General features: G+C 33.5%; 4 protein-coding genes, 1 long non-coding RNA gene and 1 pseudogene across 5 annotated transcripts; 2 read left to right on the forward strand and 4 right to left on the reverse strand.

The window, feature by feature from the left end:
- Nucleotides 1-9,730: 9,730 nt before the first annotated feature.
- LOC120164986 (tRNA (guanine(37)-N1)-methyltransferase 1-like) lies at nt 9,731-14,211 on the reverse strand (the record flags this gene model as incomplete). Its single annotated transcript, XM_039174599.1, has 6 exons — nt 14,052-14,211; nt 13,296-13,415; nt 13,015-13,181; nt 12,860-12,930; nt 12,572-12,685; nt 9,731-9,978 (listed from the first exon to the last, which is right to left on the reverse strand). Coding segments are annotated over exons 1-6 (876 nt in total), but the record flags the coding sequence as incomplete, so codon positions are not given.
- A 1,528-nt stretch (nt 14,212-15,739) lies between these two features.
- On the reverse strand, nt 15,740-16,783 carry LOC120164993 (suppressor protein SRP40-like). The gene is made up of 2 exons (XM_039174602.1): nt 16,731-16,783; nt 15,740-16,333 (listed from the first exon to the last, which is right to left on the reverse strand). Exon 2 carries the CDS (start codon nt 16,331-16,333, stop codon nt 15,740-15,742), a length of 594 nt encoding a protein of 197 aa, XP_039030533.1. The 5' UTR covers nt 16,731-16,783.
- A 4,247-nt stretch (nt 16,784-21,030) lies between these two features.
- Nucleotides 21,031-21,428, reverse strand: LOC120164990. The gene is made up of 3 exons (XR_005519771.1): nt 21,328-21,428; nt 21,164-21,248; nt 21,031-21,058 (listed from the first exon to the last, which is right to left on the reverse strand). It is a non-coding gene; the product is annotated as an uncharacterized LOC120164990 (long non-coding RNA).
- A 2,692-nt stretch (nt 21,429-24,120) lies between these two features.
- Nucleotides 24,121-25,605, reverse strand: LOC120164985 (transcription factor MYB41-like). Its single transcript, XM_039174598.1, has 3 exons — nt 25,398-25,605; nt 25,161-25,290; nt 24,121-24,937 (listed from the first exon to the last, which is right to left on the reverse strand). The coding sequence occupies exons 1-3, from the start codon at nt 25,528-25,530 to the stop codon at nt 24,136-24,138; spliced, it is 1,065 nt and encodes a 354-aa protein (XP_039030529.1). The 5' UTR covers nt 25,531-25,605; the 3' UTR covers nt 24,121-24,135.
- Nucleotides 25,606-57,069: 31,464 nt separating this feature from the next.
- Nucleotides 57,070-57,632, forward strand: LOC120164980. Its single transcript, XM_039174595.1, has one exon. The coding sequence runs from the start codon at nt 57,206-57,208 to the stop codon at nt 57,494-57,496; it is 291 nt and encodes a 96-aa protein (XP_039030526.1). The 5' UTR covers nt 57,070-57,205; the 3' UTR covers nt 57,497-57,632.
- Nucleotides 57,633-71,934: 14,302 nt separating this feature from the next.
- The window catches only part of LOC120165005, a 7,509-nt pseudogene continuing 7,354 nt past the window's right edge, over nt 71,935-72,089 (forward strand).

A 72,089-nucleotide genomic window follows, 5' to 3' on the forward strand; every position in this document is an offset into this window, starting at 1 on the left:
TTTTGTAACTCCTCTTGATGAATCTGGCTAAAAAAGAGTCCATGTTCATTGCATAAAAATTAAACAGTTATAACTCCTGAAATTAAATCAGATAACTCCTGTAACTCCTGATATTAACAGTTTGTCTCTCCCATGAACAAAGCTTGAAATCAGTCCAGATACATGTTAAATTCTGATTTAATTTAGGAAAATAACAGTTTAATTTATTTAATTTCAGACAACTAATAATCAGTTATTATCATCTGAAATATTCGAACTTTAATAGTCTCAGTAGCCTTAAATATCAGATGAATCTTTCACATTTTTCATTTAATATTTCAGAGAAAAATTCCTTACGAATTTTCTCTAAAGATATTATTCGTGTGGACGTGTGAAAGATACGTATTACCACGCCTTGTTCTCTATCACTCAACAAGGAATGGAGAATGTAAACCTTAAATACCATTCCCACTAGTATTTCCAACTCTATGTGGGATTGAGCATTACCACATTCTCCCACTAATGCGAAAGAATTCTTCTGAAACTCGAAAACAATCTTTCCAGAAGAGCAATAGCGAGATTAGTTGCTTAAGCACTAGTGAACGTATCTGGAACTAGTACATAGTGATGATGAGCAATCATTCTCTTAGATAAGTGAAACTATCTGGAACTTTCTAAGATGGGGGTAAACTCATAACACACAACTAACCCCTTCATCCACCTGAGTCCTCGATGTGTAAGATATATATATACAAAAATATATATTTGGCCATCTTACCTCAGGATTCTAGTAAGTGTGCTAGAAAAATGGCCCAACATTTTTCATAGAAAGGTGGCTAACCCTTCTCACTTACATAGGTTATTTCATCAAGTTTATCTCGATATAAACCACCCTTAACAGGGATATGAAATAATTAAGAGCTTTTATAATAGCTCAACCTCACAAAAGGTATGGTGACTTTTTTCAAGTTCATTATTAACGAACCACCCAAACTCTGGGCTAAGAAGTCATTAAGAATAAATATTCATCCTCAATTATCGGTAAATTCAATAAGTCCTTCTCACTATAACCATCCAAAAACTTGGATTTAAATTTATTAAGAGTTTAACAAACTCAACATTTCTGTCGGTAAGTTCATTATTTCCTTTTCATTTAGGACTACCCACTCACTCTGGGTTATGAACTTATTAAGAATATATATTCAACAAAAATCGGTAAATTCATCAAGTCTTTCTCATTAAGACCACCCAAAGTCTGGGCTATGATTTATTAAGAGCAATTAAGTTGGTAGCGGTAGGAATGTGCACTATGAGTCTTTCCATGGTTTCGTTTGACCACATGGAACTTAGATAACTAAGTTGGGTATCCACCATGAATTCCTCAACCAATGGGCTTGAGACCCATCCCCTCGACGAATCTAGGACCAGCTTCCGACTTACCTTTGGTAAGCGGATCTGCTAGGTTCCTTTCCGACTTAACATACTCTAAAGAGAGCACTCCATTCTTTATTAAGTGTCTAACTGATTCATGTCTTATGCGAATGTATCTTTTCTTACCATTATACACATATCACATCTTGCGAATCACACAACAAAGAAATTGGAGGAGTCGGTCTTCCCCACAACAGAATATTTGCTAACAAGCTTCTGAGCCACTCGGCTTCTTGCCCAGCTAGGTCAAGAGCTATAAACTCTGACTCCATGGTAGAACGAGCAATACAAGTCTGCTTTGATGATTTCCATGAGATTGTTGCTCCACCCAAAGTAAAAACATACCCGCTCGTAGAGCTTACCTCATCATTATCAGAAACCCAGTTGGCATCACAATATCCTTCCAGTACCGCAGGAAAGCCAACGAACTCAAGTTTCCAATCCAAAGTACCCTTAAGATAATTCAGTAAGCGTTTAAGAGCAATCCAGTGTTCACCACTCATTATGAGTATATATACTCAGTCTACTCATAACATAAACATATCAGGCCGAGTATAGTTCATTAAGAACATTAAGTTTCCGATTAATTTAGCATATTCAGTTTGGGAAACACTACTTCCTTTATTTTTAACAAGATGTATGCTAGAATCACAAGGGTTCGAACAGGGACGACATCAAAACTGTCAATTTCTTTAACACTTTCTTAAGATAGTGTGCTTGACCTAAAGAAAATCTCTTTTCAGTTTTGGTAATTTTGACTCCTAAGATTATAATGACTTCTCCCAAATCCATCATCTCAAATTTAATGGACAAGAAACTGTTTGTTTTGTTAATGGACTCAATGTTAGAACTGAAAATCAACATGTCATCAACATACAAAACTTATGATGGCGTTATCAGTACCAAACATCCTCGAATACACACAAGCATCCGAATCATTCACAACAAAACCAAAACTAAGTATAGTTTTATAAAATTTCTTGTACCATTGTTCCCATATAGATCTCCTCATCTAGATCTCCATTCAAAAATGTAGTCTTAACATCCATTGATGTACTTGCAACTTATGAATGGAGGCTAGTGCAAATAATGCAAGGATCATTGAGATGTTCATAACGAGAGAGTACGAATCAAAGTAGTTTAAAACAAACTTTTGAGCCCTTTTGACAAATAGCCTTGCCTTGTACCACTGGATCAAACCATCTGGTCTCATTTTCTTCCGGAAGATTCATTTTCTACATATTGGTTTAAATCCTCTAGGCAAGTCAACTAATTCCCAAGTATGATTAGACATTATCGATTCTAGTTCATCATTAATAGCGATTTTCTAGAACTAGTATCGATAGATCTTATAGCCTTTTTAGGATCCTCATATAATATTTAAGCTATATGATCAGAAAGAGAGTCTAAATCATTTATCTTAGAAATAAAGGAAGTGATAAAATTTGGTCCAAATAGCCTTTTACTTCTTCTAGTCTCGAAATCAATTTCTTGAGAAGACCTAACAGGAATACGAGAAGAAGTTGATAGAATATTTTCTATTTGAGTTTATGCATTTAATCTACATTTTAAGCCACCCCCACATTTCTAATATTTTAGGATATCCATAAGTGTCTTGTAAAACGTGTAAACAAATACTCAATCATACTAGAGTAAAGTTTGTTATGAGTTTTAGCCATAAAACTATTTTAACAAACTTAAGTTTTGTTTACACATAATTATATTCTCAAAGTTTTGAGAAGTTACAAATCATTAAGATTAAAATGTATAAACCATTATGAAATAGATAATCTTTTTTCTTTCCTCTACTTAGGAAAACCACTTAAAGAAATTTAATAACTACAACACACTCTTAGTAGCAATAATGTCTATCATATTTTCATTCATGATATTCAACATATTAGCCTTAAAGAGATCATCACATATTTTATTTACTATGACTAAGTTTGGTATTTCACTCAACCAAATTAATCTTTACTCTTTTAACTTCTACACTAAGTTTAAAGAGTTATCATCTTGTCATAGTATTTTATAAATTGAAATAGTGAGCATAGTAATGAACAATGCACCAGGTATGTTTCTATGAAAGAGAGGTGGTGCACTAGGCACGCTTAAATACCAAGTCTTAATCGAACCAATCCTAGACATGCACTTTTATACTCATCACACTACTTTCCAATAAATTATTTATAGATTTTCTCTTTCTTAAGGCTTCTTAAAGAATTATGCTTGATACTTTTAATCACAATAGTATCTTATTAAGCATATATATTTCGGGTTTGCACTACTACCTTAGCCTTAGTAGTACTACCTTAGTCTTTACTAGTGATTTTATCTCATTTCATAGTATCCACTGAGTTTTAAAGACTACCTTAAAGGCTCATGCAGTCTAATTCATGTATTTAAAAGAACATGAATTAACAAACAACAAGTCTAAATAACCTGACCTCGTAGGTAGAGTCATAATTTCCAAATAGACTTGTTCATCCTCACCATGCATGCTACTTCAGCCTTTGCATTAGGACCTCAAAATCTATCATGACAATCACTTCATCTGACCCATCATCTCTTTTGAATCTTTTGAATTCAAATGAATAATATATATGGTTAGTAACAAAAATATTTTTACTAACAGTAATAAAATAAAAATAATTTACTGATAGTAATAAGATCCATATCTTTAAGATTTTGGTTCCTTATCTTCAGTAGATTGTGAAAATAAAACTCGAATTTAACAACTATTTCGATTTGAAGAATCTTCTCGTCCAACATCATCATCTTCATGATTCTCCAAAATTGCAACGTTCTGTTATCTTTATAATTTCTCAAAAGAAATTATTAGTACGACAAGAGAGTTGACATTTATTTTCAACTTACTATTCAGAAACTGAATAGTTTCATAGCTCAACTCATTGTACATGAACCAACCATATTAAAATTCTTAAACACATAATAAAGAATTAAATAAGGCAGGCCATGGAAACATGAAACAATTCACTAAGAATAAAACAACCATCTACCACCTTTATACAATATTGTTAAAGCTTAATAAATTGTCATTAAAGCTTAATAAACAATTCAATTGCTTGCTATAATAGAACCATTAAAATCTCTATTCAAAGCTTACCGTTTTTTTCATGATTTTTCATTATTCAAATATTAATCCATTTATCACCCAAATGAATTGTCAATAAAAATTACCACTAATGAATATTCAACCGATGCATCATAAACACAACACAAATGTGTCAAATTTTAAATGTAATCTTAATCTACATTTAAAAGTTTATTTTAGTGTTCATCATAAACACATAAATGTTAAGGCATAATAATAATGCCATAAAACAGCCAATAACTCCAAATCAAAAGTTATAACCGCATAATGATTATAATACATTCATGTTTTCCAATAAATACCATTTCTTAAAATGATATTATAGTTTTCATTTTTCTTAAACGCATTATATATACATTTCCATTCATATTAATACAAATTAACCAAAAAGAAATGTGCATATTTACGTGTAACTGCACAAATTAATACATGTAAATGCATTGACATGGCATTTAATCGTTTCAAGTAATAATTGCATTTTTTAATCTGAACATTATTCATATATTGTATTACTTACAAACATTTAAAAACGTTTATAATCAGTATTGTATTAATCATTATTAATATTAAGAATGCAATCGTACTAACCTTTTGATTCTTACCATTCCGAAAAGTAGAATGAATTCAAACTTTGCAAAGAAGAGACACGATCTCATGCAGTGCAATCCATATTCGATTTTCTTACCGATAATTTCCAGTGATCATAGAATCCATCTTTCTTCACAACACGAACAATAATAATTATTGTCGTATTTAGCAGCAGTAAGAATTCTTTCTAAATTGTTGGTAAAATAGACTGCAAACCACACCGTTAGCACTGACAGGAAAGATAAACAATATTGAAAAAGAACAGATTGGTAAACCGTGTCGTGGTATAACCACTGCCTTAGAAACGAATTCGCCCCGATGTGTGTAATCGCTGCAGTAGGTGGACCGTCCCCCGAGGTTAACACGGTCGCTCCGAATTTCGTACACCCGAAACTGGAGTGGACTACTGATGGTATTGCACTTCTGATGGGAAAGCACACAGAGAGAACTTTAGAAAAAACTTGGAGAGTGAATTCTGAAATGTTGAGAGTGAGTTGAGAAGCTGAATATAACTCTCTATCTATATGCTAGAAATAGGGTTAAAATCGTCCATAAAATTTCAGGACTAAATCTCTTCTTTTGTAACAGCTGAAACGTCTAGATGAACCTGACTCAAAAATAGTCCAGGTTCATTGCATCATTATTCAGCTGTTATAACTCCCGAAATTATATCATGTAACCCCTGGAATTAAATCAAATAACTCTTGTAACTCTTGATATTAACAACTTGTCTCCTCTGTACAAAGCTGGAAATCAGTCCATATACATCTTAACGTTTTTGATTTAATTTAGGAAAAGCTGTTTAATTTCTGATAACTCTCATAAACCAGCTGTTATCATTTGAATTTAAACAGTCCTCAGCAGCCTATAAATATCAGTTGAAATCTTTCACATTTATTTGTTTCTTTCAAAGAGAAATTCCTCAAGAATTTTCTCTAAAAAGATAGTATCCGCGCGGACGTGTCGAAGACACGTATTACCACGACCACGAGCCGAGACGAGCCAAGCCGTGCCGAGACGAGACGGACGGCGGCGGTGCGCGAGAGTCCCCCTTGTTCTCTTTCACTCAACAAGGAAGTGGGAATTCCAATCCATAAATACCCATTCCCAATAGTGTTTCCAATACTATGTGGGATTGAGCAATACCAACATTCCCCCACTAATGCGAAAGAATTCTTCTGAAACTCGAAAACAAACTTTCCAAAAGAGCAATAACGAGATTAGCTGCTTAAGCACTAGTGAACATATCTAGAACTAGTACATAGTGATGATGAGCAATCCTTCTCTTAGATAAGTGAAACTAGTCTGGAACTTTCTAAGATGGGGGTAAACTCATAACACACAACTAACCCCTTGTTCTCTTTGTTGTGTGATTCGCAAGATGTGATATGTATATAATGGTAAGAAAAGACACATTCGCATAAGATATGAATCAATTAGACACTTAATAAAGAATGGAGTGCTCTCTTTAGAGTATGTGAAGTCGGAAAGGAACCTAGCAGATCCGCTTACCAAAGGGTTAAGTCGGAAGCTGGTCCTAGATTCGTTGAGGGGATGGGTCTCAAGCCCATTGGTTGAGGAATTCGTGGTGGATACCCAACTTAGTTATCTAAGTTCCATGTGGTCAAACGAAACCATGGAAAGACTCATAGTGCACATTCCTACTGCCTATCCCTATGATGAATAATGTGCATGCCCAGGATGAGCTTAATTGCTCTTAATAAATTCATAGCCCAGACTTTGGGTGGTATTAGTGAGAAAGACTTGATGAATTTACCGATTTTGGCTGAATATCTATTCTTAATAAGTTCATAACCCAGAGTGAGTAGGTAGTCCTAAATGAAAAGGAAATAATGAACTTACCGACAGAAAGGTTGAGTTTGTTAAACTCTTAATAAATTCAAATCCAAGTTTTTGGATGGTTCTAGTGAGAAGGACTTATTGAATTTACCGATAATTGAGGATGAATATTTATTCTTAATGACTTCTTAGCCCAGAGTTTGGGTGGTTCATTAATAATGAACTTGAAAAAAGTCACCATACTCTTTGTGAGGTCGAGCTATTATAAAAGCTCTTAATTATTTCATATCCCTGTTAAGGGTGGTTTATATCGAGATAAACTTGATGAAATAACCTATGTAAGTGAGAAGGGTTAGACATCTTCTATGAAAAATGTTGGGCCATTTTTCTAGCACACTTACTAGAATCCTGAGGTAAGATGGCCAAATATATATTTTTGTATATATATATCTTACACATCGAGGACTCAGGTGGATGGAGGGGTTAGTTGTGTGTTATGAGTTTACCCCCATCTTAGAAAGTTCCAGACTAGTTTCACTATCTAAGAGAAGGATTGCTCATCATCACCATGTACTAGTTCCAGATACGTTCACTAGTGCTTAAGCAACTAATCTCGCTATTGCTATTCTGGAAAGATTGTTTTCGAGTTTCAGAAGAATTCTTTCGCATTACTGGGGGAATGTTGGTAATACTCAATCCCACATAGAGTTGGAAATACTAGTGGGAATGGTATTTAAGGTTTACATTCTCCATTCCCTTGTTGAGTGATAGAGAACAAGGCGTGGTAATACGTGTCTTTCACACGTCCACACGAATAATATCTTTTTAGAGAAAATTCGTAAGGAATTTTTCTCTGAAATATTAAATGAAAAATGTGAAAGATTCATCTGATATTTATAGGCTACTGAGACTGTTAAAGTTCGAATATTTCAGATGATAATAACTGATTATTAGTTGTCTGAAATTAAATAAATTAAATTATTATTTTCCTAAATTAAATCAGAATTTAAGATGTATCTGGACTGATTTCAAGCTTTGTTCATGGGAGAGACAAGCTGTTAATATCAGGAGTTACAAGAGTTATCTGATTTAATTTCAGGAGTTATAACTGTTTAATTTTTATGCAATGAACATTGACTCTTTTTTTAGCCAGATTCATCAAGAGGAGTTACAAAAAGGGTTTAAATTCAGAATTAAAATCAAATTTAATTTGATTTTCTTGTTGGACGGATTTACCCTTACTTCTAGCCTATAAATAGAGAGCTAAATTCAGCTTCTCAACACACACACTCTACAATTAGAATTCACTCTCCAAGTGTTTTCTAAAGTTGTTCTCTCCGTGCTTTCCGATCAGAAGTGCCATACCACCAGCAGTCCACTCCGGTTTCGAGTGTACGGAATTCGGAGCGACCGTGTTAACCACGGGGGAAGGTCCGCCTACTGCAACGATTACACACATCGGGGCGAATTCGTTTCTAAGGCAGTGGTTAATACCACGACACGGTTAATCGGTTCTTTAATTATATATTTCAATATATATTTTTCCAGTCAATGCTAATGTCTCGTTTTGCAGCAGTCTATTTTACCATTAAACTGTTATTTTCCTAAATTAAATCAGAATTTAAGATGTATCTGGACTGATTTCAAGCTTTGTTCATGGGAAAGACAAGTTGTTAATATCAGGAGTTACATGAGTTATCTGATTTAATTTCAGGAGTTATAACTGTTTAATTTTTATGCAATGAACATGGACTCTTATTTTAGCCAGATTCATCAAGAGGAGTTACAAAAAGGGTTTAAATTCATAATTAAAATCAAATTTAATTTGATTTTCTTGTTGGACGGATTTACCCTTACTTCTAACCTATAAATAGAGAGCTAAATTCAGCTTCTCAACACACACTCTCTACAATTAGAATTCACTCTCCAAGTGTTTTCTAAAGTTGTTCTCTCCGTGCTTTCCGATCAGAAGTGCAATACCACCAGCAGTCCACTCCGGTTTTGGGTGTACGGAATTCGGAGCGACCGTGTTAACCTCGGGGGACGGTCCGCCTACTGTAGCGATTACACACATCGGGGCAAATTCGTTTCTAAGGCAGTGGTTAATACCACGACACGGTTAATCGATTCTTTAATTATATATTTCAATATATATTTTTCCAGTCAATGCTAATCCCTCGTTTTGCAACAGTCTATTTTACCATTAAACTGTTATTTTCCTAAATTAAATCAGAATTTAAGATGTATCTGGACTGATTTCAAGCTTTGTTCATGGGAGAGACAAGTTGTTAATATCAGGAGTTACAGGAGTTATCTGATTTAATTTCAGGAGTTATAACTGTTTAATTTTTATGCAATGAACATGGACTCTTTTTTTTAGCCAGATTCATCAAGAGGAGTTACAAAAAGGGTTTAAATTCAGAATTAAAATCAAATTTAATTTGATTTTCTTATTGGACGGATTTACCCTTACTTCTAGCCTATAAATAGAGAGCTAAATTCAGCTTCTCAACACACACTCTCTACAATTAGAATTCACTCTCCAAGTGTTTTCTAAAGTTGTTCTCTCCGTGTTTTCCGATCAGAAGTGCAATACCATCAGCAGTCCACTCCGGTTTCGGGTGTACGGAATTCAGAGCGACCGTGTTAACCTCGGAGGAAGGTCCGCCTACTGCAGCGATTACACACATCGGGACGAATTCGTTTCTAAGGCAGTGGTTAATACCACGACACGGTTAATCGGTTCTTTAATTATATATTTCAATATATATTTTTCCAATCAATGCTAATGCCTCGTTTTGCAGCAGTCTATTTTACCAACAGAACACCATAGCTAACTATACCGTGAAACAAGGGAACATTCCCAGCCGCTCCTCCTCCTCTACTTTCACAAGGGAACTGGGTTATTGCCGTTATGGTTCTGGTTTCATTCATTTTCCTTAAATGTTCGAGTTGGGCAACTCCCATGCCTCTTTGTGGCTGTTTCTTTGGGTGTGGGGCTTTCCCATTAGGTTTCCTCCCTTTGTTGCTCTTCACAAACTCCAGGACACGATTCTTCGTATAAACTAGAAGGAATAAAGCTTATAATAACAAGGAGGTGGGTTTTAACTTGATATATTCTTTGGAATTTTGTCATATACTATATTGTATTTTAATTATTTTTTTATATAATTGTATAATAATTAAAAGGTGGAAGAGCAATCATAAAGAGTACGTTTTGGTCATGATAATGTGAATCTACCTAGCTATGTTGTAGGGTTGCAATGATCCCCTGATCCCTGCATATTTTGAAAACACCTTAAAATAAATAAAGCCGAGTCCATGGGGTACTTTACTAGTTTATGGAATTGTAAAACTTGGTTTTGGTGGTTTATTCCTTCTAGTTTATACTAAGAATCGTAGTCGGTGATTTGAGAGAAAATGGTAACCGAAGATTAGGGGCGATGTTGTCAGGAGAGAGGGAGAAAGAGGAGAAGAAAGGAAGTATTCTTTCGATTTTGTATAGGAGATTTTATAATGACTTTTAATGATAGTATTAGACGGAAAATTCCTAGGCCCTGTTACCATTGAATCATGATCGTGGTGTGTTATAAAAGCTTAAAACGGGTGGAGAAAAATAAAACAATAAAAACCGCGTGACTAACCGAAGATGTAATTTTCAGATATGATTCTGGTTGAAGATCTTTATAATCATCCCAGGGAACCCCATCCCTTTCACACAATTGCATGCAAGCTGAACAAATTTATGTAGGACGGTCCAGAATACCAAAATTCCAACCAATCATCACCTGCCACCTAAGCAAAAAGGCTTTGATCTCTAGTTTCCTTCTTTAGGCCTTGATCTAGTTCTCCAGATCCTAGGCCATATGCATATGTATGGTGTGATGAAGTTTTATTCTTCGTATGTAAAGAAGAGATAATCTTCTATAAGGGACATTGGTTATGGCTGGCCACCTTAGGTGTTGGGATGATGGTTTCAAATAGCAGCCGAATAGTGATATCGCGGCCGTTATATCACAGTCGCAGTGGTGTCCGAAACCGCTATCGTGAAAAATAACGGTGTGAAGCGGGATCACACCAATAGTGGCGGATCGCGGTCGTAATTTAACGGATTGTGGCCAATCACAGCAATAGCGGACCGCTATTCTTTCGTTATTTTAATTTTTTAATAAAAAATAGGTTTTTTGTTATAAAAAACTGCTCATTCGAAAAAAATTCTCGATCGCGATATTCGCAATGACCGCAATAACATCCGTTATATCCGCAACCATGATTAACGCGACGCGACCGAAAACGTGACCGCGAACGCTATTTAAAACCCTGGTTGGGATATAGGCGGCTACAAAAAATGTGAGATTTGGCACGTGTGGAAGCTGGCCGGAGATTGGTCGCATGTGTGAAACCAGAGTGTTTAGGGTTTTCTTCCTCATGTATGAGTTTTGGGGGGTTTAGACAGAGGGTTTAGGGTTTAATGTGTTTGGGCAGACATGGAAGGATTCTTGGGGGTTTGGGAAGCAGATTGTGCCCTACATGGACTCAGTTTTGGGGCATTTATATGCATAGGTGTCCTACCATTTGGCAGCTTTTGATGGAGATCATACATTTATAGGGCTATGACCCTAACCACGGAAATCTCCTTTTTTGCATTACAATGGGGGACCATATGTATATTACCTTAAAAAAAACTAAAGAAAGTGACATCAAACTAATTCAACTTTTATCCTTAAATTAATTTGCATTAGTGTATTAATAATATATCAACAACTTAAAAACTAATTAGATCCATACATATATTTGGGTAGTCTAAAATACAATAGGTTAATATAAGATTAAAAAAGGCCGCAATTAATCGATTTTAAAATAAAAATTTATAAAGTACTTCATTAAATTGGGCAACATTTTAGGTTAAAATTAAAGATCAAAGGTTAGAGTAACTGTTGGTTGTAGCTTTATGCAGCTTGTGAAAGGACCTTCCTCTTTGAAGTTCAAAAAACAAAAATCAAAGAATGCCCTTAACAAAGATCAAAAGGTCCCTTTTCTTCTCTCTCATTTCAATATTGGACCTCAGCCATATAAAAACAATAATAATTACTGGGATCTCAGCAATCTGAACAGAGATTTTGTTGCTCTTTGCTGTTATCTTTCTCCCTACATGACTCCTTTTCCAAGGTTTTATTGCATGTTTGCCCAACATAGTTAAAAAGAAAAATCATCTGTCTTTGGTTCTTTAAGATTTTTATGGAGGGACAGGATCTCTCAACAGAGTGACTTCAGAGCGTTGTGTTGGGTTAATCTGAGCCATCCAAAACAGGTACCCCCAGCTGTTACAATACTGCATATATGATAAAAAGTGGACCGCAAAACATAAACGTGGGGACAGTAACTAGATGCGTCTGTAAGATGTTCATGTATCTTTGAAAAAACATGAATTCTCTGTTGTTTAGGTGTTTTCATTGTTTTGTGCTCTTTTCTTTTGGTTGGAATCCTCTGAAAGTGTATATTCACCTCAGTGAAAATAACTATATTTTCCACAGAAATGAATAAGGTGTTTACTATACAAAATTTGATATGAAATACTCAGTTTTACAAATCAACTATTTTATACACTTAAACTGCATTCTGCAAAGGCTACTCCTTGGAAGAATAAAAGATGCACACAGCATATATTTCTAACAAGATATTCAACCGCAAAAGGGTTCAAATCATTAGCATAAACACGTTTTACTATCTTAGCGGCAGATATAGCAATCGGACCCCCAGAGAATACATCACCTGTAAATTACAAAAAATTGAAGAATTGAGACATGTAAGCCACTTGATATGATATGAATATTTACAAAAATTACAGCTAGTACAAAATTTGCGCACATTAAATACTCTTATGGTGATTATAACAATCATTATTTGTAATACATAATGCCAAACAACGTAGAGTTGAAAGCATACATATGACATCATTGCGATCGAAGCCACTCAGAAGCCTCTGCCTCTCAGTTCCAAGCCTTGAGTTCCAATAACTGCATAAACGGCGGAAAAGAGGAACATGAATACCTTGTCACCGATGTTAAATATCTTATTGTTTTGATGAAAGCAGTGCATACACTTTTGCTAAATCAACACGAAATCGCAGTCCATTCTCAACTACTGTAGTCACCAAGGAGTGATTCCCGGCTAACACCTCAAGCTGCATTTTTCGGTAGTCATTTTGAATGACGTCAATCTTATTTACAACTGTTTGTATTTTTGGCTTCTTTTTGTCCAGAACCACCTGATAAAGTGGAAAACAACCATATCCTGTCAGAAGACAAATGATGAGTTCACCTTCAAAGTTGTAGACTTGTATCTTCAGTATGTGCAATATACTAATTTCTATAATAGGAACCTTCGCTATAACGTTCTTGTATGGTAGATGTTCATCTTTCAGGTTCAAGTGTGCAATATGACCAACCGTCTCAAAGGCTGAAGGGATAATCATGCCCTCTGGTAGCAGGGTCTCCAAGATCTGCAAGGAATGCATAAGATTTAGAGCCCCCATTGATGTTGCAAACATTTATATCTGACTCTGATTAGTTGTTATAGTTAGAGGTGGGACCAAAAGAAAAAACTACAACCCACTCTCAATATTTCCCCCTTAATTTTCTTTCCTCTTTGCCGTGGAGGCTACAGTTTTGTGGCCTTGTGTAATAGAATAGCATATGCAGAATTTTCATGACATGATTTAATGATTGATAATAATTACAAAATGTCTACGTAAATGATTCCAAAATCTTGCTTTGTCCATTCATTTGCAAACTAAAAGTCCTTCCATTTCTGCCAATCATGCTGCCAGTCTAGCTTCTAACCTTTTTAAAGACAATGACATTAGAAGTAAGTGAACCAGATTACTATTAATTTGCGTTACAGTCTTTCAAAGCATTATTAGAAAATGACGGATATAAGGGGGGGAAAGATGAGAGGCGAGAATGATGAAACAAGGAACATTCACTGCGGGCAAGACACCCTAACTTCAAGAATTACTTAAATGAATCTGATGCCCAAGACGTCATTCTTGAAGAGATAACATAAGTTTGAAATCAATGTTTGTGGTATAAATTTGCCCCCCAAACAAACACAATTATGATGCTTTCGTGCGATATACCTCATTCATCTGCCAATAATCATAGAACAAAGTCAGCTTACATCTCACAAGCTCTATAGTCGAGGAACTATTCTCTCTGGTTTCTTCAACCAACACAGCCTGAAAAAAGGAAGGGGGGTGGCATTTCAGATGTGACAAACATGAACAATATGTCATAATAGAAATCATACTATAGATACAGTAACAGCATCAAATTTGCAAAAATCATATATCATAGAAAAAGAGGTAAGCAACTAGAGCATCCAAATAAAAAGTACCGACAGTCCACGCATACATCAAATAAATTGAAAATTCTCCAATTAACACATACAGCATCGAAACATGTTGGGACTAGAGCTGAAGCTAAATCTCATCTCTCTACCTTTTATAACACATTCAAAAACTATTATATATAAGACATTATAACATTCAAAATTTTCCAGTTTAATTAACTAGAGCGTCAAAGCGTTTTTAAGACTAATGCTAAAGCTAAATTCCATCTCTCTAATCTTTTATAACACATTCAAAAGCTACTATAAACAGATATTTAAATAGCGTTGGCGGTTACATTTTCGGTCACATTACGATCACTCTAGAGGTTGCGGTCGTAAAATTTTGTAAATTTCGCACAATTAATCCTAAAACATGATAATTACAATAATTATAATTGAGTACCACTTTTCCCACAGCACAATTATCCAAAAAGGCATCCCTTCTTAACTTATTCCCAATCTGAACCTCCAATCATCATCTCTCTCCACTTCACCATCCGCCAACTCCACTTTCCTCCCTTCCAATGCAGTCTTATATATACTAATCTCCCTTCCAACATATCTTTATCAGTAGAATCCAGCAAGTCGGTTGGATTAGTGGTTTCAACAGCAGTGGCTTCAAATGCACCATCATGGCCACCTAAAGAAACCTTATTCGGTGCCGCTGGATTCAATACTCCATCAATGTCCTGCTTCCTGGAGCTGCTATCTGATCGGTGAAGCTTCTCCAGGGGTTTCGAGTGGGATTTTGCCTTTGTGAAGAGAAGGGCCATAAGAGAAATTTTGGGTTTTGATTTGGGTTTGGGTGGAATACAAGAGAGAAAGGATTGAGGGTTTTGGAAGAGAGGAAAAGGAGTGTTTGAGAGAGAAGGTTGTGAAAGGAAGAAGAGAGTTTGGTTTGAGATGCATAAGCTTTACTGCCACCATTTTTGGTGGACTGAACTTTTCGGGGTTGAGGGAGGACTTTAGGATAAGAAGATTAACGAGGTTTTTTTTTTTGGGTTTAAGGGGTTTTGTTTTCTTTATTTTTTTGGGCCATGATAAACATTATTTTTTTAGGATAAATTACACATTCAATAATTATATTTTTTATAATTTCATTTTGATCATCTAAATTATTTTTTTAAATCTTATTTTGATAAACATGGTGATAAACGAACTATATCTTGATTACAGATATGGTCCACATGTAATATCGAACGTAACGAATCACAAATAAATATACTAATAACTGAAATATATCGAGATCTTATATCAAAATAAATATAAATATGAATAATCAAAGTGTAAATCCATTAGCCAAAATTACATGCAAGAATCTGGTAAATTTGCTGAGAGTCTAGAAACCTAATTTCCTTTTGTTTATAGATAACATTTATATAGTTCCAAAAGTATGACTATGAATGTATGGATATACATTTCGACCATGGTTCCTTTCTAGCAACCCTTCCATGATAATCTTCTTCCTGTAATGCTTCGAATCGATCTCGAATACACGAGGATCGACCGCAACACTATCCGATGGACCTCGTTTAGCCCACCGTTCGTAAGGGCCAGCACGGCCGAGGTGCAGAAAATTGCAGAAACTTTACCCCAAATGACCAAAACCAATAGGCTCACAAGGAGCAAACAACAAGAAACGATCCTGGAACCATGGTCCTTTTCAATCATTTTATTGTTTTCCGCGGTTTTGGACGATGCCGGCCTCGAATTACGGGAAAGTGACGACGAAGATGAACGGCCGGATGGAGTTGTTAACGACGACCTCGACGATGATGAAGATGAACGGTCAGATGCCGTCGTTAACGACAACGATCTCGACGATGATGAAGATGAATCTTTTGATAAACAAGATGAGATCTTAGAAGAATTGTCACTTGTTGAGTGATCGATGCCCTCGCACGGTGGCACATCGTTGATTGTCGGACTGAAAATCTTCTTCGGTTTTAATTCAGATTTAGATTTGGATATCTCGCCATTGTAAATCCGGTGCAGCTTCTGATCCAGTTTCTTGCTTGTCATTCTCTTCATCTATCAAATGCAAATGAAAATTGAATTTCAATATATATATATATAATCAGACACAAAAGAGAACAGAAGAAACGTAACAATTTTGACTAGAATTTTTAATCAGTGAAGCACATGGAGATTGAATTTCCAAGAACAGTAAGTGTTTCTGTGAAGAGTATACAATTGAATTGATTTGATCAAATTATCATTAAAAGCAGAAACTAAAATAATTAACACACGAAAGAACTAAGTGTTCATACTGTTACTGTATACTCTACTGGTAATCTGTTCATATATGTATATAAGATTTGAATTTTAAATGCATGGTTTTAAGTAAATTTCTATTTTTAGTTTCACTTATAAAAAAGAACCCACATAAGATTAAACGACAAGAAAAGCAGAAAAAAAGGGAACTGACCAGAGAAGTTTCAAAGAAGACGGCATTGACAAAACGAGAGAGACTCCGGCGGCCAAGTTGTTTTTCCGACCAAAAGAATTTCCAGGAGCATCATCGTCTCTGTCGTCGGAACCCATCATGTTCTTCGCCGGTGAAAGGGGCGATTTAACATCTGACGACGACGACTTCGATCGTTTTCCGACCATCGAACCGTTATCGGAAACAACCGGAAGGAAACACATGCTCATTTTCTTCATTTTTTACGGAAAAGGTTTGCTTTAGTTCATGCAATGGGTTTAGGGAAAAGGAAAGAAGAAGAAAAGGGGCGGTTTGAAAAGGAGAAAAATAAAGATATTTTAAATGAATTCTGATTGTTATGTGGATATAGCGAAGATTTAGGGGGAGAAAGTGCTTGTTTGGAGAGTGAGAATCGGAAGGAAACTGAGAAAACGAGGGAAAGTGTTAGTTTCCCTTTTAATGGGAAGAGTGGCGATTTTGCTTCTCTATAGGCGCCGGTATGAATACGAAATACTAGTCATTATTAATTAAAATTAATTAATTTTTAATGAGAAATGAATTTAATCTATAAGATTAAAATATTATTTTTAGAAAAGATTTAACTTCAAGTAATTATGTTTACAAGGTAATTGATTAAATTTTTTGAATAGTTAATATTTTATAATTATTCAAATAATTAAAAAATGAATTAAAATATTTAAAATTAAAGATTTAATTTGGATGAAAAAAATAATTAATATTAATTTATGCGTATTTCATACAATAACTAATATCCGTCCAATGAGGGAATAAGGAAACTTGTTTTAAAATAAAATACAAAGCAAAGGTTCCCATTCGTTATTTGACTTAATGGACTGACTTGGACTCACTAGAAATGTTGACCCAAAACATGATTAGGTGGACAAAATTAAAGTTTAATTACTTTATTAATTGAGGTTTAAGAAGAACAATAAGCTGTGGGCATCTGTGACTTATGACTATTGACTTCAAATGTGAACGTTTACCAACTCCAAAAATAGAGTATTGACCCAACATGAATATACTGAAATAAGACTTGGTCTAATTATGTGCAAATGTTGTGTAAATATATGAGACTTGGTCTAATTTATTTATAAAAAATTGAGGTTACAAATTTATATCCAAGCTATGTAAAATTTGTTTTACACGAATTTATTTTAATAATATATGTCCTATTTAGAATTTAGATTTAGGGTATTAACATTTAGATTTTTAGAATTAAAATAATATATGTATAAAATATTAATTTTTAATAATTAACAATTTATTGAATGATTAAAATGAAAGTTTTTTTTTCATTTTGAATGACTAAAATATTATGACCTAGAAATTAAATAACAGTGTCTTTTGGTCCAATAGAGCAAACAGTTTTATTAACTAGCCCAATAAGGCATATATAAGTTTATTTGTTACAGTGTAAAAAACTCATCATATCGAGTGACGAATTTCAATAAAAATAATTTTTTATTAAATTTATCACATCCGGAAAAAGTTCAATTAAAAAATATTTTTATTAGAATTTTCTCGTCAATTTAACGAGTTTAAAGTTACTATTACAAATACCGTAGATCCCAACATAAACTTTTATATGCAGAATTGGGCTAATTAAAAAGTTGTTTATTCTATTGGGCCAAAAACCCAAAAAAAACTGGTGTAATTTAGCTATTAATATAAACAGGTTCGTTTAACATGAACTGGGCCAACTAAGGCCCGACTGCAATAATGATAAATAAAATATCTATAAAGAATTTGGGCCCAAAAATGCTTCTAATTCTAATATGCAAATTAATATATTAGTTGGTTGAATTCATTGGACGATAGTTGCAGTGAAAGGGTATTTAGTTAAGATGTTTTCAGCATGTTAACTGCCAATAACAATTAAAATATTATGTATAACCACACATTTGATCCATGTTATTTATATATTCTCTCAATTTTAGTCTTGCTGTTAATATATTTAAATAAATATATTCCTCCAATTGAATGATTCCACGTATCACTAGTACCGAATGTCGTATCACATGTCATTTTATTTTAATTTAATATATGTATTTTTTATCAATCATAGGATGACACATGTCACCTTTTTGTTGAAAGAAAACAAAGCAAAACAAACGGAGACTAAATGGATTTAAAAATATTTTTAAATTAAGTTAATAATAAAATATATTTTATAAGTTAATATAAAAAATATTTCAAAAGTTAATATATAAATATATATGAATTTAAGTTAAGTATTTATATACTAACATACAAAATATACATCATATTGTCTATTTAGACTAAACATTGGTCTTGGTTCAATAGTTGGTACATGCTTGGTTTCTAAGTAACCCAAATTCAAATTTATTTGCCCCAATTTGCTTTGCTTTGTTTTCTTTCAACAAGAGGGTGATATGAGACATTATTCGATAGATGATTAAATTTATTTTAATTTATTAAAAGTATGACTAAATTGAAATAATATATAAATAATAGAGGCCAAATGTGTGATTAAACTAAAATATTTAACGTCACATCACCTAATTTATTAACTGTTCATAACAGTTAATTCATAGTGACATCTTTATTAAATAAAAAAATAACCATATATAATGTTTTTCGTAATTAGTGAAGAAAATATAACAAAACAAAACATGATCAATCATGTAGTTAACCCAAAAAAAATATTCAAGAATGTCATTTTCACATATTCTTTAATTATTTGCCAACTTCTTTCATTTTAGACAAAATTATTATTGAAATCTGAGTTTTTCATCATATTGGTTCATTTATTGCATATTTTTAACTACATAACTAATAATTTAGGGTTAAATTTATGAAATATTTTTATTTCATCGATTTCAATAACGAACATGTTAAAATTGAAAATTTTGAAATTACTTTGCTTCTGAGTTCTTTAGGTGCTGAAAAAAAATAATATTATTATTGACACTTTTGTCATGCTGAAAAAACTTGATCATAGTCTAAAAGTGAGTTTTAACTCTAAAATAACTTTTGAGTATAATTGAATAATTTATTTTAATATGACAGTTGTTATACCCATTCATACCATGCAGACTGTTATGCTCCCCGTTTCAACATGCAACACAATGGATAAATTGAATCGCAATTTCTTATGGAGAGGAACTATAAATTATGATCATAAGCACCTTGTTAACTGGGACGCTATGTGCAGACCCTAATATGCAGGTGGAATTGGGTTAAGAAAGACCAAAGATATGAACTTAGCCCTGCTAGCCAAAAATGGCTAGGGGATGATAGAGAAGAAAGATAGTCTTTGGTGTAAAATCTTCAGAAAAAAATATCTGAAGGGAGAAAAAATTTTGGAAACAAATTTTCATGGAAACTGTTCTGCTACTTGGAGAGACATCATGAATACCAAGGACTTTATAAGTAAAAGTTGTAAACGTAAATTTGGTCGGGAGAAAATACGTTTTGGAAGGATTGGTGGATAGATGACACCCCATTGAGATATAAAGTCCCAGGAAGAGAGGAAGATGACACCAAAGTAGCTCAGTTTATAAATGACAATCGATTATGGAATCTTCTTGCGTTGAAGAACTTACTCCCCGAAGATCAGTTTAATCAAATTAGAAGTGTACCTCTACCAGGAATGGACACTGAAAATTCTGAACACAAAATTCTCTGGGGTTTTCCTAAAGATGAAATTTTTTCAATAAAATCAACATATAAAGCAATAGTGAGCGCAAGTCTTTCGAGCCAACATATGAAGGATCTGGGTTGGATTTGGAAAGTTAATACTACTGATAGAATAAGAGTATTTATCTGGCTCAAGATTCTAAAAAGACTAAACACGAACGAAATACAAGTCAAAAAGAAGATTACTCATGAAAGCCAGTGTAAACATTGCTAGGGAGTTATCGAATCGATTGAACACATACTGAGAGAGTGCAAAGTAGCGAAAGAGGTGTGGGAGAAGACCGAAGTGAGGAGTCAAGATGTGAGCTTCGAATCTAAGGTTTTCGAAGAATGGATGTGATGGAATTGTCGATCGGAAAAGTGACAAAAGATGGAATAGGTTGGGGAACTCAGTTTTCTACAATCATATGGAGCTTATGGAAAACCAGAAACGAAACAATATTTAAAAACAATAATCCCAACACAACTCAGTTGATAAACAACAGCAACAATCTAACAAAAGAAATCTCCCAAGCAAAGAACAACATAAAACATAGTGGATTACCTGTGAACCCAAATGGGTAAAATGGAGGAAACCACCAAGTGAACACTGGATCTTGAACTCAGACCGGGCTTACAGAGCAAGCACGGGTATGGCTACCGCAGGTGGTCTGATAAGAGATGAAAATGGAAAATGGGTGCACAGATTTATGGTAAATCTCGGCAAAATAAAGATAGCCATGGCTGAAATTTGGGGTATAAGAGAAGGATTGAACCTTGCGAAAACCCTGGGAGCGACAAACTTAGTAGTCGAAGTAGATGCTCGATGGGCTGTCGAAGCGATACAGGGAGGTGGATCGACTAACATGCAAAATGAAATTCTTATCAGTGACTGTCAAAAAATGATAAAAGAATGATGGGTTAAGGAAGTTCGACATACCTAGAGGGAAGGAAATCGTAGTGCCGATCGGATGGCACACCTAGCTTCCATACGAACCGAAGGGACGCTCTGAGTTGAGGAGCCACCAAATGAACTGCTTAATCTTTTGCTAGCTGATATCCATGGGATAGAGCTATTAAGATGATAGACAAAATGTTGTCGTTTTGTCCTATGTACCAAAAAATAATAATTTATTTTAATCACTAAAAATTTAGCATAAAGTTATACCATATATCGGGATAAAAGTATTATATATGTTTAAAGATTATTAACCCTTTGGTACATAATGATCATACCTTACCTACGTAGTGGTTAAATTTAATACCTTAAGGGATAACGATAAATCTCTTAGTCACTACAGTTAGGGATGGGCATGGGTCGGGTTTTTAGTCCATCCGACCCGAGAACAAGAGAACCTCCACCTGAGACCCGACCTGATCCGACCAAAATAAGGTTTCACCTTACCCGACCAGACCCGAAAGAATAAAAAAAATTATTTTTATTCAATAAAAATAGTGACTTAATTGAAAAAAAATATATAGAGGGGTATTATTGTAATTATCCCTAAATATATAGGGTAAAATTATATATTTTTTCGGGTCGGGTCGGATCGGATTTTTTCACCCTAAACCCGAACCCGACCCGAACACAACATAAAAAAATCCGACCCAATCGGGTCGGGTCGGGTTTAAATGCCCATCCCTAACTACAGTTGGTTGATTTGTGCTTCATGTAATTTTTTTTTTGGTAATACAGAAAAAACAAAATTAGTTTGACGGGTTCTTCTCCTCAGCAACTAACGCTGCAATCTCCAGAGGTACATCGTGATGAAGTTGCACCCCAATCGGCTGACCCCGCGTCATGGAAGCAAGCCTATCAGCTACTCTATTCATCTCTCGACTTATATGATTAACCTTTGAAACCCAACTCCTGTTTAACAGCTCCCGAATCAGTACAACAATGGTGTTGCCGGCATCGCCTTTCGTCGTTTGATTAATAAGTTGAACCGTCATTGCACAGTTTGCACTATCCGATTCCATAATAATTTGTCGTGTCCCAAACTCCCAAGCATGAGCTAGAACAGTATGGATTTCCCACAATTCTGCATTTAAAACAGAACAAACGCCAAGGCTTCGAGAGAAACCAAACAACCATGCACCATTAGTCACGCAAAACTCCTGCTGCTGCTGCTGCCATATTCCCTGAGCCACCCACGAAACCATCCGTATTTTTCTTAATCTAGTTGTAGTCCGGCTTTATCCATCACGCTGTAACACGCAAAACAGTTGTCCGTGGACTGTCCATAGACGCAGCAAGAACTTCATTTTTCATGCGCTCGCTTTGAACGAGAAGCAGTTGTCCGGCTTTATGTAATTTTATTTAACATTGTTTAATGTACTACTACTACTATAATAATAATAATGTGTTAAATATAATTTCATTTATTATATCTTTTATATTTATAAATATAAAGATCATTTTAAATATTGTTTTTGAAAAAATTAATATTCACTTATTTTGTGGTTATGTTATCTCTTGTTATTTCTCCATATTTGTTTTGTATAATTTTACTAGAAGAATAAGTTTTTTTTTTTTGTTGCCTTCCTGATTTTAAAGCTTCGCCTTAACTATTCTGAACTGACACACGTTGTACATTTGGTTTTGGTGGGTGAGTATCCCGACAGAGGTTTTCTGTATATACAAGAATTTAAACTTGAGACATTATTTAAATGATATTAAACTATTTACGATTTGAACCAACTCCTGTCGATGACAAGACTCTAAGTTTTAAATATTTGGAATGTGTTTTTTTATGAATAATATTATTATTGACAATTGTTGTCATGCTGAAAAAACTTATCATCGTTTAAAAGTGAGATTTCAACTCAAAAAAAAACTTGAGTATAATTAAATAATTTATCTTAATCACTAAAAATTTAGCATAAAGTTATATCATATATTGGGATAAAAATATTATATATGTTTAAAGATTCTTAACTCTTTAGTACGGAATAATAATAATAATAATAATAATAATAATAATAATAACGTGTTAAATATAAATTTTATTTTATTATATTTTTCTATTTATAAATATAAATATCATTTTAAATATTACTTTTGAAAAAATTAATATTCACTTATTTTGTAGTTATGTTATCTCTTGTTCTTTCTCCATATTTGTCTTCTTTAATTTTACAAGAAGAGTTAAGTTTTTTTTTTGACTTTCTTGTTTTAAAGTTTTTTCTTTGCTATTTTGAATTGATTCATGTCGTACACTTAGCTATAGTGGTGAGTCTCCCAGCAGAAATTTTCTGCATATACAAATATTTGAACTTGATACTTTACTTAAGCGATATTAAGTTGTTTATTACTTGAATAAACTCTTGTTGATAACATGACTCTAAGTTTTAAATATTTTGGAATGTGCTTTTTCATGAATAATATATAATTTAATTAAATTTAGATTTTTTTTCCTTTTTGGTATTATTTGCAATGCAGAGGGTCCCATGAAATGATGCACACCTAACAGCAAGTAATATTTCTGCCTTAGCCAACTGGGCGTATGCTTTAGAAATAAGCTAATCTTTTGTAGGCAAATGTCAATTTCAACTGCATAACTTCAACCTTTAACCCTTGAGAAATTTGTATAAGCAAATGAAAAAAAAAATCAACAAAAACTTCTACACAAAATACAATATTTAAAGATTTCACATAGATGTTACAAAATACAAAAACACTATAGTCAAATTCCAATTAATTAAAAAAAACACTTTTAATCTAACTTTTGTGTTTTTTTCAGAAACATTACAGGCACCCATTGACATTTAATCGGCCATTAGGAACTTCAAACATCAACATGTTGCTGCAGTAACTATCTCTTTCGATATCTTCGGCAGCACTACCGGCACCGTTGTTGTTCACATATGTGTTCGACGACGAATTCAACGGCGTCGAGCACGAAGACGGTGTTGATAAAATCGATCCGAAGGGATTCAGACTCAGAATGTTTTCGTTTAAACATGTATGGTTTTGATCAGCTGAAGAGCTAATGATCGACTGATTCGACTCGTGGCGGTAGGCGTAGTTTTGCATGGGGAAGAAACTCTTTGAATAGTTATTAACATTACCATCTAATTGCCACAGATTTGGAAGGGTATTTGCGGAATAATTTGCAGAAAAATAGTTCGAATTAGCTTGCAGAATATGGCTCATGACAGTACTTGAAGATGATGACGTAGGGCAGATTTGAACAGGATTCTGGAACTGGTTTCCCTGGTAAGATTCGACCTGCTGGTTTTGTACTTGGATACATTCAGGGTTACTATCTTCCATGTTCTTGTTTTGGGCCGACATGAAAGCAGTGGCTATGCTGAGGAGATTAGGGTTGAACATTGGTCCGATGCTGCCGGTAAAACCGGTCGGATTCGGGGCAGAATTGTACAGAGATGAGCTGAGAAGCGAAGAGAGTTCGAGAAGATCGAGTCGAGGAGTGTGGGTTACGGGATCGATCCCCATTCTCAATAGCTTCTTCTTGATGTTAGTGTTCCAGTAGTTCTTGACCTCGTTATCTGTTCTTCCAGGCAATCGAGCAGCAATGGCGGACCACCTATGTTAAAAAAAAAAGGAGTAAATCAGACATGGTACTATAAAACAAACATTTTTGTTACATTGACTTTGCTGATATCTATTATAATCAGTCCATAAGTAGTAGTTCAACTTAAATCATTCTTAATATATAAAATACAAAAAGGAAAAAAGAAAAAAAACATCAAACTGTTTACTATTCGATTTAAACATATTTTGACATTTTCTAGGTAATAAACACTTACTTGTTTCCTAAAACACTGTGTAACTGTATTATAACTTCATCTTCTTCGGGTGAGAATTTCCCCCTCTTGATATCAGGCCGTAAGTAATTAGTCCATCGAAGCCTGCAACTCTTCCCGCACCTCTTCAACCCTAGTAAAAAAATAACATAATCTTAACCGAACTATCGTAACGAAAAAGACAACGAACTCGAAACATTCGACTCGAATCTCGATGATTTAAGTATGTTTGGGATATACCTGCATTTTTGGGGAGGGTACGCCACCTGCCATGGCCATGTTTCAGAATATAATCGATCAATATTTGATCTTCTTCAGCTGTCCATGGACCTTTCTTCAACCCATTTTTGTCGGAGCAGGTAGATTTCCCCATTTCCGAATATATCTTTTAAGACAACCTTAAAACTTGCCCTTTTTGTTCGGGAAAAAACTTGTAAGAAGTGTAAAAACCTTGGGAACCGAAGTCATATAACGCATGGAAGAAGGAGATATAAATAGAGGAGAAGACAGGGTTTGCGGGGGGCGAATTGGGGGCAAGTCAAATAGGATTTGGTACCGCCCAATTGAAACGTGTCTTCTTATGGGGGAAAATTACACATTGCACGTAAATACATATTCAAACACTACACATGTTTATTTATCGCCCTTATTAGCTTTGTCCTATGTAAGAACAAACCTAATTTAAACGTTTGTTCGAAATTTACGTGGAGTGTGTTTAAAATATATAAATTTTATTTTAATTATATTGCACGAATCAAATGGCTTAGCTTGTAAAAAAATTATTGTGCACTAGTAATGCCAGAGGTGTGAGCATTCAATGTCAAATGGTAAAGAGTTATCTATGAATATATACTATCTTGTACTTACCACATATTAATAAAAAAATATTTTTAAGATAATTTTATTAAATTTTAGGAGTTATATATATTTCATTTTTAAAAATACAAGTTCATACAATAGATACTCATATATAAATTCTATTAATATATTTTAAGTACATTTTACATTAGATCTACGCTAATATTTATCATTTAAATCGATTGAAGGGCCTATTTGATAAGATATTAAAACCTTCTAAATTAATTTGAAAACATTTTAAAGTATAATTATCAATTTACAATCTAAACCTCATGATTTAAGAATGTCTAGTTGAAGTAACCCTTAGAAAATATTTCGCGTGCAAAACTTTTTTTTAAGAATCATTTAATAAATGATTATAGGATCGAGGAATGATAAAGTCTTTGAATATAGTTTTAATAGTTTTGTGTTTAAATCTCAAATAATATTTTTAATTATTTTATTTAAATATTATATGAAAGTATAAAAAAAGAAAAAAACACTCGTAAATAATATTAAGTCATCGATTTTAATAGTTTCCGGTTAATGGTTATTTGGTTCTTTTCAAAAAAAAATTAATGAATGGCATCGATTTTACAAGCAATACGCTATATAATGTTTTAAAACTTAAAATTAAGTCATATGCTATATTTTTACAAAATTAAATCCCTATATTAGTTTATATTTTAAAAAATCACCCCCTCTTTTGATTTATATCCAATTTTAATTGTAAATTACATCTATGTTTACGCATTTTGATACAAAATTGTAAGATTGTAACAAAGTAGGAATTGGTCGGAAATATGGATGTTTTAAGACACAAAAATAAAATAAAATAAAATCAAGAATTAGTTAAAATGATTAAGAAATTGTAAACAGTACAATTTTGTCTCTTCTAAATTTGGTCAAGAGTGCTTGTGTCTGTCTTCAATACTAAAACAGGTCGACAGGTGTTAAGCTAGTAAATGATAAGTAAAATTTTCGTAATTATTTTATTATTAATTTACTTTTAGTCAAGTATTATAGCTGTATCCAACATTTCCTGCCACGTGCTGTATGCAGGGGGGGAGGATGAAAAGAGACTCTCGTCACTCGCTGCATGGCTCAGTTGAGCGGTTCATTCGGCTTCAGCTCATCCTAGTTTGTCTTATTATTGATTATGAATGCTTGTGGAAGTGTTTTTAGTTTAAAAAAAATTATTTGAAACGTAAAAATAGTCACAAATATTTTATTTTTAATTCAAATGTTACATTTAAAAATTGATTATTGACTCAAACAAAAAAAAAAACCGTGAATTTGATGATTTTACGCTAACAAAAACTCGTTGAAAGAAATATTTTCAAACGAAGAGCGTCAATAAAATGAAAAGATCATATATATAAATAATTTCAGTTATTATTTAATGAACATAAAAAAAAAGATAAGATAGGATGTAATAGCATCACTATTAAGTACTATTCAGACAAGAAAATTATATATTAGAATCTTAATTAAATATTATTAACATAAATTTAGAATAATCTCTAATTAAATCAGATTTTCGGATACTTTTTAGGTTTATCTTAGTTCTAATCAAATAAACTAACAATAATCAGTCAATAGGTTAACGTTTAACTCAAATATAACGTCAAATTTTCAATAAAAATGATGAATTTGTAACATATGAATAGTTACGTGACCATTTTATAACTTTTAATAGTAGGATGACTCAACAAAGCAGTGTCCTATAGTTAGAGGATCATTTTTGTACTTTACCCTTATTATTAACGTTCAGCTCAAACGGTGATCTTTTTTAACGGAGAACACCAAGTTTCTAAAATATGAACAATCGGATGACTATTTTGTAATTTTAAATAGTTGGGGTACTCAACAAAGTAGTCCCCGATAGTTTGGGTACTATTTTTGTACTTCACCCTTAAAACAAATAATAGCAATTAGAAGGGTGTTTTGAAATTTTATTTAACGTAATTTTTGTTTACCTAATGGTATCTCCTAGGCTTGATATGTAGATATGGAGTGAATGCCGTATATTCTTCTGTTCGGAGTTGCTAAACAGCTGTGAACTCATCAAGTATTTTTATACGTAGAGATTTATGTAGATACAGAGGAAATCGATAACATTGGCTGGTGGTGCATGTACCCTAACTTTTCCTTCATCAATAGTCATACTAAACAATTTCAAAGAAAATATAAGGGGAAAAAAACATTAATATTAGGTCTCTGAATCAGAGTGCATGTTGCATTTTGATTTTTATACTTTCAAAACAGGCAAAAACATATTATTCTAGACCATTAAAATTTCTTAATGATATTTATTTATAATTGTTATCTAAATGACCATTTTACTAGCTTTTTTTATTATTATTTTAGAGATTGTTAAGTACATTTATGAGCCGAATTTGAGAAGGATTCCAATGGCATCAAAATTCAAATATATTGAAGTGGAAAGTGACTTTGATATCTCATGTAGACTAAAAACAATGGCGATGTAGTTGTAATTTGCTATCATGATGTGAAACGAGAATAAATGAGTTAGGTACATTTGGAAAATAATATATTAGTTAACCCTTATTCCCATATGTAATGGGATAAAGGGAGGTAGGATAGTAGGCTGCCCCAACGCCAGGTTGAGAGCAACTTCCGTAGGAGACCTCTGAATTATGAAATAACCTCCGTGGGACTCGATCCCACAATCCCAAGGTTAAGAGCCTTGTGCTCTACCAACTGAGCTGGATGGTCATTTCATTTTGGTTGCCCTCCGGTTATTTCATTAATTTTTCTTTTTTCTTTTTGGTTGCCCTCCGATTCAAAGGCTTCGTTATAACTAATTTGGACCGACTAGAGTCGCGCACTTAATTTTGATGGGTGAGTCTTCCAACATAGTTTTTTGCATATACAAAGACTCGAATCTCTTTATAGATAATTTCACGAAGAAAAAAAATTATTAAATAAAGTTTCTTTTTGATGGGACTGATGAGTTTTTGACTAAAACTTGGACTATGCATTCATTTCACGTCCAAAGTGATGAAATCTCAACCGATTTACAATTTTGAATGGCAATAATGAGATTGAATTCAAGGGAAAAGAAAAACCGCTTGAATTGACCCATTGACAACCGGAGCTGATTCATTTCTTTGGTTTGTGGTACATTCTCCCTTTGCCTGCTTCTACTCCTTGTAACAATTTGGAACAAAGTGCATGAACTCCCACCAAACAAAAGCTATTTGCTGATTAATACATTAAAGAAGTTCATTTCATAAACGTGGTGTAGAGGGGGAAGGTGAACAGTATAAATGCGAAAAGTCGCTGTTTGATTCATGCTATGATGCACACAGAAAGCACCTATATTATGTGGATTCAAAATTGTTCTTATTCATGCATCGTTTAGCCCCCCCCCCCCCAACGTGTCATTTTTAGCATTAGTAATTATGAGCTGTGTTGAATTTTCCACTGTTTAATTCTGGGAATTCAACCCTCACAATTTTTCATGTGCCCAAATGCCGCCATCATACGGCTCTTTGCCTTTGCAGCCTCTCGTTCAAACAGTGAATGTGATCCAATTTCAAACCTCTCATTCTCTCCATTAATGCCTTCTAATGTTTTGTACACGTTTACAACTATGAAACTACGTTATTCGGTGCCATAATAACAAGGGTAATAATTTATGTATTTTTTTCTCTTGATGCTAATAATAATTGAATATTGATAATGAAAATTTGAAAAATTTAACTTGCATTTTCAAGCTTTCAAACAATGGCTTTCCAAGTCAAAAATGAAGTGATGGAAGTGAAACTAAGAAAAGGATGTGCAAAGGCAAAACATTGGTTAATTTTGCCTCTTCATGAAATTAGAGGGTTTAAGAGCTGACAAATCTCAACTAATTAATTGGATTTATTTGTGAAGAAAGCTGAAGGTAGGTCGTCTCTTTCAGTTATCAACTCATCATTGAGAAATGCAAAGGGAAAAAAAGAGCCATAGGGAAAGTTTTATGTTCCATTATTGGTTCCTACTTTGGTCAACCCTTTACATCAAATCAAACACGTAGTGATAGGAAATCATTCATAAAATTTAGGGATAAATCAACATTAAGTCTCTACATTTGACATTTTTTCTTAATTTAATCCTTAAACCTTTTCCTCACTCATATTGATTTCAAATTTTGATAGCCTTGATGACTCGGTTCGTAAACTTGATTTATTTACTCTTTATGACGATACGATATCCTAAGATCATTTCACATCATCAATTGAGAAATTTTAAATATATATGTCTCCTTTAGGTGATTGACACATTTTCAAAATGTCATGTCATCAAAAGGATTAAAAATCTAAGTTCGTAGACCAAAATCAAAAAATTGACAAGTTTTAGGACTAATATAGACAAAAATGATATCTAAACTACGATTTTTTTTTCATTTTATCCTTTTTGGTCCCAACATCCAATAGAAAAATGCCACATACCATGTTCGTACTTGTTTACATTAAATAGAAAAGATATAGATTGGTGGAATGGAAAACTCAAATAATTTAGGGGTGAATATTACAATTAATCCTTTGGTATTTTTTTCTGTTATTTTTAATTTTTTATTAAAAGAAAAAGGTCGCGGCGGCTTGAGCAAGTATTTGGCTAATGTGTCGGCTCTTCTTGGCTGTGGTAAATACGTAATCGTCTTCACACAACATTTAGTAATAATTAAATAAACAAATAAATAAAGTTGAACATATAGTCAACAAAATAGAAATTAGGCAAAATTCGTCATTGGGTCTATGTGGGCTAAATTAAATGTAAATCGTAGCATATAAATGCAATTTATTTAATCAAATAATATTTTTTAAAACATATAATCCAACCGACTTTAAAATATAAAAACAAAAGGTCTCCACAAATATAAAACGACAATCTTTTGGTCAAACATTATTTAATCACCATGAGTAAAGTTTGCAGTAGTTATTGTTTTTCACTATTTTTTTATTTTATAATTTTTTCAGCCATTAAAATGGAAGTTTCAACATTTTTTTAATAAAGAAGAAAACACTGCCCTTCTTTTGCCTAATTTTTCTTTGATAATTCTAAGTTTTGGGTAGAAATGTTAATTATAAGACTGGTAGTGTTTTTAATGATCTCATATTTTTTTATGTTGACCTTCCAGTTTTTAAGGCTTCGTTTTGATTAATCCGGACCTACATGGGTTGCACACCTGATTTTGGCGTGTGAGTCTCTCGGTGGAGATTTTTTACATACACAAAAGATTGAACTCGAAACTTGCTTAAACGATATCAAGCTGCTTTTCGCTTGAACCAACTCATACGTTATATAATTGTTTTTCAAAAATAGTGGCTTTGGAACAAAATAATATAGTTAACTGACGGTATATACATGTATGCACTACCTCATTTGCTTGCTAAACCTTCTCACTCCATTACTAAAATATTGCCTACATTTGGCTTTAAGCAATTTCTAGAACATTGAAACTATACTCGAAACCAAACAATTATTAATAATTAATTTTTAATTAAAGTATTACACCCTCCTTTTTTTACAAAATTACTTTTTATTAAAACATTTTTCATTAGGCATATAACGCAATAATGACCACAGAATGTTTTGATCATGAACAAAGCGAGTATTGAACATCCCAAAGGGTTAAATATGAAATTCAAAAATATAAGGATCTATTATATATTTAACTTTAAAATTTAAGAGAGAATTTTTTTAATTTATGTACTATTTAAATTTAGAAAGACTTAAATTATTATTAGACAAAAATGAAACAAAAGGGGCACGTCCGCACCTAGTTTTGATATACTAAGAAAATCTACAATCACATCTATTTAAATTTTCAAATGTCTTTAACCCTAATTCATAATTTCTAAACTTTTAACTTTTTTTAATATGAGATAAATACAAAGAAATATATGTTCAAAGATAACTCTAAATCATTTGACATTAAACGCTCACACCCCTAACATTCCTGGTACTCAAATTCGAGACTTTAAAGTATAAATACAATTTCTCTACCACCAAAATAGTTTGGTCTGTGCTATGGACCCTTAACTTTAAATATAACATGTAATAATGTTGACGAAAACGGGTAAAGAAAACGAAAGAACACGAGAATTTTACGAGGTTCGGCAATGTGCTTACGTCCTCGGTGCCTAGGCGGCGCTAGAAGTTTTATTCAATGATGTTTTAGGTCTAGGTTACATCTCTATTTATAATAGAAAACCCTGGTACATAATTACAAAATCAACCCTGTACCGTACCGCGGGGGCTGCGCCCCCACACCCCCAACCCACATAATTCGTAACCCCACAACGAGACTTTTTATGAGCCATACATAACAAATCTCCACCTTGGCGAATATCCTGCCCCTTGGAAACTTCAATGTGGGTTGGGTTACCTTGCTTCTTTAACAACTCGAAACATTCAACAAGTCCAAGCAATGCTTAAACTTGTCTGTCGTAACTGGCTTGGTGAACATATCAGCGGCATTCTCATCAGTATGTACCTTCTGAAACAAAACCTCTCCAGATGCAACCAACTCTCTGATCTTGTGGAACCTTACATCAATATGTTTAGTTCTAACACGATACACCTGATTCTTAGCCAAGTGAATAGCACTTTGATTATCACAAAGCAACTGAACTCCACCTTGTTGAACACCCAACTCCTTCACTAAACCAGTAAGCCATAAAGCTTCTTTTGCAGCTTCAGCCGCTGCCATGTATTCAGCTTCAGTTGTAGATAGTGCCACGACAGATTGAACAGTAGACTTCCAGCAAATAGGCCCTCCACCAAGAGTAAACATACCCTGTCGTAGATCTTCTATTATCCAAGTCACCTGCATAATCTGAATCCACATATCCTACAACCAAAGGATTATCCCGCTGACTCCCAAAAACAATTCCATGTCCCACAGTACCCTTTAAGTACCGAAAGATCCACTTGACTGCATCCCAATGTTGCTTACCAGGTTTAGACATGTACTTACAAACTTGACTAACAGCATGAGCTAAATCAGGACGAGTACATACCATCGCATACATCAAGCAGCCAACAGCATTAGAATACGGAACCTTTGCCATATTTTCAGCTTCCTTATCTGTCTTAGGGCACTGTTCTGATGAGAGCTTAAAGTGATTCGCCAATGGAGTGCTAACTGGTTTCGCGCTGCTCATCGCAAACCTTTCTAGCATTTTCTCAACATAACCCCGTTGAGATAGCCGCAGTTTCCTTGAGTCTCTGTCCCTGCAAATTTCCATTCCAAGAATTTTCTTTGCAGCACCTAAATCTTTCATATCAAATTCCTGACTCAATAAAGTTTTCAAACCGATAACATCATCCATGTTCTTCGCAGCAATCAACATATCATCAACATACAGTAATAGAAAAATAAAAGAACCATCATCAAGGCTCTTAACATAGACACAACAATCATACTCACATCGGTTGTAGCCAATCTTGATCATATAGGAGTCAAACTGTTTATACCACTGTCTCGGAGACTGTTTTAACCCGTACAAAGATTTCTTCAATCTGCAAACTAAATGCTCGTTTCCAGGTTGAGTGAAACCTTCAGGTTGCCGCATGTAGATCTGCTCCTCTAAATCACCATGAAAAAAGCAGTTTTAACATCCATCTGCTCTAAATGCAATCCCAACTAGCCACCAATGCAAGTACTGCTCGGATTGAAGTGTGCCTGACCACAGGAGAAAAGATTTCATCATAATCAACTTCTTTCTGCTGTGAAAAACCCTTCGCTACCAAACGAGCCTTGAACTTCTCCCCCTCTTTTTCTGTTACTGCTGGTTTCTTCTTATACACCCATTTGCAACCAATCGACTTCTTACCCTCAGGAAGGGGAACTAACTCCCATGTGCGATTGTGATTCAAAGACTCCATCTCCTCAACCATGGCTGCCATCCACTTGTCGTTTCCTGACTAGTAACGGCATCATGAAAAGTAACTGGATCATCACTGCTAACAGTAAGTGCAAAAGATACCAAGTCTTCAAAACCCAATCTGTTCGGAGGCTTTATATCGTCCGTCTCACCCTGTCTCTGGCGAGACTATAATCCTGCAATCATCCGTAGTGGAACCACCAGAAGTCGGTTGAGAAGTTTCTGGTTTCTCAACTGGAAACTGCTCGAAATCTACCACTGTCGTGTCTTGCTTCTGCTGCAACATAGACTGTTCATCAAAACGACATCTCTACTAATCACAACTTTCTTCGCAACTGGATCCCAGAACTTGAATCCTTTGACACCTTTCTTGTAACCCAGAAAAATGCACTCCTTCGATTTGCATCAAGTTTGGATCTCTCATCAGCAGGTACATGCACATAAGCAGGACAACCAAAAATCCGTAAGTTATCAAAACTAACATCATGACCAGTCCATACCTCTTCTGCAACTTTCCCAGCCAGCGATGCCCTTGGCGATCTGTTGATAAGGTAACACGCCATGTTAACAGCCTCAGCCCAGAAGTGTTTGGGAAGCCCCGCATTCAACCGCAAACATCTGGCTCTTTCATTCAACGACCTGTTCATTCGTTCCGCAACACCATTCTGTTGTGGTGTCTTGCGCACTGTAAAATGCCTTTGAATCCCATGCTCTTTACAGAATTGTAGGAACCGTGAATCTGTGTACTCCGTACCATTATCAGACCGCAAACACTTGATTTTTCGTCCTGTTTGGTTTTCTACCTCAGTTTTCCACAGCTTGAACTTCTCAAAAACTTCAGATTTCTGTTTCAAAAAATACACCCAAACTTTCCGTGAAAAATCATCAATAAAAGTAACATAGTACCTAGATCCACCCAAAGACGATGTCGTGGAAGGCCCCCATACATCAGAATGCACATAATCAAGAATCCCTTGAGTTGTGTGCTTCGCAGTCTTGAAACGAACTTTAGTCTGTTTACCAAGAACACAATACTTGCAAAAATCGAGCTTACAGCTTTTGACACCATGCAACAAGTTTCTCTTGTGTAATTCTGCCATACCACGTTCACTAAGATGAGCAAGGCGCATATGCCACAATTTTGTCGTATCATCACAGGACTCAACAGAGTGAACTCCACCTGCAACGGTACTCCCTAACAATCTGTAGATATTCCCTGCAGTCATCTTGCCTTTCATCACAGTCAATGCTCCTTTAACAATCCGAATGGTTTCCCTATCCTCGTCAGCCTTAGGGATAAAACCATTCTTATGCAAAGTGCCCAAGGAAATCAAATTCTTCTTCAAGTCTGGGATATGTCGAACACCACTCAACGTCCGAACGGAGCCATCGTGCATCTTAATTCTGACATCACCAATACCAACAATATTGCAACATCGATCATCACCCAAATAAACCGAACCAGAATTAACCGGCCTGTATGTCGAAAACCATTCCCTATTTGGCGTGATGTGATAAGAACATCCAGAATCAAGAATCCAAGCATCCGTCAATTGTGTCGTTGAAATAGAAAGCATATCACCCTCACTGCAATCAGAAGTATCATCCTCGACCACGTTCACAGACTTGGATGAGCCATCACGTTTCTCATCGGTCTGCTTTTTCAACTTCGGACAGTCTCGCTTCATATGTCCCGCCTCCTTGCACTTGTAACAGTGAATCGTCTTCTTATCCCTGGATTTGGATCTGGAATTCCGCTTCCCGGACCCTGCCTTCTCTGGCTTCCGTCCACGATCTCGATTACCCTTGACATATAAGCTATCGGCTTGAGAGCTTTCCCCTGCATTCTGCTTCCGCTGGTTGTGAGCCAACAAGGCTGCAGTAATCTCCTCAACGTTGATAGTCTCTTTCCCATATGTAAGAGTAGTCACCATGTGTTCGTAAGAGGAAGGCAACGAACACAACAGAATCATCGCTCTGTCTTCATCCTCAATTTTCACATCAAGCCGAGCCAGATCAGAAACGATTTGATTGAAGACATTCACGTGTTGCGCCAAATCGTGATCGTCCTGCATCTTCAGCCCATACAGCCGCTGCTTCAGATACAGTTTTGTCGTTAAGGATTTGGACATAAACTGACTTTCCAACTTCCTCCAAATTTCGTCTGGAGACGATAGATGCATGACGTGATACATGACCTCGTCCGCCAAGCATAATCGTATGGTTCCTGCCGCTCGCTGCTGCAATTCTTCCCAATCTTCCTCATCCATCGACGCCGGCTTTGTAGGTCGCAAAGCCTTCAAGATCCCTTGCTGCGCCAATAGATCCTTCACCCTCGTTTGCCATAATCCGAAGTTACCCTGACCATCGAATTTCGCGATTTCGAATTTTGCTCCTGAGCTCTGATACCAATTGTTGACGAAAACGGGTAAAGAAAACGAAAGAACACGAGAATTTTACGAGGTTCGGCAATGTGCTTACGTCCTCGGTGCCTAGGCGGCGCTAGAAGTTTTATTCATGATGTTTTAGGTCTAGGTTACATCTCTATTTATAATAGAAAACCCTGGTACATAATTACAAAATCAACCCTGTACCGTACCGCGGGGCTGCGCCCCCACACCCCCAACCCACATAATTCGTAACCCCACAACGAGACTTTTTATGAGCCATACATAACAAATAACATTAGAACCTCACTTATAAAATATATTTTTCCCACCGTAATTACGTAAAATAATTTTCTAATACGTGAATGCCAATATATTTTTAAATTTATTATTTGTTTTAGTAATGGTAGCCTACCTAAACTTCAATCCTCGATAAAAATATCCATTCATATCCTTCAACTAAAGTAATATATATATATATATATATATATATATATATATATATATATATATATATTGAAAGGAGGTAATGTATTGCACAAAATATGCAATACATAGACAAGATCATGGACCTCATTAAAAAAACCTCCTTACACCTAGTTGGAGGAAAAAAAGTGCACCATGATCTTGTGAAATAAAGTCGAATAGCAAAGCAAAGTGTTGGGATTTAAGAAGCTCAAATTGACAACAACAAAAAAGCAAAGAGGGGTGAATTGGCTTTTTGATATTAGGGAGTAAGGAGAAAAAAATAATAGGAAAATTTGCACAATGATTTATAGTGGTTCGACTTCTCAAACAAGTCTACATCCACTACCTTAGCTCCCCACTAAGGATTTTCCAAAAAATTCACTAATTTGTTATTTCTTTTTACATGATCAATAGATAACCTTTACAACTCCCTAGTTTTTCACAGGCTAAGCTAGAACCAAACCCCTTCTACAAAAAGAATAAAATGTAAACAAGAAAATTTCTCTAAGGTAGGGTGTTTACAAAGATTTAAGTTCACAGGAAAACAAATAAAAGATTTGCAATAAGCTCAAAATACAAATATTTAAAGAGAAAGGAAAATAGAAATGAAAGCTCTTCTCTTGTGTTGATTGCTTTGATAGGTGTTCTAACTCTTCTTCAAGTATCATCAACTTGTTTTTAAATGTTGGAATGAGGTTTTGGTCGTTTCTAGCCGTTGGGGATTATTTTTCTGCAAAATAAAAATGCCTATGACAGGGAGTATCGGTACTTTCTTTATAATATTTAAATAAACTAGCTATTACTAGCTGTTGGGCCTGACCAGTATCGATACTATGATCATGGTATCGATACTACTTTGTAAAGTAGTATCGATACTCCTTTGAGCATCAATACCTATTTTATATTCTGGAATTTGAGCTATTTGAAAAACTTGTAGTATTGATACTACCTAGAGAGTATCGATACTTCTCTTACCTTTGGTATTGGTACCACATGAACAATATATATGTATTGTTTATGTAGTACTGATACTATAAAAACAGTATCGGTACTACGTACCCAGAAAAGCATTTTTGTGCTCAAATTCAATTTTAATGGAGCTTGAATTATTTTTGAAAAGTTTGAATTATTTTTGAAAACTTTGAACAAATTCAATTCAAGTCCAAAAACATTTTTGCCTTAATTTTTTATATCAAAATATTATAAAACATGGTTCAACAATCTCCTCCTTTTTGATATAACAAAACATTTGAAAACTAATTGTTTTGGCAACAACTCCCCCTTAACAAAACCTTTAATGAAAAAAAGAAATATTTTGGAAAATATTAAAGCTCCCCATTTTTCATCGATAAAATTGAATTTTTCAAACTCATACTTCTCCCCTTTTTTGTTATATCAAAAAATAATTCAAACTTTTAAGGTACAAAACAACAATAGAGAGTAAGTAGTAATTTTAACATAAAATCAATTGAAAAATCAATGTTCCCCCTCAATAAAAGCACTCAAAACAAAATTTGACTTTAAAAGCATGACACTTAAAAAAATTGAATGTCAACAAAGATAAACAAACATGTTAGTAGCACAAGAAATTCAATATATCCAAGTCTAAAATACTTTATGCAATACCAAATGTTGTATTTAAGTGCATGTGCATAAAGCTATCAAAAAATGTTACGCATTTGAAAAATTGATATCAATTGTTAGAGAGATATCATCTGCAATAAATCACATGCATAAACATTTAAATTTAGGTCAAATATTAAAATTTGTAAACACAAAATATTAAAACCCAATTTTGACCAAAATTCATTATGATGAACTAAAAAATTATGAAAAACATTAAAACTTTAAAATGTCCATCATAATACACTTTTCAACATACATGAGATGAAAAACATAAAATTATTTAAAATCAAAGCTCATTGATGCTTAAAACTAAATGAGTAACCAATTAATCAAGACAAAACATTAAGCTTAGAGAGTGCACATTCATTTTCAAGTGTGGCTAGAGCATTTGAGTATCTTCACTTTCATCACCATTTCTCCCACACACCTACAAGAGACATTTATTTGGATTTTGGTATTCAAATTGCTTTGGATCCTTGAACATTAGTTTCAATGCCCCTTGTTCCTTTTGGAACCCACAATTGTTTAATTTTAAAATGTTTTTCTTTCTTCAAAGGACACGTATGTTCCAAATGACCACGAAAATGGCAATGTGAGCATTTTATCATTTTTAACCATAATGAATTGTTTCTAGAAATTAATTCTTTTTCTTTTGTTAAGCTCTCAAACTTAACTTTCAAATCAAAATTTTCTTTTTCTAAATCATTGATTTTGATCTTTGAAAGCTCTAAATCATTTTTCAAAGTTTCATTTTGTTTTTCAAAATTAATTTTTGCTTTCAAAATCAAATCATTTTCAATTTTTTTCTTATATTTGGAATTCATGGTCTCAAATTCCAAATGCAACTAATTATAGACATCTATTAACTCTTTAAATGAATAAGAATTTGAATAAAAAGAGTTACAGGATACCATTGAATCTTCTTCGATGACTATGAGGCAAATGTTAACTACTTCATCTTCATCATTTGAGTCATCTTCATCACTCCAAGATGTCACAAAAGCCTTCTTTTTACTTGATCCCTTCTTTAAGAAGGGACAATCAAGTCCCTATTCTTTGACATTAGAAGTACACTGGGGAACCCTTCTTTTTGTTTGATTCATGTTTCACTTCCTTAGAAGTCATGAATTTGTTGAATCTTTTAAAGAGCTTGGCCATCTCTTCTTCTTAATCATCATATTCATCCACCTCTTCTCTTGAGTCTTGATTGCTCTCATTGGGATTTGAAGACATTGTTTACCTTCTTCTTCTTCTTATTTTTTTCTTTTCTTCATATTCTTCTTCTTCTTTTACCATCTACTCATGAGTGAGAAGAGAAACAATAAGCTCATCAAAAGTGTGAGTCTTTAGGTTCTTAGCTTCGATGATTGTCGTCTTCTTCAATTGCCAAGACTTTAGAAGAGAATAAATCATCTTCCTTATTAGCTTCTCATTAGGGATAACTTCTCCAAATTCCTTGAGACCGTTAATAATTTCGGAAAATTTATTTGTCATAGCTTTGATGTTTTCATTCGGTTTCTCCTTGAAATTCTCATAGCTATTGTTGAGAAGACTGATTTTGGTTTCATTCACTTTATTGGTTCCTTCATGAGTGACTTGGAGTTTGTCCCAAGTCTCCTTGGCATTAGAACAAGAGGAGAATCTTCCATATTCATCCGAGCATAATGCACAAAATAGAATGTGCATAGCTTTTGCATTGATTTGGAACTTCTTCTTCTGTCCATCACTCCAATCATCAATCTCATCGGTTGGAATGGAGTATACTTTAATGATTGAGTTCCAAGCTCCTAGAATATTTACTTGAATGAAGAACATCATCATATTCTTCTAATATACATAATTTGATCCATTGAAATAAGGTGACTTGTTAACCGGTTGAGAGTCTTCAAGGTAATAAGAGCTGAAGGTCGAAGCTATCTTCTAGGTTGCTTATGGAATCGGTAGAGTTTCTTCAATGATCGTCTCAAGGTTTTTAAACATTCTAATGAGACAAGCTCTGATACCAATTATTGATACTTGATAAGCTCAAATTAACAACAACAAAAATACCAAGAGGGGTTGAATTTGCACAATGACTTATAGTGGTTCGACTTCTTAACCAAGTCTACATCCACTACCTTAGCTCATCACTAAGGATTTCCAACAAATTCGCTAATTTATTCTTTCTTTTCATATGATCAAGAGATAACATTTACAACTCCCTAGCTTTTTACATGTTAAGCTAGAACCAAACCCTTTTTACAAAAAGAATAAAATATAAACAAGAAAACCTCTCTGAGGTAGTGTGTTTAAAAATATTTAAGCTCACAAGAAAACAAATAAAAGATATGCATAAGCTCAAAAACACAAATATTTACAAGAGAAGAAAAATATAAATGAAAAGCTCTTCTCTTGTGTTTGATTGTTTGGATAGGTGTTCTAACTCTTCTTCAAGCGTCCCCAACTTGTTTTTATATGTTAGAATGAACTTTTGGTTGTTTCTAGCTGTTGGGGATGATTTGGAGTCGTTGGGATTATTTTTTTTGCAAAATAAAACTACCCAGGACAGGGAGTATCGGTACTCTTTTAATGAGTATCAGAACTTCCTTTATAATATTTAAATAAACTAGTCGTTACTAGCCACTGGGCCTTACCAGTATCGATACTATGATCATGATATTGATACTACTTTGTAAAGTAGTATCGATACGCCTTTGAGTATTGGTACCTATTTTGCATTCTGGAATTTTAGCTATTTGAAAAACAACTGGTAATATCTATACTACCTAGAGAGTATCGATATTTCTCTTACCTTTGGTATCGGTACCATATGAATAGTATCAGTAATGTTCAAGCAGTATTGATACTGTAAGAACAATATCGGTACTCCGTACCCAAAAAATCATTTTTTTGCTCAAATTCAACTTTAATGGACTTTGAATTATTTTTGAAAATTTTGAACAAATTCAATTCAAGTCCAAAAACATTTTGCCTTAATTTTTTATATCAAAATATTATAAAACATGGTTCAGCGCAAAGGAACAACACACTATACAAACCAAACACGACCACAATCCAAGCCATTAAGAGTTGCACCATGATGGCCACAATAAAAAAAAATTCATGCTTCAACTTGGCACAAGGTGACCCCAATAAAACCAAATTTGCAACTTTATGATGCAACAAGAGGACATAAAACTAGAGGAACTAGAGGTAATCCCGTGGTTGTACCCTCATACTCTAAAACAAAGCCAAACCAACACTTCACAAGGCATAACCAAAACTAGATCAGTAGTGTCTCACCTTGGTACTTCATCATGTCTCAACACTATATAATACGAGTCAAAATGATTGTATTTGGTGAACTGATGAAATCAGAAATTGAAAAGCTTAAACTTGGCCATTTGCATTTATACCAAAAGTTTATCCTTGAAACAACTACTTGAAAAATTATGTCTTCATTACATCTATTTCAATTGAAAATAACGCCATTCCTGCATAACCAAATCGTCCAATAAAATCCAAAAAAAACTATATTTCACAATTGATTACGCTTGGTAGATATGTTGATCGATCCAAGATAAAACGAATGCTCTAATAGTGTTTGGACACACAAAGTTTAAATTCCACAATGAGAACCACCTAGCCCAAATCCTCCATACAAAGTTGTAGTGACAAAACAAAAAAAAAGAACTAACTCATCATCCTCTTGACAAAAGACACAAATACAAGAGTCAAGGCTCGTGACTCCCCTCTTCGCTAACTCAACCAATGTTAGGATTATATGCAGTACAGTTCTCCAAATAAAAGCCTGAACTTTTTTAGGCCCTAAGTTCAACCAAACAAAGTCCAATACTTTATCTTTATCAGCCCCCTCTCTCACTATAGTCTCGCAGTGGTTACTAGCTGAGTATGTACCAACGGGATCACAACTCCATTTCAATCTATCACGCTCTCCATGACCAAGCACCGCCATACTATTAGTTAGCATAAAATCATACCAAACACTTAGTTCCCACTGAAAATAGTCTTTTAATTCCAATGTTCCATACCCACACACCATTAACTAAATGGCTAAAGTCTAAGACTTTTCCCGGTTTCCTAACGATGACCCCAAAAATTCTTGAAAAAAAATTTAGTGACCTGAGTTCCGTTCAATGTTCACTCCAGAAGTCAATATTTCTACATCCCCCACGCACATATGCACATTTTTTGTATAAGGGTCATCTTCATTAACCAATTGACCTGTTAAATTCTTTTATAGCCTTGATAGGTTTCTTTGTTGAGAAAGATGAGGAATCAATAAATCAATGTCCATCTCATATTTCTCTCTACAAGTTTCCTCTACAAAGAGTGAGGCTTACAATCGAAGCTCCATAGCCATTTATTTAAAAGTAATCGATTTCAGACATGAAGATCATAGAGCTCGATCCCTCTATAAGCCTTTGGTTTGTATACATTGGTCCAGTCTACCCAATGAATTGTCCTTTCAGGCTTTGCGCCCCACGGGAAGTTAGCCATAATTTTGTTAAGGGTGGAGGCTATAAAAGCATGAATTTGGAAAAGCGAGAGGAAATACACCGATAAATTAACAAAAACTGGTCTAACCAAAGTCATTCTACCACCGAACGAAAGTAACTTACCCTTCCACCTGGCCAATCTTTCCTTAGTCTTCTCAATAATGGGTTTTCATAAGGCAACCGATTCCCTAGCATAACTGAGTGACAGACCCAGATAAGATGTAGGAAAGTTTTCAGAGGCACAATTGATATTGCGGTCCCTAGATTAGACACAATTATTAGGCAAATTGACACAAAAAAGTCAATTTTCTCACATTTAAGCTAAAGTCAGAAGCAATTTTAAAAAAATTTAGAGCCCTCTTTGAGTTCCTAATTGACTTCACATTATCCTCTAGAAATAATAATAGGTCATCTGCAAATTGAATATGCTATAAGAACATTCCACTAGTACATACCAGGATTAAACCAAACAATCCATTTTCAACTACTTTGGCTAACAAACCACTCAATGCCTAACCAACCAGATTAAACAGAAATGGAGACAGAGAGCATCCTTGGCGGAGTCATTCATTAATTTCAAATTTATTTGTAGGGGAGCCGTTAACTAACAAAGAGATTGAGGCTGTCGAGACATACCAATTCATCCAACGTCGCTATTTTTTTACCGAATCTCATCTTTCTCAACATCATATCAAGGAATTTCCAATCAACTGAATCGAATGCTTTTCTAAAATTGGATTTGAAAACTAATATTTTTATTTTTTTTCTTTTCAAATCATCAATCACTTCATTAGCAATAAATGAGCAGTCTGAAATTTGTTTGCCATGAATGAACACAAATTGTGTCTCCCCAACCACTTCATTAGCACAACCCACTAGTCTCCTGGCCAAAACTCGAGCAATGATTTTATAGAGACTCCCAACTAGAGATATTGGTCTAAAGTCGTCAATACATTCAGGGGAGGTCTTCTTCGGAATGAGCGTTATGAATGTGTGGTTGATGGATTTGTCAGGCCACTTCCCTAAATGGAACTCTTTGAATAGCTTCAAGATTTCACATTTTAGAATTCCCCAAAACTTCTTATAAAAGTCCATATTAAAGCCATCAGGACCAGGAGCCTGAGACCCACCAGATGAGAAAATAGCACCCCTCACATTTTCCTCCAAGAAAGGGGATTTGATCAAATTAGTCGTATTATACGACAATTGCTTTAAGCGGATGTCAACGGTTTTGACTGGGATGGTTGTCACCTCAATATAATATTTCTTAAATTGATCTTCAAACACTCTATATATATTCCATGTGTCCTCTATCAACTCATTGCTCGGCCTAATGCACGAGATAGAATTAACTCTGCCTCTTATAGTTACCGATAAGTAGAAGAACCTGTTGTTTTTATCACCTTCCATGAACTATTTTAGTTAAGACTTCTACATCCATTCTCTTTTGTCTCGACTGAGTCTCGCCCACTATTTTCCCCGGAGAGATGATATTTCGACATGAATCCCTTGATCAAACCCTTTATTCAACATCACCCCTTCAAGCTCTTCTATTCTATTTTTCTAACTTTTAGATCGATTCAACATCATTCTCTCTAGCTACCGCAGCCCATGATTTCGTTGCCACTTTAACCTCTTTCAATAAGACATCCAAACCTTTATTTTGGAAACTCCTACTAATACTCTTAACAATCTTAGCATAATCTTTATCTTCAGCCCAATGTGTAAACCATTTAAATGTTTTGGGCCCCTACTGAAAATTTCAACACTAATCAATATAGGGTTATGATCTGAGACACTTCTAGGGAATAAGGTTTGCACCAAGCTTAGAAAGGAAAAGAACACCTACGTAGTTAACAAAAACCTATCAAGTCTGCTTGCTGACAAAGAAGTCCCTTCTCTGACCCAAGTATATCGACCTCTCGATAGTGGCAAGTCGATTAAGCTTTTTAAATGTGAGAACTCTCTGAACGATCTCATCGTACTTACATAATGAGTACCTCCCAACCTTTCACCTTTCGATGTAACAACATTAAAGTCACCTCCAATGATAACTGAAATTCCCATATTTCCCACTAAATCATTCAGATTGATGACAAACTCCTCCTTTTCTCTTTGGTCATTAAGGTCGTATACATTAACTAATTCCACCCGTAAATTAGTCTGAGTAATCCTGCCAACTAAAACCACCACTCTATTTTGCACCCTCTTACTTTTCGCTTGAAAAAAACTCGTATCCCATAGTGAAATCAACCCACCTAAAGCCCCATTAGATAACACAATTTCCACATATTGAAAATAGTTCCCTTTCAGCCTAGTTAAAACCCTATGATTCACTAGCAGAATGCTATTTTTGATTTACTTTTATGAAGGACCTTGCTTACTGCTTGGACCTTCTCTGGCTTACCCAACCCTCTCACATTACAAGAAATAAGAGACAAATTCATGATAAATTAAAACAACACACACACAAATGAGATTAAAGGAATCATCTGAGCACTTACAGCCCAACAACTGCTTCCATCTCCTCGAGTCGTTCCCTAACCACATTATTTGGTGCATTAAATTCGACACCAAGACATTTCCCTACCTCCACTGTTTCAGTTGCCTCCATTTTCGGGTCAACAGATGGCTCACTCAACAGGTTAGAGGAAACAATATATAAGGGTAGATTAAATGGACCATTGCCATTAGAAAAGTTACCCCTATTCTTGATCTTTGTTCCTTTATTTTGGGTGGTCTTAGTATTCCTTTTATTCTTAGTTATCTTATTGCTTTCTATAATGATAGAGTCTTAGATCTAAAGCTAAAACCATGATGCTTACATAATTGGATCGGGTGATTTACCACATTCTTCCCCATTTAAGCCAACGCAGAGCTCTCTGCTTCAGTAATTGGGACTTCTAATAATCTCAAACTATTTGAAATGGATGGAAGCAAACATACCTCCAAAGCACCACTCATGACCTGACTTGTAATCTCACCCAGCCCAATTCTCGAGTTTATTGGGACATCATATAGCTCAGTACTACTGATTAGGGAGTTTAATCTCGGTACATCATTAGCTTGATTCTCTGTCACCTCTTAGCAATTGAGTTCAGTCCCTTGTGGAAGAAGCATGATATTTAGCTCATCCTCAGCCATGTTCAATTCATTTACTACATTATCAAGATATGCCATGAAGCCATCATTATCAGATTGAAGATTATCTGAAGAATCAACTTCCACACCCATCTCTTCCTCAAATGGAAATCGACCATCCCAAAAGAGTCGATCCCCATCATACTCCTCCACCTTAAGCTTTATGTAACACCCCAACCTGTACCTGACCCGGATACGAATCTGAGGTGTTACCTTGACTTTTCAAAACTTTGAATTTTACAAAATCATGAATATATAAACTCTCATTAAAATAAAATTTAGTTTAGTTACATAAGTTTGACCAAAATAATACAAAATAGGTTAGAGCATATACAATTCACAATTTTGTCTGCATGCCAACACATTTAATACAACAAAATACATACTTTGCGAATTACTTCTGATCTGATCTGATATGCTGGTAGAAGTATGATGGCTTTGCAATTCCTAATTATAACCATCTTACTTTTTGGAACCTACGTGTGAAACACTCATACGCTAAGTCACAAACTTAGTGAGGCATAATATAAACATGTAATAATGAATTCATGAAACATGCAATCCTATAATTCCAATATGAAATTACAATTTCCATATAATTACTCAACCATAACATACATAATCATGGAATGCACAAATAATATATATATATATCATCTTATGAGGTGTTTAATTCGGTTTATCTTTTGTATGCCCATGTACATTACTGAGAATCTGATGTACGTGAGTACATTGAGGTTGTGCACATATGTTGTCACCACAGCTCGTATTAATTCCTACTAGGGGCACATAGAATTTGCCTCGAACGACCATATATATGTCCCGAAGGATCACGTAAATGTCCCGAATGATCACTCCTTAAGAATCACATATATATTCCAAAGAACCAAATATGTGTCCCTAAGAACCGCATATATGTTCCAAAGGATTACATATATATCCCAAAAGACCACATAGAACCCTCGACTCTTGGCATGCCAATTATACCTACAGCTCTCATATCACATAACATATAACCACATCTCATATTTCATATATACACATATGATCACTTATCTTATAACATTTAACTTAGATTTGTTCTCTTATGTTTGTATACATCACATATCATATCATATTAAAGCATGTATAAGTTATGCATGTACTCATTATAATCATAACATATGTATGTACATGAATATGGAATCATGAAAACAAATATAGGAAATAGACTTATCACAAGTCTTATTTCCAAAAAATAACATATATACTAACTATGGTATGCACTCATCTTAGCCTCACTTGATTCGAATAGATTCTATGACTGTATCTTTCTCGACCGTTTCTAACTCTTCGATTTTTTCGGAACTTGCTTATGCTCGATATCTACATAATCATACATTTAATATGCATATCAGAATCCTAGGTATTATAATTGGATCCTTAATATCTTAAGCTAAAAGAAATGCTTAATTTAATTTTCCACTTTGAGTAGTATCGGTACCCAAGATATGATACTGATACTTCCCTAGCTGTGGTATCGATACCGAGCTTGGGTATCGATACCCATTTTCGATTCTGGAATCCTTATTTCAAAATAGTATCGATACTTGCATTATGGTATCGATACCCTATGTATCGATACTACCCCTTTAGGTATCGATACCCCTTAAATAACTTATCTACTTTTTGGCTTATGGTATCAATACCCCTTATTTTAACCAGTATCGATACCTCTACTCTAAATATCACTCTTTTACCCTTTGAAGTATAGGTACTGAATGAATCAGTATCGATACTCATAGCCCAAAAATCACTTTTTATACCCGAAATTTACCAATATCAACCTAAACATTTCATTCCTTCACCCCTTTCATACACTTAAATTCAAATACATATACTCAAATTAATTTATATTCATTTAGCATATCTTTATCTTCAAAATCTCATCCTCTATTTTGAAATCAAGAATTCTACAACTTTTCCAACATACTCTAATCTCAATTCTAACACTTCATATTCCTTAATCTAACTGATGACAAGTCAAAGTTAGTCTCAAACTTTACTTACTAACTCTCTTCCAATATTTCACTTATTAACCTCTTATCTTTAATCATTCCTAACTCTTTCATCTTTTGGTTTTAAGACAACATAAGTTTTCCTTAAGCTTAAGTATCATCTAAGAAACATAAACCAAACTTAAATTCAATGAATAATCTGCTAGCAAGAAACTCACCTTAACCAATTTGGGGTGCACGACTGGAAGAAGGATGAAGAGAACTTTGGATAGTTTATTTCCCTTTTCAAGTCTTCCACGTGTATATATCATAACTCATACAACTTTTTAATTCACTTACTGGTCAAATTACCATTTTGCCCTTCAAAACATCATTCTTTTCTAATAAGTCCTACACAAAATTTTTCATATAAGTCCCTAAACTTTTCAATTTATCTACTTTAGTCACTAAGTTCTAAAATTTTACAATTTGATCACTAACCCAGTGTTTGGGACGTTACACTTTATATTAGCCACTCCCCTGTCAATGATGACAGCGATTTTATCATGAACACATGTTACCTTTTGGACTGAAATAAGCACTCTGGCCACTTCGAAATGATCACACCTCAGAGTTTCCTCCTCAACCTTCAAAGATGTTCCCCATCTGCTTCCAAGTTCCATGAAGAACTTTTCATTCCAAACTTCAATAGACACATCTTCCATGGAGACCCAAATATTAACCTTTATTTTTCCTTCGTACCCAATTAGCATTTCCAGGTCATCTAACCATATGTGAATGAGTCATCTCTCTTCAACGTTGGGGAACTAGAGCGCCACCAGTTACTCGTGCCTAGAACTGATTTTGACATTGACTCCCTCACTTCTAAATACATTTTCCAATAGAATTTCATTATGCGTACCTTTAATGTCTCCCACCAGGCACCTTCGTCTCTAATCCATATTTGATTTTGGAATACAGATAGGCCTCAACCTACAATCACCAAGGGTATCATCTCTTTGCATATGGCTATCGATAATCCTCACCAATACCTCTAATCCATTGACATCTTGTTTCCTCAGTCCTCGATCAGTGGGAAGCTCTGGATTCCCTGATTCAGTCCACCCCACTAGAGCATCCCTTAAAGACATCGAACCCTTCAGAGTCGATCTCTTGAGACCATATCTCACATCTTCGATACTTTTGAGTTGTCCTCTTGACTTGTCCATGGCCAGGAAAACTTTAATGTTGAGACCGTCGATTAATCTTCCGGACCCTTTATGTACTGCAACTAATGCTTCCTCTCGTTTCTTGAATCTCACGAATGCGAAAGTAGTCTTTTTGAGCCATCATTTCCTGTTATTGTTACGCGATGAAGACATCCAAAACAGACCCATACGCTTGAAAAAATTCCCCTAGGGCTCTCTGATGGACTCTTTTACTCAAGTTGTCCATGAAGACGAAAAAACCTTGGTGTCGCTGATCATCCGAACCCACCTTCGATGTGGAGCCTCTACTTCACAGTTCGGTTCTCATTTTTTTTTGTGTATATATATATGATAAATTTGTTAGTATTTTGAGCTTAAAATTTAGACTATTGACTCGAGAAAGACAACACAAATTGCAGTAATTAATTGCATAGGAAATACCGCGAAATTCAGGGTTTGTTGCTTGCACCAGGTTTTCCCGACAAATCATCCGTCGGTGTTTTAAGTTGACTGAAATAATATTGAATTAAGTAGAGCACATAAAAGGCATAATATTATATGAAAGTTTATAATAATTATATGTTTTTACATGGTAATGATTAATAACAAATAACCAAAAGAAACTTAAATCATGTATAAATATTTCTGGATATGGCTCTTGTAACATACGTGCATGGTTCGTATCTTTTAGGGTTTATAAAACATGTAATTACGTATGCCAGATTTGGACTAGCTGTGGTCCTTGCCACAATCTTGTGGATTGTGATGATCCATATGAATTATTAATTTATTTGAAAACACATGCTCTGCATAACAGTTGGTTTAGGGTTTATTAAACATTCATATTTTTCACAATAATTGATTGTTAATTCAAGAGAGAAATGATTGCAAACTATCAAATCAAATACAACTCAACAATCAAATCCGATAATTTTTATTATTAATTTGAAGTCATATTTTAGAATGGTGTCTCTTGGAAAGACACCTGGCTTAATGACATTGCTTTTGAACTGCAACATGCAGTGTTTCATGAAGTTTCTCGATGGTGGAAATTAATTGGATAATTTGATCTGCATGTATATATCAGCTCAAGGTTAATATTTGCTGCAGGTGGAACCTAGCTACAAGAGTGAAGACTTTTGATAAACAATAATTTTTAAAGTTTATATGTATATTTTCATGTTTTACGTTGACTAAATGAAGGTCGTAAATCCAGGGCTTGGTTAGTGGTTACCTTTAACTACCTTATTAAAAATATCTAAGTCCATGTCTCTAAGTTGACATGCCGAGACTCTCAATTAATTAAATTAAAAAATTCCCAAAATTCAATGTTTAATAGCCAATTATTGTTAATGCTTGTTTAAAATGTGGGTTTAGTTTCATTAACAAACAATTCCGAATGTTAGTAGATTTTGCAACCTGATACATGTTTTTTTTTTGGCAAAAGGGTTTCTTTTGCTCTTGTAGTAGACTCAATTTATTACTTTTGTTTCTATCGTATTTTCACATTAATTTAGCTCTCGAAGTTGCTCAATTGCATCATTCTATACCTTACCCTAACTTAAAACTCTAAATTATAAACTCTAAACCCTAAACCCTAAACCCTAAACCCTAAACCCTAAACCCTAAACACTAACTTACGATAGAGATAAAACTGAAAATAATTAATTAGGTCTACTATCACGCAAAGTGACCCTTAAGTTTTTTTTTTACCCCAAGCATTCTGCTACTGCTTGTATTTTGGAACAAGTGCAATTGAAATTCTTGAGAAGTTATACATTTTTTAATTGATAAAACCACTCATTATTTTTTTAAAGAGAAAACACAAACTAAAATAGAAGGGTTTATCTTATCCATTATTAAATATTTCATAGTAATTTACTAGACTGTACATCTTTATTTCGTATATTAGCGTAATTTTATGCTACTAATTTTCAATTATTAAATATTAATTTTGTCATAGTTAAATATTTAAATAATATGCAAAAACAATGTTAAATATCCAATTGTTGAAACTTAGCTGTTTCCTTTAAGACCAAGCAAGCTTATTAAGATTGTTGATTGAGACTTTAGGATAATTATAATTTACTCGTTTTTTAAACGAAAATCTTAGCTTTATGTCTCTGTTTTTGTCACATAAACATTAATTATTGGTTAGAAAAAAAGAATTTGTTCCTATTAATAATTTGTATTATTAAATTCATTAGGTAAATATTTGTCCAATGCGTGGAGCTTGCTTCCTTATCGTTCCATTTGCAAACCAAGACTTGGTGATGCTCGTTGGGCTAAATTATTCAAAAAGACAAAATAATAATTAATTATTTTCGTCCGTATATAGTCTTCGATATGCATTTTCAAATTGTGTTGGTGGGAGGTTTAATGTTATTATAATAATTCCACTGAGATTTTAAATTTTACTAAAAGTACGGAATTTGGATAAAAGGAATGAGAAGTCATTTGGTCATTAAGAAGTAAGTAAATTCTAAGAATGTATATTATTTAATGATAAAGCAATATTTAACCCCTGTAATTAGGGATGGGCATGGGTCGGGTTTTTGGTACACCTGACTCGACCCGAGAACAAGAAGTCCTCCACCCGAGACTCGACTCGACCAAAACAAGATTCCACCTGACTCGAGATAATAATAAAATATTATTTTTATTCAATGAAAACATTGACTTAATTGAAAAAATAATATATATAGAGGTATTATTGTAATTATTTTTAAATATATAAGATAAAATTATATATTTTTCGGGTCGGTTCGGGTATTTTCACCCTAAACCCGAACCCGACCCAAAAAAATATATAATATTAAAAAAACCCGACCCGACATTTTTTTTAAAAAAAAAACTACCCGATCGAGTCGGAATCCATCGGATTCGGGTCCCATGTCCATCCCTACCTATAATCACCCTTTTATTATTATTATTATTACCAAATAAAATATTACCAAGTCCATTAAATACATATCCATATAAAAATGTTTCTCAAAGCCCAATCAGAAAATCCAAAGATAAACAGGCCCAGCAGCAGCCCATGTGTAGAAGGAAGACCAACCAGGGTTTTCTAGCATTACTCCTCAGCCGCCTCATCACAATTGATGGATCTAAAGATGATCTGACGGTCAAGATCAATGCACATATAGGGTTTCCCAAACCCTAATATATTCCAATAGCCGTTAAGCTTAATCCCAATCGTCGGCCACCTCGTATCCAGCCGTGCCGATCTTTGAAGCCGCCATCTCCATTCGAGTCGAGACCATTAATATGACCCACGTGCGACCAAGCCCTCCTCGTCAGACGATTATGCACCTCGTTAGAATCCACAATGGACCAGCAACAGAAAATAGCAAAATATTATAACAAAGGACAAAGTTTCTCTCCTTTTTTTCCCCCTTTTTTCTTTTTTGTAACCAAAGGAGGAATAATAAGAACCCCTTCCCAAACATATATTTTTTTTGTCGAGACTTGAAAATCGAAAGAAATAAAAGAAAATACCCGAAGGTCTCTTCCTTTCTCATACGTAATCGATTCCTGAACATATATTTTAAATTGATTTTTTTCTTAAAAATTATTTTATAATATATTTTTAGGTATTTAATCTGCTTAATTCAAAGATTGATGGTGACTCTGAAATTTATTTATTCTCAAAACCACATAGTTTTTCAAAAGTCGTACTAATTTTTATTTTGTTATAAAAAAATGATGTCTATAATCCCAAATTTATAATTCTTTCCTAACGTGGTTTTTTGTATTTTTATGGTATAATGAAAAAATTAGCCCTTCAATGTCGGTTAAGATGATCACTTTGACACATATTTTTTGGATCTTAAAAGTTTAAATTTTTTGTCAAAATAGCTCTGGTTGAATATAAACCGTTAATTAACTAACTGTTAAGGTATATTACTAGCATAATATATATATATAATGTAAACCGTTAATTAACTAACTGTTAATGTATATTACTAGCATAATATATATATATATATATATATATATATATATATATATATATTTATTTAATTGATAATATGATATATACCACATCACCTAATATGATGATATGATATACATCACATCACTTAAGGTAATGACATGATATATATCATATCATTAATTAATTATATGAGAAAATATTACATTAATAATCGATTTTTTTCAAATAAGGTTATTTTGATAAACAATTAAAACATTTAGGATTAAAATATTAAAAAGGAATAAGAGTTCCGTTGACAAAAGTTGAGGATAATTTTGTTAGAGAAAATAACTTCAGTGACCAAAAATCCTAGATAATATACGATTTTGACCAACTTTTTTTGGATTTGTGAAAATGACCAACAAAATCGCAATGCGATCTCTAATTCGTATTGCGATCTCCACTATCGCAAATTTGCATTGCATTTCACGTTGCGATAGTTGAAAATCGCGTTGCGCTTTTCCATTTCGCGTTGCGATAGTTGAAAATCGCGTTGCGATAGTTAAAAAAAAGATTTTATTTCTTAAGAATTTTCTCTAAAAAGATAGTATCCGCGCGGACGTGTCGAAGACACGTATTACCACGACCACGACCACGACCCGACCCGAGACGAGACGGACGGCGACGGCGGCGCGAGAGTCCCCCTTGTTCTCTATCACTCAACAAGAAAGTGGGAAAGCCAAGCCTTAAATATCATTCCCAATAGTGTTTCCAATACTATGTGGGATTTGAGCATTACCAACACTTGTTCCCAATACTATGTGGGATTGAGCCTTAAATATTGATATTATTTTTGAATGTTTTGCTTAAAATTGCAATAATCGCGATTGATTGTAGATTGACTTTTAATTATGACATATTTAATCGTATAATACTAATGTAATTGGTTGTTGATTCAGTTGTTTTAAGGTGCATGATTGTTGATTGTTTCCTGAATAATCACATTGTATTGGAAACAAGTGTTGGTAATGCTCAATCCCACATAGTATTGGAAACACTATTGGGAATGGTATTTAAGGCTTGGCTTTCCCACTTCCTTGTTGAGTGATAGAGAACAAGGGGGATTCTCGCGTGCCGCCGCCGCCGTCTCGTGGTCGTGGTCGTGGTCGTGGTCGTGGTCGTGATAATACGTGTATTCGACACGTCCGCGCGGATACTATCTTTTTAGAGAAAATTCTTAAGAAACAAAATCTTTTTTTTTAACTATCACAACGAATTTGAAAAATCGCAACGACAACTGTAGACTATCACAACGCGAAATGGAAAATCGCAACGCGATTTTCACTATCGCAACGCGATTTTCAACTATCGCAACGCGATTTTCAACTATCGCAATGCGAAATGGAAAATCGCAACGAGATTTTCAACTATCGCAACGCGAAATGCAACGCGAATTTACGATAGTGGAGATCGCAATGCGAATTAGAGATCGCAATACGAATTCACGGAACTCGCAGATTATTAATTTTTTCTTTATCTTTGTTGCCTTTCTTTACTAGTATGCATTGTTTCTGAGGTTATTTTGCAGGAAAAGAAAATTCCTTGTAGAGGCAGAAAATGGGAATGGATCAAGGGACTGGTGGGCAGGAATGTTTAAAAATATCTGATGCGATTTACCTGTCAACCCGGTTAAAAAATATCGATTATTTATATTTAAAATATCTGATTTTTAGGATTGGGTACCCAACTCGCTAAATTTATAAATTTTCGGGTCGGGCTCAATTCACAAAATGTTGCTTAACCGGGTATCCACCGACCTGGTACCTGGTTTATTATATGTATTTTTATTTTATATTAAATTTTTATTTATAATTTTAAAATTATTTCACTCTAACATTTTAAATTTTAATTTCTTAAATTATTTCATATTAACATTCTATTTTTAAAAAAAATTATTTTATATTTTATGTGTAAATTATATATTATAGACATTTAAAGTTTAGAATTTTAGAAATTTTCTATATGTATAGTTTTTAAAAATAATATAATTTAAGAAAATAAAAAAAAAATTATGACCCGAGTACCCGTCGAAAATATGGATACCTGGATGTAATGAGCTGGGATACAGGCCGATATTTTGGTACCCGAAAATTTCGAATAATAAATATTTCGGCTAGCCAAAAATGTGTATCATGTTTTGAACACCCCTACTAGCAGGGATAGTGGTCAATTGAAAACTTAAAAGTATCATAAATTTTAGATTTTTGTAATGTACTTTTTATTGAAAATTTATTTTAACTTCAAAATTTTATAAATTCGTTCGTTTCTATAATTTAAAATTTTACCTCTTTAACATAAAAATTTCCATTCGTCCTTATAGATAATACGTATTATCGTTCTTGACACAAGGAGCAAAAATGAAAAGAAAATAGAAGGTAACAAACTATTAACTAACTATCATTTTATATTCTCTATTAATACCTTGATTTTATTTTTTTAATGTAAAATTTAAGTCCGTCCATGTTTATAAGCTTTTGATTCCATTAAGGATCCGATCCATGTTTATAAGCTTTGGCCCTTTGGCTAAAATGGTGAAAATCATTTTACACCCCTCTTAAGAAATTCGTAATTTCATTCTTGGCCCTCTCAGTCTTTAAATAAAAACAACCTCTGGGTATCCTCTACATGTTCTAATAAAAATTTCAGTTAGATCGAGTCAAAATTATACTACTAATTAATTGATTCAACTTTGTCATTTAAAAATTAAATTGATTCAAATTTGAATACAAAATCCAATTGAAAATAATTGTTTTTAAATCAATTAAGATCTGTTCGATGAAGTATTTTGAAAATAAAGCTATAAACGTAACTAACTAAAACAAAATATTTAATGATAATTAAATCCAAACAAATTCATATACAAATCATTCCTTTTGAAAATGGGATTTGCGTTCCTTCTCATTCTAGTCCTTGGCCATTGAAAAAATACAAATTATTTTAAAAAAACATTAGATATAAATAATTTATCAATTCATTATAGGCTTAAATATAAAACAATTGCTCAAATTATAGTGTTTTCATAAATGTTTGCCTAAATTATTTTTTGAATGATCCAGATGCTTAATGTTACAAACGTTACCACTTTATGTGTTCGGGTCATCAACGGCGTTAATTTCCTTCGGCAAGTGATACATGTCACAATATGGTAATTTTAAAAATTTTATTGAAAATTAAAAAAATTAGTATTGTATTTAAAAACACTTAAAATTTGAAATAACCCAAAACTTTGAAAACCTTCATTTCAACTCCTAAACCCAAGTCGGTCGCTGTCATTTGCCATCGACGAACCTCCACCCGACCTCACTTGGAAACCAAAACTCATATGGAATCGTGATTGATCGACAAAAAATATACATTTTATACCTCACGAAACCTAAGATGAAAATCGCAATCCCATGCGATTTCAACAGCCAATCAACGACAACGACGACGACGACGACGTATGACTAGGAGAATGACATGGACTATATCAACGACGGTGGTTGTGGCCGAAAAGGAAGGTGGAATATAACTATATTTTAAATATTTTTATAAAAATAAACTTTAAAATTATCAAATTATAATACGTGTCACTTAAAAAAAATTAAAGTCATTGATGATCCAGATACCTAAAATGATAACGTTTATAACATTATACACTGAGATCATTCAAAAAATAATTTAGTTACCTATTCATAAAAATCACTATAATTGGAACACTTATTTAATATTATTTGTCTTAATTAAATAATATTAATTTCCACTTTTCTTCAATTGATACTAAAGCAAGTATGAGTTGCCGTTTTAGAGAAGCCGTGGATTTAGGGAGTCGGTCTGGGTCACATGCTGAAGCCAGTGGTTTTATGGTTCTAACGCGTAAACCCCAAGAATATCCGGACACATGGAGCATAAGCCCCTTGGTTTCGTCCCCAAAAACCATGGGTGCTTCACTTTAAAAGCAACCCATCCTTCAGATTCACCAGCCAAATCAACCCAAAATCCCAGTCTTCGATTTCATCACAAAAAAAAAAACCCAATCTTGAAGCGATGAGCAGTGGAGCAGTAGCAGCAAGCAAAGCCTGGGTGGTGGCTGCAACAATAGGAGCAGTGGAGGCATTGAAAGACCAAGGGATTTGCAGGTGGAACTACACTCTCAGGTCTCTTCATCAACACGCCAAGAACAATCTCAGATCTTCTTCTTTCTTTTCTTCTTCTTCCTCACCTGTTGCTGGTGCTGTTTCGAATAAGCTGAGAGAGGAAAGGAGGAGGAAAGCTGAGAGGAATATGAAGAAAGTCCTGGAAATGAACTCTTGGGGCCCTACCACTGTTAGGTTTTAGGATTATTAGGATTTTTCTTTTTGCCTGTTATGTATCAAATGATGAAATGTGAAAATTTTAATCTAAATTTGGATTGTAATTTGTTAAAACATTCTTTTGTTTCGATTTCCAATATATTGATTATGTTTAGGGAAAAGGACGCCCACGGATCTCTGTTAAAAATCGGTTTAAAAAAAAACAAGCATTTGGTTTTCCACTCTTTTCCCTTATAATAATCCCAACCCATTTCCCTTCTCAAACACAAAATCAAGTATCTGAACCCAGAAATTTTCCGGGAAATTTTCAGAGAAAAGGAAATCTTCAACAATGAGCGGTGGAGCAACAAGGAAAGCCTGGATGGTGGCGGCAACAATAGGAGGAGTGGAAGCCCTCAAGGACCAAGGAAATTGCCGGGAGGATTACACGATTAGGTCGCATCGCCAAGATGGGAAGAACAGTGCGATAACATATGCTCAGGCCACGAGTCTTTCTTCTTCAGCTGCTTCATATGCATTGATGAATGAATCTGAAGTGAAAATGAAGAAAGTTATGGATTTGAGCTGTTTTGGTCCTAATACTATTAGATTTTGAATGTCGATGTCACCAAATACTAAATTATTCCGACTTTTAACATCAACTCTGAGAATATGGTAACTCGTATATGTAACAAATACTAAATATTTATCCCTAATTTTTATTCGCATGGAAATTACATACTAGTACAATGAGAATAAATTACTTTACTTACATTTTAGGGGTGTTTGGTTCAAGGATTGTGAGATTTTCATGCCCATGTTTGGTTGGCAGGGAATCTCATTCCCGGTAATGTTTTATTACCAATAGTAGATTTTTTGGGGTATATTACTGGGAATGTAACATTACCGACGTTTTAGACTAAAATACCTTTAAATTATTATTTTTTTAAAAAATATTTTTCTTCTGTCATTGAATAATAAAAATTCTACGAATGTTAAATTACAAATTTATCCTTAAATTATTTTAGATTTATAAAAAAAAAAATCTATAATTAAAATTTTATATGAAGTTCAAGGGTTAAAAAAAATTTTACCCTTTCATTAAACTTTTTTTATATTTTTAATTTTGTAAAAAAAAATTATATAAATATTATGAATTTAATTTTTTAAAGAAAATATATAAATATTTTACAATTTGTAATATTATACAAATATATAATAAGGACAATTTGATCAAATATACATTCCAATAATCTTTTATTCATTTAACCAAACACGGTAATCTTACATTCCTGCTAAACCAACCAAACATAAAATACAACATTCCCAATAATCCTATTCCCTAGTAATCTTTTATTCCCACTGGTAATCTTACATTCCGTGAACCAAATGCACCCTTAAATTATTAAAATAAGATTATTATGTTTCATGAAAACTATAAGTTAATTCAATTAGACAATATCATTCGATGCTACTATTAAATATTTAACTTAAAAATAACAGACTAGGAATTTATATACAATTAATACAAGTCTTATAGATATAATTATTTGAATTTAAAATATTTAAAATAAATAATAATCTTTTTAATCGAAACATTTTATTAGAGATTATGTGCTGTTAAACATAAACTAATGATCACTTGTTCTACATTAAATTAAATAATGATACACGAAAAAGTTCATGTGTTTAGTGTTAAGCGCATAAAAGTATTGTATTTTCTACCCTTTCACCTATAATTACTGTTGGATTTAGGTTTGGTCTAGTTACATTATTAGTCATTATTGCATAATTTCATAGTTTACTTCATCATTAAGTTTGATATTGTATTGTAGTTGATTTTGTGGAAAATATATTGTCGGTGTGTGTCAATTTGTGCAGGATAATGTTGATTGGATAAATTCACCTCATCTAAGTCAAACTTCACAAAACAAGGGATAAAACCTAGAAATTTAGATTTCTATGCATAAATTAAAGACTTGTTTAAAGATAAATATAAATATAAATATAAAAGAGAATTAATTATTCTTTTATTCCAACTAAAATTCTTCTTCAACAAGAATTAATTTGGCCGACACATCTCCTATAAATAGGGAACCAAGACGATCAAGAGAAGATCACTTTCACTTGTCCACATGGTACATACGTATTCTGAAGGATGCCATTTAGACTCTGCAATGCCCCGACAACTTTCCAAAGATGCATGATGGCGATGTTTTCTAACATGTTGGAAGACTATCTTGAAATCTTCATGGATGACTTTTCAGTTTTCGGAGACAATTTTGACAATTGCCTCAACAATTTGAAAAATGTATTAATACGATGTAAAGAATCCAATCTAGTATTAAACTGGGAGAAATGTCACTTTATGGTAGATAAGGGAATCATACTCTTCCACAAAATATCATCTAAGGGAATCAAAGTGGATAAAGCTAAGGTGGACGTAATTGAAATATTGTTGCCACCCATTTCAGTCAAAGGAATCTTAAGTTTTCTCGGACATGCATGTTTTATAGAAGATTTATTCCTAGTTTTTATAAGATCTCTAAACCCTTGTGTAATTTGCTTGAACATGATAAAACCTTTAATTTGATGAATTACATGTCTCAACCTTTGAAATTTTGAAGAAACAACTGATCACATCACCCACTGTCGTTCCACCTGATTGGTCACTGCCTTTTCAACTCATGTGTGATGCTAGCGATTTTGCGATAGAAACAGTACAGAAAGGTAAATTTTTTCATGTGATATACTACGCTAGTAAAACCCTTAATGATGCTCAATTAAATTACACCACAACAGAAAATGAATTACTAACAGTAGTTTTTGCCTTTGACAAGTTCCGTTCCTATTTGATTGATATAAAGGTAATTTTCCATACTGACCATTCAACAATTAAGTACTTATTTGCTAAGAAAGATGCCAAACCTCGTTTAATTCATTGGATGTTACTTTTACAAGAATTTAACATTGAGATTAAGGATATGAAAGGATCAGAAAACCAAGTTGTTGATCACTTGTCAAGGTTGGAAGGAAGAAATAGAGAGGATGATTCATTGGAGATCAATGATTCATTCTCGAATGAGTAGGTGTTTGTAACACCCCAACTCGTATCCAACCCGGCTCCGAGTCTGAGGTGTCACATTGACTTTTCAAACAATCACTTCTACAAAAGACTGAAGAATTTCAAATTTATTAAAATAATTAATTTACAAAACATATCAGAGCGTAAACTATTCAAATCTCTTAATTACATGCCAACTATATACATTAAACAAAATACATACTAATCATTCCTATTCTGATCTGATCCGTGGAAAGAAGAATCTGACATGTCATGCTCTTCTTCGTTTCTCTTCTCGTTTTCCGGAATATACGTGTTAAACACTCACACTCTAAGTCTATGACTTAGTGAGGCATTAAACTTATAAAAGAACCTCTAACTATTTAAACATGGGCATTAAACTTATAAAAGAACCTCTAACTATTTAAACATGTATGAACATATCATCTCATGATGCCACACAAAACAACATAACATTATATATAATGTAAGGTATACATATTACACCTTATTTCCATCACTAACCTTATTCCACTATCAATATTATTATCAATATTATTATGAAATGACCGTCCAGCTCAGTTGGTAGAGCGCAAGGTTCTTAACCTTGAGGTCGTGGGATCAAGTCCCACGGAGGGCATTTCATAATTCGGAGGTCTCCCACGGAAGCTGCTCTCAACCCGACGTTGGGGGCAGCCTACTATCTTACCTCCCCCTTACCCCATTACATATGGGAATAAGGGTCAACTAACTTATCAGATCTTCTTATACCTAATATTTTAATCAACATATGACTCATTTAACCTAAGCAATACACACATCATCATATAAATCATATAATATAATTCATATCACAAAAACATATACATCACATGTAATATATTTATTGTTATTTCTTTGTTAGCCCATGTACATATGTGAGAATTAAAGATATGTGAGTACATAGAGGTTGTGCACTATGTTGTCACCACAGCTTGTATAATTCCCACTAGGGGAGCGTAAAATTTGTTTCGTAGGACCACTATGTCCCGAAGGACCATTATATCCCGAAGGACCGCGTAGAACCATCGACTCTTGGCATGCCAACTATACCCCTAGCTCTCATGACACATAGCATGGACATTATCATTCATCTCATTTCATATATTCATATAAACACGTAATTCACTTTCACATATCATGTAGCTTATGTCACATAACTTGGATAACATATATTTATAGCCACGTAGATCACTTTTGCATAACTTATATAAACTTTTCATGTCATTTCACATTTCTTGTCACATTGCGTATATCTTATTCTTATGTTTTCCCATATTCATATATTCACATACCTTAAAATCATATAGCTTATACCATTCATACATAGTCACATAATTCAATATTATATGGTTTATATCATATTCACATATAATCATATAGATCATTTTTACTATTACACATGACTTATCACACTAACAGACACTTATACAAATCATGTAACATACATAGTAACATGTTATCACATATATTCATGCACACATATGAATCATAACAAACACATGATTATATCTATGAACTCATACATTCTACTATAGGAAATAGACTCATCGCAAGTCATATTTCCATTAACATCAGATACCAATAGGATGCACTCACCTAACCTCACTAGTCAATATCGAGCACTTATCAATCTTTGTCTTTCCCTCGATCGATCTTACTCACCAATTGTTCCGGAACTCGTTTAGGCTTAATATCTACATAAACATAGATTCCAAGATAATCATCAGAAGCCTAAACATCATAACGCGATTCTAATAACTTAAGCTAGTTGATGAACATAATTTATATTTTCCATTAAGGGGGTAACGGTACACTAAGGGTGTATCGGTACCCAAATTGGGTTCGAAATTTCTATGTATCGATACATGCATGTGTGTATCGATACATGCATATGTGTATCGATACATAGGTATCGGTACACCTCTGAATGTATCGATGCACCTTAAAGTTGTTCTTTAAATTTTGGTCTTAGTGTATCGATACCTATTCATAGTGTACCGATACACCTGCCCAGAATAGACTGTTTTCACCCGAAAATCATCAATACTTCACCCAAATTTTCATGTATAAAACCCTTATTATGTTACCAAACTCATCCATAACCACTTTAACTAATTTTTATCATTTCAACACCTTATAATCTCTCATATTTCGTCTAAATTCTTAAATCTAAGAATTGTACAAAATTTTTCATGTAATCCAAACTTAATTCTAACACTTATAACTTCTTATTCACCCCTATGACAAGTTAAATTCAGCTTCCAAATTCATTAAAACCTTATATTTCAATAATTCTCTTAAAAACTCTTCATATTTAATCCTTCATAACTCATCCATTTTGGAGTTTTGACATATTTTAATCTCTAAATAATCTTTCTTAGCACCCTAAGAATCAAAACTAAGCTTAAAACTCAAGAATTAACCAGCTGAAATTAAACTTACCTTTGCTATGAAGCTTACGGGAAGAGAAGAGAAAGGAGATAACCAAACTCCAGACTTTTCTTTTCTTTCTCACCCTTTCCACATGTTTTATAGCCTGAAAAGAAAGATAAAAATCTTTCTTGTCAAATGACCATTTTACCCTTTATTTCCTTTAATAATAACCAACAAACATCTACTAAATATTCCAATTTAATCCCTGAACTTTTAAATCTTTCAAAATCAAACTTCAAAGTTTCTAAAATTTCTATTTTAGTTACTATCCCCGATTTTAGGATATTACAGTGCTAGTTGCCACAGCAACACCATGGTATGCTGATTTAGTAAATTTTCTAGTGTGTAGTATTTTACCTCATGAACTTACTCATCAAGGGAAGAAGTATTTTTGACATGATGCTAAGTATTATTATTGGGACGAGCCCCTCTTGTTTAAACAATGTGTCAACCAGGTCCTAAGACGATGTGCTCCAGAGAAAGAGCAACAAAGTGTGCTTCAACAATGCTATTCTTCACCTTTTAGAGTTCACTTTGGAGGAACGTGCACTGTAACCAAAGTCTTACAATCCGGTCTATTTTGGCCCACTCTGTATAAAGATGCCCAAGAATTCTACAAACGATGTGATCGTTGCCAATTCATGGGAAATATTTCTAGACGACATGAGATGTCATTGCAAAATATCCTTGAAGTCGAGTTATTCGATGTGTGGGGTATAAGTTGTAAATCCATCTCGAAATGATTGGTCTCTAAGAATTGATAATACGCTTTGGGATTACTGTACAACATTCAATACACCCCTAGGCGTGTCTCCTTATAACTCGTCTATGGCAAGGCTTGCTACCTTCCGGTGGAAATCAAGTATAAGGTATTCTAAGCTATCAAGACCGTGAACATTGATTGGGAGAGTGCATGGAAAAAACGTTTATTGAACCACAACTATATAAATGAATTATGTACCTTATCTTATGACAATGCGAGGATTTATAAAGTGAAAACAAAGTGTTGGTATGATAGGAAGATACTGCCACAACAATTTTTACCATGCAATTATTACTCCTTTTTCAATTTTCGCTTAAAATTCTTCACGGGAAAACTGAAATATAGAAGGTTTGAACCATTCGAGGTAGTAAAACATTTCTCCCATGGTGCTATAATCATCAAGTCCTCCACCGATGGACATAAGTTTAAAGTTAATGGACAACGATTAAAACACTATGTTGGCACCCACGTTGAGTACGACAAGGAAGTGGTTACCCTCGGAGAAGCATGAATATGCTCTCCTTATATATTTTTATTTGCTTTTGGACCTTTTTTTCTTATTTTTTTGTATTTTTATTTTTTAATTTTGATTTGCATTTTTCTTTATTTTAGCCTTTATATGTATCATTTAATGTTTCTCTTTATTTAATATTTATCTTTTCATTTTGCTTGAATTTTAGGATACAAAAACCAATGACCACGAAATCAAAAAACATGATTCACTCGAGCAATGAGGTTAAGGATAGAGGATTCCGAGCACACCACCAGCAACACGCTCCCAACCACCGCATGCAGCAAATAACACAAAGGACAATCATAATTCAAGGTAGCAACCTTTCTGACTAACCTATTCATTTTGCATGCATTGAGGACAATGTTTATCTCAAGTTTGAGGGGCTTGTTTTATAATTTGTAGTATTCATTTAGTCATCTAATTTAGTTGTATCTCAAGTTTGGGGTTGATTGTTAGTTATGTTATAATGCATTTGTCGTTTTGCATTCTTTATGTTGTTCAGTCAATCTTTCCATGACATTTACTTTTCATGACATTTAGACAGATAAACAATTACGTAGCCTTTTGTACTACTTATGATGAGATAATTGCCAATATCATTTTAATGCAAAGAATCTTATGACTTAGAGATAATTTGAGATTTTCTTAATGATTATTGTGATGCTATAATTGTTTACCGAATATCATGTTTGGTTGACTTGTTGGTATTTTGGTGAATACTTAGTTATCCTACATGTTTTTGGTTTAAGTTATATGTAAATTGCTAAAGGTACTCAACTGGCTCTAGCCAAATAAATTTCTATAGCAACTTTTTAGCTCTAGGACACTTATTTGCTAAAGCAAATTCAGTATGCTTATTAAATACTAAGTAGGAAAGATAGTCATGAATAACATGAGTGAATGAAAATCTTCCCGAGATGAATTTACCTAAAAGGCTAGGGGGTTCATTGTTGACAACATCTTACTACTCAAGTACTTGTAGGTAGTTGTGATAAGCTGAAGCTCTAGTTAAGCTAATTAATTGTTGTGGCATCATTTTCCTTATTAATTAATTTGATAATTATGTTATTCTCCGTAAATATCCTTGGTGGTTAACCTTCTCGAATAAGAGCACACACTTACACGAGCATCATAGGTTGAATTATGTCAATTTCTTGTTGTCTTGAGGTTCGAAGATGATTGGCAGAAAATTGTTATGGTTTTGAGGCAACAAGTGCAAAGCAAATTTAAGAGTGATGTTGTCTATACACTATGAAAAAGTGGATGTCATGCATTGCTTGAGGACAAGCAATAGTTTGAGTTTGGGGTGTGTTAAGCGTATAAAAGTACTATATTTTCTACAATTTTACCCATAGTTATTGCTAGATTTAGGTTCGGTCTAGTTACATTATTAGTCATTCATGCATAATTTCATAGTTTCCTTCATCGTTAAGTTTGATATTGTATTGTGGTTGATTTTGTGGAAACGATACTGCTGGTGTGTGTTAAATTGTGTATAATAATGCTGACTGGATAACTTCACCTCATCTAAGTCAAACTCCACAAAACAAGATATAAAGCCTAGAAGTTTGGATTTCCACGAAGAAATTAAAGAGGAGAAAAAGTCTTGTTTAAAGATAAATATAAAGATAAAAGAGAATTAATTACTCTTTTATTCCAACTAAAATTCTTCTTCAACAATAATTAATTCAGCTGAGTCATCTCATATAAATAGGGAACCAAGACGCAAATAAGAGGCACGTTGGGGAGGGAGAGAGATTCTTGCTATGCTTTTATGTTTTCTTTATTTTATTTGTTTTCAATTTATGTTTATAATTTTCATCATTATGTTTTTTTTAAACCCATCCATGAACTAAATCTATTTGGCTAGGGTTGTTGGGATTTTTTGGTTGTGAAAACTCTTGGATTTGTTTAAGTTCTTGATAGTTTTTTTAATTCAAAGCTTGTTCAGTCTTGGTTCTTTAATTGATTTCCAGTGAATCGGGAGATGATCTCGAGAGTTTATCAATTTATGTAATATCGGGAGAGTTAGATTCAAGAAAATAATGAACATAGTCTTCATTTGAACTAACGTTAGTGAAGGCTAATCCATTTTAGGGATGAAATTCGGATTTCAACGGCTAAAATGAGTGCAATATAGGTTGTTGTCCACCTATGGTTAACGTAGGGATGTATAACAAAGGCATGCATAATTGACTAGCCATTTGAAGTTAGGAATAACAAGAAGGTATTGAAGAACACTCTACCGAGCTTTGAAGGAGGAAACTTAGTTGCTACAACAATTGAATTATTTTCAGTTGTCAAGGCAATCGAGTTGCCTCAGCAATCAACTACTCTAACTTTACAGGCAATTGTCACACCACTAATCATGATAACTCGGTCTGTTCTCTCATTTAATCTAAGTCTACTTTTATTTACTTGCTTATTTATTTTATTTGTTTATTCATACTCCTACTATTACCAATTTATTCCTTTTTATAGTGCGAGAAGTTAGAATATAGAGTTACACCAATTCTTGTGGAGATGATATCTTTTGTATACTATAATTTGCGACATGTACACTTACACCAATTGTGAAGCACTTATATCACACAACATTTACATCCAACACTTCTAAATTTATTCAATAAATTGTTAAATAAAGATAGTGAAACATCAAATTATTAAAAAAATTAATAATATGTTTTAAAAAAGTCATCTAATTAACTAATCCTTAAAGATATTTTTTATAAAAACAATTAATTTTATTCAAAATAGAAAATATATCAAATTATAATAAAGATTTACAATCACAATCGTAAATTAAGCACATAATTAGAAAATTTTTCCTATAATCATTGAAACAAATCTAGTAACTTAAGATCACATAAGGACCATATAAGGAAAGATTAAATATAACCAAGAAAATTGATCAAATATAGATATAAATAGATTTGATCGCATTGGCAAATGAACCACAAAAGGGGATCAAGTTATTGAAAGACTATCGATAAGCCACAAATCAAACTCGAGTGATGTGAAAAGCTATCCATGAATGCAAATTAGGTATCTAAATCCAATACAAGGTTTTAAAGTAGAGAAGATCAACAAGATATCAAATAAGAACCATCTTGATCAGTCGTGGCGATATTAAACCAACCATTAGAAAAAAATAAGCAAAAAATGGCCAAAGAATTGAAAAATATGCAAAAAAGCATAAAAATGTGTCATAAAGGCATATGAAAACATGCAACACAACCAGACTTATTGAAAATAAAAAAAAATATAAATATAAATTATAGAAAATAAAAAGACAATAAAGAATATCGACAGTCGACAACCAACATTAAAGTTGATATCGTTGCCGATCAACAAAGACAAAAAAATAGATGAGTGGCACACCAATAAGAGAATACTAGGTTTCAAATATCTTGCAAACTTAAATTCTACTAATCCTTAAAGATATTAGGGTAAACTATATCAGTGACCAGCTAATTTTATCCCATTTTCATTTTGACCACAATTTTTTAATTTTTGTCAATCAAGTCACTCAACTATTTAAATGCATTCAATTAATCCTCTTGCTGTCAACATTTAACGAAAATGCCTACGTGGCAGTTAAAAAATTTGGTATAATTATACGCTTGGTCACTTTTATTTATATATTATATCAATTTAGTCATAATATTAATAAATTCAATTAAATTTAACCTTTGAATCATACCATGTCACATGTCACTAGTACCAAGTGTCATGACACGTGTAGCCACATGATTGGAAGATTTAATTTATTTTAATTTAATATATTTATTTTTCACCAATCAAAGGGTGACATGTGTCATGACACTTGGCACTAAATACACATGGCACGATCTGATTTGAATGTTCAATTTATTTGAATTTATTAAGATTAAGACTAAATTGATAGAACATATAAGTAACAATGACCAAATATGTAATTATACCAAGTTTTTTAATTACCACATCACCACTTCCGTTAAATGTTAACAACAAGTGGTTTAATTGAATGCATTTAAATAGTATAGTGACCCGATTGACAAAAATTTAAAAAACATGGTCAAAATAAAAAGAGACTATGATTAGGTGGCAACTGGTATAGTTTATCCAAGATATTAAAACACTTGATTGACTTTGTTTAAATGTGGCAAACGGTCATTCGGATCAAGTTTGGGTCGGGTAATTTCGTGTCTAGATTAAATTCAGTTTAATTTTGTTAATACCAGATCGGATCTGGTTTAGATCTAGTTCGGGTGTATGGTGAATCGGATCAGGTCAAGGATCGGGTCGGGTCAATTTTCAAGTCGGGTGATTATTAGATTAATTGTTTTTCAGTTCAGATCAATACTAGATCAGTTGATTTTTTGATCAGGTAAATATCAGATCAGGTCAATACTAAATCGGTTGATTTTTTGGGTCGAGTTATTACCAGATCGGTTAGATTTCGGGTTGGATCAATATCAGATCGGTTGATTTTCGGTGTAGGTCAATTTTAGATCAGGTCAATTCGAGTTAAATTGGTTATGAGTTTAATCAAAATCAAGTATATATAGAATAATTAATATATACTTGTAAAAATATGTATTCTTATTTGTTAATTTTATCATTTAGGTTCAATTTCAATTCTCAATCATTCAATATTTTGAATTAAATCATCATTTAGAGATGATAAATCGATAATTTGTTACAAATACGATCCTATAATACGAGTTAGAATTGTTATCAAAATTTCATATTGATTTCGTACGAAAAAATTATAATGAGAACTATTTGATAAAGAAATAAAAATTTGATTAAAATTTTTATTTCTAATTATAAATTTAATATTTTTCTTAAATTTTAAAAAATAATACAAAATTTTATTTGTTATGTTTTAGTCGTAACATAAGTAAACTTTATATTATTTTTATTATAAATATAATATTATTTCCTTTGTTTTAGTTGTTTTCTATTACTTTTATTATAAATCTAATATTTTTATAACAAGTAAGATAATTAAATTATCAATTTTATTTAAATTAATTTATTATCGAAAATATTTTTTATCGTTTAATAACTTTTATCAATTTCAATCTATTCGGATAGCTTTTGGGTCCGGTTAAATTTTGTTCGGGTTAAAATTCGATTCGGGTTTCTTTAGGTTTGGGTTAATTTCGATTCTGGTTGATTTTGGTTTCGTTAAATTTTGGATCGGATCGAGTATGAGTCAGGTATTGAATCAAATTTGATTATCATGTTCGAGTTAATATCATGTATTTAGTTTGATAAATCGGTTTGGGTCAAGTTTGTCAGGACTAACTTTGTGTAAACCAGTACAAAACGTTGTTAAGAAAAGAAAGTAAACATATTACAAATATTATTACTTGATTTTATATGTATTTTTTTAAAATAAATTAATTTAATTAACCGTTTCAATTCCTAAGGTTCCAACTATCCCTCCACAAACAAGCCATGCACCTAATTTAATTAGTGACCTTCAAAAAAAGGATATCGTATTGACCATATTACCCCTTAAAACGTTTGTATTTTGAAGTGAAGATTACCCTTGAAACTTCACTTTAATTACGTGAATGCCCTCGAGGTACAGTCACGTCAGCGACGGAATCCAAGCAGCAATTAGTTACAATTAGATGAAGATATCAAATCCGACATGCGTTTAAATTCGCCGGGAATGTAGCCATTTTGAATGCTTATTAAAATCCGCGACCATAAAATATTAAAATTAAGGGAAAATATAGTAATGGTCACTGAACTTTTCTGATTCTTTTATTTAGGTCCTCTAACTTTTAAAACTTACAATACAATCTTCCAACATTTAGTTTGTTTGCAATATGGTCCCTGACGTAACAGGTCATTTGACACGTTACACTACCATTAGAAAAAGATGATGTGGCAGTGAGATTACCTTTTTGTAGCTATGAAAATTAGGGTAAATTATATAAATGGTCACTAAACTTTTCAAGTGCTTGCATTTAGGTCTCCAAATTTTTAAAACTTGCAACACAATCCTCAATATTCTAAACCTCAAATTCTTTTTCGATCTCGAATTTTCTTTTTCGCTTCTCTCTTCTTATTTCCATCGCAACTTTTCAGTCGGGGATGCATGAGAAATTCTAATCTAACTTTGAATTCTATGGAGGTGTTGACTTGAATAAGGGTTCATTGAGAGAATATCCGACCAAGAGACTATCGAGACCATCAAAGATTCAAGGTGTAATGTTAGATACATGTCATCTCAGGTGAAACATAGATGTTCGCTGAAATGCTTGTGAGAAAAAAATAGGGTTAGAAATGCAAAGTTGACAAATACTACTAAGATGAACTAAGTATCATTGTCGAAAATCGCCAGCAAAACTGAAATTGTTTTGTATAAATGACATATAATAATTTCTTCGTTTAATCCTTGTGGTTAAGGATTTTCCAAAAGATGATCAAATATAATGAAATCTCAAACAACGCCTTCACCTCTTTGTCATTTTTCGCTCACATGCACTCTCGTTTTGTTTTTGTTCTTTAGTTTTCCGCCATGTAAAAGTGTAAACCCAAGCAGTACTCTGTCTTTCAACTTTTTATTTACAAAGAAAAAATGGAGGAAGAATTGCTGAAACGCAACACCGATTGCGTTTATTTCTTAGCCTTATGAACTAAGTATCATTGTCGAAAGTCACCAGCAAAACTGAAATTATTTTGTATAAATGACATATAATAATATCTTCGTTTAATCCTTGTGGTTAAGGATTTTCCAAAAGATGATCAAATATAATGAAATCCCAAACAACGCCTTCACCTCTCTGTCTTTTTTTGCTCACATGCACTCTCGTTTGGTTTTTGTTCTTTAGTTTTTCGCCATGTAAAAGTGTAAACCCAAGCAGTACCCTGTCTTTCAACTTTTTATTTACAAAGAAAAAATGGAGGAAGATTGTTGAAACGCAACACCGATTGCGTTTATTTCTTAGCCTCTCCCCTCACTTGTAATAATGTATTTATTTTCTCTTTTGGGCTCTCTGGAAGAAAGTTTTTCCTATTTCACTTCTATTCTGATGGATTGAATATCTTTCATAAGGAGTACTAAAAGTTTTGATTAAGAAGAAAGAAAGAAAAATAGATGGTTTTGGTTCAAAACTAACACTGAATATTCAGATCCTTCACATGCAGTCAAATAGCAAATTCATATTCAAAATTCCAAAACACTTTAATTATATTCTAAACCCTAAATTAAAGCATTTTAGAATTTAAGATTTAGAATGTAATTGAATTATTTTGGAATTTAGGGTTTAGAATTAAATTAAGAACTGTGTTGCAAGTTTTAAAAGTTGGGGACCTAAATGTAAGCATCTAAAAAATTTAGTGACCATTTATATAATTTACCCTAATTTTTATAGCTGCAAACAATGATCTCAGTACCATGTCATCTTCTTCTAATGGCAGTGTAACGGCATCAAACAGCCAGTTACGTCGGGACCATATTGCAAACAGACAAAATATTAAAGGACTATATTGAAAGTTTTAAAAGTTAGGGGACCTAAATGCAATATTTACAACAGTTCAGTGACCATTACTATTTTTTACCCTAAAATTAAAAAAAAAACTTTTTTATTATTAAAATTCATTTCCTCCGTTTATATATTTTTTAGTTTCTTTTTTAGTACCGATAGAAGAGAGTTAATTTTACCGCCATTCGACGGCTGACTTAACGGCGGGATATGGCGATCGTCGACCGGGAGAAGCTGAGATCGGAAAGGAAGATGTTCGGTCTCTGCTCCTTTTGGAAAACTTCGTCGACGACGAACAACTATTCGTCTTCTTCTTCGACTAGAAATCTCAAC

The sequence above is a fragment of the Hibiscus syriacus genome, unplaced genomic scaffold (genome assembly GCF_006381635.1).
Source record: "Hibiscus syriacus cultivar Baekdansim isolate YM2019G1 unplaced genomic scaffold, ASM638163v2 tig00111565_pilon, whole genome shotgun sequence".
Classification (NCBI taxonomy): domain Eukaryota; kingdom Viridiplantae; phylum Streptophyta; class Magnoliopsida; order Malvales; family Malvaceae; genus Hibiscus; species Hibiscus syriacus.

Excerpts from the sequence above, each read along its gene's own strand:
- LOC120164985 (XM_039174598.1), bottom strand. The coding sequence starts at position 25,530 with ATGGGGAAATCTACCTGCTCCGACAAAAATGGGTTGAAGAAAGGTCCA. Across the intron at positions 25,291-25,397 it reads TACCCTCCCCAAAAATGCAG|GGTTGAAGAGGTGCGGGAAG; the intron begins GTATATCCCAAA and ends TTTTTTTACTAG. Across the intron at positions 24,938-25,160 it reads CACAGTGTTTTAGGAAACAA|GTGGTCCGCCATTGCTGCTC; the intron begins GTAAGTGTTTAT and ends TTTTTAACATAG.
- LOC120164993 (XM_039174602.1), bottom strand. The coding sequence starts at position 16,333 with ATGAAGAGAATGACAAGCAAGAAACTGGATCAGAAGCTGCACCGGATT.
- LOC120164980 (XM_039174595.1), top strand. The coding sequence starts at position 57,206 with ATGAGCAGTGGAGCAGTAGCAGCAAGCAAAGCCTGGGTGGTGGCTGCA.